The following is a 72,089-nucleotide window of genomic DNA, read 5'->3' as shown; positions in this document are numbered from 1 at the left end:
AATCCAAATTTTCTAAAGTATAAAGGCACAAATGCGAAAAGCCTGTTTTTCAATTCCTCATGTACAGATATCTCTGACAATTATTCTAGGGACAGATGTTGCAATGGGGGTGCCATCCCCATAAGTTGTACACTGTACCTTCTTCAACTACCATGTGTTCCATTTACAGAGAGATCAGTTCTTAATATTAATGGGTCTCATCTATGAGATTGCATCAGTACTGTTAAGCATCACATGAACCTTGGCCATTGGATTTAATGTGGGTTGGACATGTCTAAATGGACCTATAAGATTATGGTTGGCCTGTTCCTCTATGAATTAGACAGATGGCAACAATCTAGGGGAAAGGGGAGCAACTCTTAGCCCTTGTGATAGAAACACCCATACTATAATGTTTCTCATTTCAGGACACAAATTTGATCCCAAACTATCACAAGAAAGATGAGAAAAAAATAGTGATACCATGAGAGAGAACCTTAACTGTAAAAATATAAACAAAGGAACAAATAATAACCCATTTTAGGTTATTTCTTCTAGCATTGCCATGGTGAGTGAGTGGCTTTGAAAGGATCACCGTTTAGAGAATAGAGAATGTTACAGTGAGTCTTAGGCCCTGCATTAACTTCAACCCTGTACAAAACGATAGTCTATAATCCAACTTCTAGCAGTTAAGGTTGAATTGATTCATTCATCTTCTGTTTTTCTTCTTTTTTTTTCTTTTTTTTTTGATGAAATGAGGTAAAATAGTCATGTGCACAAGAATTCATTTATAATACTCATAAGAAGAGAAGATCTATTCCAAGTAAAAGGGATTAAAAGAGCCAGGGGCAAACCAAAAAGGAGATGAGTTGAGCTAGTAAGAAATGATTTCAGGGCTCATAATTCATTCATGTGACCAACTCCATATAGTTGGGATGACTTAGATGATGATGATGAAGAATTTACTTGATTTCAAACATAACTTTTCTCATTTTCCTATAGGAGAAAACTGAAGAGCACCCCTTCATGTGAAAGTTAGCATCATTCAACCAGACTAAGAGGGTTTAGTCATATGCATAGAGGACCATCTATAACACATGAGAAATGATCTATTACAAATGAAGGGGGTTAGAAGAGCCAGGAGCAAACCGAAAAGAATATGGGTTGATGTAGTAAGGAATGATATAAGAGTACCATAATTTAACAATATGGATTCACATTAGGGGTGTTCATGGATCGGGTTGGGTCGGTTTATTGGGGTTTTCTCAACCGACCCGACCTGGTCGGGTTACTTGAGGTGGAAATCGAAACCGACCCACTGATAGGCCAAATCGACCTGGTTGGTTTGAGTCGGGTTGGGTCGGTTTCGGTTTTGCTCCTGTACAAAAGGGCACTTAATTGAATTCTAATTATAATTGCCTATTTGGTGTAAAAGATTATAGAAAGTTAGAAACTATGATAGATTGCCTATTCTAATTGTAATTGCCTAATGGGCCTTCTAGTTCTAGTAAAAGACTAGTTATAATTAAATAGGAAACTACTCAAACTAGGAACTACCGAACTAGTAGAAGACTAATTCGATTCGGGTCAGGTTGGTTTCGGTTTTGATTTTCACACAAGAAAACCGAAATCGACCCGATATATCGGTTTATATATTTTCCCAACCCGAAACCGACCGGTACTGATGAAAACCCAGCCGACTCAGATTGGGTTGGTCCAAATTGGTCGGTTTGATTGAGTTAGGCATTCTTATGAACAACCCTAATTCACACAGAATGGAATGGTGAAACAGGGTTTATGTAATCAACTACCAACCCAATAAGTTTGGTACAAGGCTTAGATAATGATGATGATGATGAATTTGCTTGATTTCAAACATAATATTGCTCATTTATTCCTGTTCTTACAGCAGAAAAGCATCTATTCATGTGAAATTTAGCAGCATCGTTCAACTGTGGTGGTATGAATATGACATTATATTGATTTCAAGGAGTACACGCAACCTATAGAAATGGTCCACGAAATTCTATAAGTCAATTTCACGTTTAGAGGACGACTTTGTTTTTGTTTAACCAAAAGCAGAATTTCCATGGATAAACACTATATCATACCTAATTCTTATCTATTATGAAAGAAACTTAGGACTCTGTTTGGATAAGCTTTTGCTTAATTTTGAAACTGGGCTTTGAGAAATAAAAATGAGCCAGAAAGTGTTTGTAACTGTTTGGTGGAATTGCTTTTAAAAACATAATGATCTGAAAATAGAACACTTTTTTTAAGCGTGAAAACAAAAAATCCTGAAGCATATCCAAACCCAACCCTACATTCCTCTGCCTCCATTATCAGAAATTGGATTTTGAAGTAAGAAAAGTGAGCCATCCAACATCTTCAATAAGAATGCTTAACTATAGCGGGTGATGGAACCTGAATATGAATGCTCAGCCTTCAAAAGTGGAAGGAAGAGATTCTCTGAAACCCATGGCTACAGATGGAGCCAAGAAGAAAAGCAATGACCAAATGTGAGCTTCCTCCTGCAGAACACCTCAGGAGCCATTTGACTAGAATCCACCAAAATCCCATATCCAACCAGCATGAATCACATCTGGTTCAAATGTTTTCTCCCCTCCAAGAAGATACACAAATTTACAAGAAAACAAAACACAGACAAAATTATTTATTCTTTATTCCTGTCCCCTCCATTGCTTTCTATATATTTTATCAAACGAGGTAGCCCACATTGATGGCCAAAGAGAAAGAGAAAGAGAACCCACAGACCGCAGTGACACACACCCAGAGCTCGATTGCTGAAAAAAGAGTGAAAGTTGAGACAATTACCACCCAGTGACTGAAACTTTCCTTTCTCTTGAAAAGGAATAATGCTTTCAGTGAAATCCTTCAAGATCCCCAAAACCCCATCTTGGCAGCTTTGCTTTTTTTTTTTCAACTTTATTTCTTATGGTTGTTAGCTTAATTTACATTACTACCAGAGCTGTAAAACAGTAAGCAGTACAGAACGAACTTTCTCGTTTGAGAAGTTACCATGATGTGCTCACTTGGTTCTACAAATGGGAAGACACAAATTCATTGCAGTTTAGTGAGAGAGAGAGAGAGAGAGAGATGAATAAGGTTAAGTGATGATCAAAGCCAACCAATTCAAGTTCTATTAACACACATTTCTGCAACTCAAAACCAGGAAGTTCTGATCAAGAATTCTCTGTTCTTTTGTTTTTCTTATAATAATAAAAAAAAAAGAATAACTAAATGTTACTCTCACTCTCAGCAGATTACAGATAGAGCAAAAGGGATTTTTTTAAGAGAAGGAGAAAACATTTAATTTCTTTATGGGCTCTTACAGGCATAGATCAACAGAGAAAATTCAACTCTGTCTTGGTCCTTCTGCGCTGCCTTCTCCTCCAGCCACAACCGGCTGTCCAACCCACTTCGTGTCCTAAACATAAAAACAGCATATCCAGAATCGGGATTGAAGAACCAGTCATAAACATCCCACATCAAATCAACCAGCAACCCATCAACAAAAATGGTCTGGTTTCCCCTGAAATTCCATTGCAACCTCTTCACTCGAATGACCTTCTTCTTATCGATACAAACCGATAGCACCGGATGCTTCAACCCCTCTTCTCCGCTACATCTGATCAAAATGTCGTGAGACGTCCCGCTGTCGCAGAATTGTGCTTTGGTCGAATACAATGGGTTACCTGAGAAATGTTCTGTTCGTGATACTAGAGAGAACTGGGCAGCTGGCGGGATACCGGACTTGAGCTTCTTGCTGATCACTTCTTCCGCCATATCTCCAAGAACTAGGCCAAGCTCTGTGTCAACCACGACCACAACATAGAACCCATCAACTGGTTCAGGTCCCGATTCATACTTAGCTGTGGAGAGGTCCCAGAAGACTTCAATCTTAGAATTGTCGAATTCCAACGTCCGGTTGCCTTTCTTCTTCCTGAATAACCGTGAATTGGTGTTGACTTTGAGGGCAGAAGATGGGTCGTCGCCGCAGTTGATGATGAGACCTTGGTCCATGAGGTTTTTACACCAGGTGACTGTGATCAGGAGCAGCTTCTGGGTGGAGAGCTTTATTCTGTAGCAACAAGTGACTGCATTTTGGATCGAAGGGATCAGTGATGCTGGAGGACGACAACCCTGCGTTGAAGTACCACCACAAGAAGAATCGTTCACTTTTATGGCGTATTCGCCGAAACAAGAAGCTATGTCTCTCATTATAGACAAGCACCCAAATGAAGAAAATGAGAATTTGAAGATGGGTTCTTCTGATACAAAAAGAACAATACCAGAGAGAGAGAGGGAGAGAGAGAAGAGAGAGAGAGAGAGAGAGAGAGGAAAAGAGAGAGTAAGAGGGAGTGTTGCTTCCTGTGTTAGAAGAGAGTATGGAGAGATTGAAGATTATACATCATGGATTCTCTTTTGTTTTCCTATGAACTGTCTTTCCTTGTTTTTGCAGTTTTCTAGAGGAGAACCAGGAAGATAAAAATGAAAGAAAGGGAAGAAATCAAGGTTCCTAATCAGTGACTGGCCTATCTGTATTAAATATGATTACTCGCCAAAGTAAAATAAAATATAAAATAAAAACATCAGTTAGTGAAACTAGAAAAAAAAAAGAGAAGATAGCAACAAAGTTTCTTTTCTTTGTTTACTTTCATTTGCCAGTTCATCTGAGATATTAAAAGATTTACGAAAATAAAACAAATATTGAAGTCGGACCCGGTCTGAATTTTCCAAAAAAAAAAAAAAAAATTCTTGGTTTCTTATTTCTGGAGAAAGCAAATGATGTACGCAAAAGGTGAGGAAATAGTGAAGATTTGTTCAATTTATTTAATGTTTTTAGTTAATGATTAAATCTAAGTGAAGAAGACTTGAATTTGATCAGTGGACATGAAAAAGCTCTTACAACTGCCAAAATGGGGAGATCTTAACTGAAATGTACAGGGGAGGTGACTTTGATTTCTCAAGTGATGATGTAGGCTTGGGAAGATGACTGCAGATGATTTTGAGTGTTGGGGTCCACAAATTAAAACCAATCTGGAGACCCACCAACTCCAATCCCACAGGCCCATGATTAAAAGCAAGGGAACAATGTGATGAGCTACAAAACTTCATCCATATCCCACTTACACCTCTATTCAACCTAATATTGTTTATTTCTAGTTGTCTACTGTGAGACTGAGTAATCAAAACAAGACTGATTCTCATCTTCTTCAGTTCTTCTTGCAACCTTAAATATGCAACCCATCATAAATTTGGTAAAACTTCATTAGTCTCAGGAGTGAGGGGCCAAGGTGTCTTCTTCCTGTTCCCCTATAAAGAATAAATAAAAAAAATAACATAAGAACTCTAGAAAATAAGCCAAGGGATATAGAAAACTCATACAGAATAAAGGTACATGAATTCTAAAATGAAAGGAAAAAATACACAACTAACCAGAAAAATAAATAAAATATAGGAACTAGCTATACTTCGGTTTCTGAAAAGCTATGAGCAAGGATAAAAAGCAGAAGGTAAAGAAAAAGGCTTGGGATTTGTAAACAAAGAGTCCAGCATATGATGTTATCATTGCATGTTCATGCTAAAGAGATTTAATTTCTTCTTTTGAAATACTGTATTTTGAAAGATTTCCCTAGAAGGGTTGAGTGGGTATGTATGTGTAGTTGAAGCAAATGGGGAATCTGTCATAAAGAGAAAAAAAATTACTCTTCAAGAGGAGGAATTATTACTTTTGGGTGTAAGTGAAGAGAAGGCATCCTCTTGGCTTTACATGGAGCCCAGAAGGTGTTGTCCTAGGGCATGTCTCCCCATTATAGCCAACAGGATTGTCCTGACAATATCGGAGCCCGAATCTGCTCCACCAAGTGGGGCAGAGTTATGTTGGACTAACAGCGACTAAGGGGATTAACTTCTCAGTTGGGTCGACCCTGTGGCTCAACTGGATAGTCCTCTCTGTCCCACAAGAGAGAGAGAGAGAGAGAGAGAGAGAGTGAGAGAGATGTCCCTCCTGTCTATCATTGCTTTACCCAGAAGCTAAACCAACTCAAATTGAACCTGTGGATTAGTCTTAATTAGTTGAGAATAGTCCAGGTGACTGGCTACTAGTGATTGGTGCTGGTTATGGTGTTACGTTTACTGGAATAACATGAGAAAAATTAACAGATACAATCATCCAAGAAAAACCCAGAAACATGATCAGATGAAATTAAAATAATGAAGAAAGTCTGTGATTTACCAAGTCTGTTTAGACTTTAGAGCAGTGATTATGGTGTTAGTTTAAGGTACAAACATAAAAAGTACGTAGAGCCTAAGCATTTAAAGGATTGTCATCGTCAATTACCTATAAAGAAATGGAGAAGACCCTATTGGGAAAACCATTCCTCTGTTTTGGCTTTATACAAACAGGAAGTTCATAACAACCCAATAGAATAGACCCTGAAGCATCTCTTCATGCCAATTGATCTACCAAATGCAATCTAAATCAAGTCTTACGTTTACAAGTTTGTGTTTTTAGGATGCCCAGTTTGTACAGACTTTCAAAAGAAGACAAATTAGGGGAATTTACTCGGACGACTACTTAGCCAGCTAAGGGATATTATTAGCCTTCAAATCACATATTATACTTATGTAAATGAGAATGAATCCAGTCCTTTCATGGAGACAGCTATGTGTCATACGCCTGGCGACATGTAACAATATATTAAAACCACAGGAATAAAAGAATGGAAGGAGGGAAGGGCATTATGTATAGTATATTTGTTAGAATGGACATTTAGTATCTCCTGCTCTGGCCAGGTATCCTCTCTCTCTCTCTCATAGAAAAAAGAAAAAAAGTCTGATGGACCTTTCATATTCCCCCTAATAGGAAATTGAAAGAGAAGGGCTCTTCTTTTGCCAATCAGAAAGGGACATTTCTGTTGGTATATCATCGTTCTAACTTTAAAACCAATTTAAAAAATAAATAAATTATTTATCCCATTAATTAGCTTCTTTATTAATTATAATTTACTTGGAAAAAGGACCAAGTGCCTAAAGACTATGCTTCTTTCTTAATAATGGTTCTCCAAATCAGATACTATGCCCCTTCATCCAACACATGGAAAACATTTATCTATCCAAAATGATTTCGATACCAAAAGTACTCTGTCCAATGTCATATTCGTAGTTGAAAATTATGGACACTTGAATCATTTCTTGTCACTTCCACCCAAGTCCTTTTTTATCTGCCCCTGGCTGTTCTAACCCCTTCAACTTATAAAAATCTCTTTTCTTAACTGACTTCGATCCTCAAATTAATTTTGTCTTGAAAATATGCGTAATATAGGTTTAGTTTGGAGTGTAAGTTTAAGCTTGTACCAGAACCAATGATGGGCAAGCAGTATCAGCATCTATATATTTTCATGTATCATTTCTTCCTCTTCTTCTTCTTCTGTTTCACTGCTTCGTTTTTATTTTATTTTCTAGCTTGTTCTGAGGATCCTTGGTGCTTGTGTTGGATTCCTAAGATTGGCTTTCGTTAAACATCAGCCAAAACCATTATTAGAAAATTTTAACATGATTAGACATCTCATCTATCAACTCCATGTGCACTCTAACTCAGCTTTTCCAACTGGGGTTTACTACTTAATTAAATAAATATCAGAGGCTAATCAAGATCCAATCATAATGTAAAAGGGATGAAAAAAAATAATCCAGTACTCTACATTCACCATCATAAGTGGACTGTGCAAACTGCAAAGCAAAGTCAAGATATATAATTTAAACCAATTTGGTAGAGCTCTCTCTCTCTCTCTCTCTCAATTTAGAATTGCTAGAAGCTAGTAATATTTTTTTGGTACAAAGCCAAATCAGATGATCAAAGAAAATGACCCTTCAAACTCTCCAAACTTAGCTTCTATAAATTTTTCCTGTCTACTTGTCAGCTTGTTTGACCTCCTCCACACTGCCCACGGATCATCAAATTCCAATATTTCCGTCTCTCACCCTCACTCACTCTGTAGCTCTGTACATTCGCACGCGAGGGACCAACTTAACTTAATTTTTTTATAAATACCAAAATGACGACATGAAAACGCCACTTCACTGAACCAAGCCTTCTTTGATATATTTTGCATTTTGATGGAAGGTGGGAGCCCCTTCAATTCTTTACTTCATATCAAGAGGGCAAACAATCCCTAGTCGTCACAGTGGAATCTTGTCACGTGTCTATCCTTTGTCATAGTGAGGTTTGATTGCACTCATAATGTTTTAAACCTACAGGCAAACTGGCAAGTGGCAAAGGGCTTGGCCCCCCGCTCCATTCTCCAACTCGTTGGTCCTGTCCTGTGTTTTTTTGACCGCAAAACAGTGTTGCCGGCGGTAGAATCGATGTTGTGCACGGCCGATGTGTGAATATTCCTATTGTACGGCCCCACTTTTTTTTTTTTTTTGGGTAAACCTTACGGCCCACTTCGGTACCAACCATGTGGGAGTCTTTATGGTAACAATTAAGCTGACACGGAGTTGTTTTGGTTATGGCTGTGTGATGTCTTGACAGTTGACACATGTTTAATGTACAGATCATTGGGACCCACCCAACCAACAAAGGATGATGGATGAACCAAATTGCTTATCTATGTCCCACACAACAACAATCGAACCCCAAATCAGGAAGATGATTTGCATGAATATGTTATATATGCATCTCAAAGGCCTCGAACCCAAACCAAGAAGTCTGGAATATTGTTTATACAATTAATGTTCCAGATGTGTGGTCTATGATGCATAATATTTTAAAAACCCAATCCACGCCACCGGTTTTTAGATCAACGGTTCGATTGTTGTTTTTTTGAGAATTGGACAATTAATTCCAATTTGTACGTTTTTAGAGTCTTCTCTACAACTGTTGCTCTTTTTTATTTTTTTTTTTGAAGAAAAAAATTATATGCTTTGACGTCCACTTATTTATCCTCAAATGTTTCTCTGATACACAGAAATTAGGAAAGGAAATACCTTATTTTTTCAGCTATTATTTTCATCCCTTTTACAGAGAAAACTTTGTTTTCCGTCCCTTTTAGTTTGTTTTCACCATAGAGTTTGGAAATTAGATGGCTTAAACTGAAATTTTTTTCACCCATTTTTTATTAAATTCCTTTCTAGACATATATTCATCATAGGTTATATTTCAATAGAATTGTTAATGGGTTGAATCTGATTCAAGATAGAGTAGACCAGTCCTGAACCAATTATTAATCAGTTTTACAAAATAGACCCAAAGTGAAACTAATTGATCTGATTACACTTGACATCTATAATTATTTATGATAACAAAAACTTGGATAATATAACCTTAATAATAATGAAAGTAAATAATAAACTGCTTATATATACAATATACTGTCTATAAAATTTATCATAAAATAAAACAAAAATATAAGAAAATTAACAGGAGACATTTATATTATTAATTGTATAAGTGATAAGTGTCTTAATTGACACAGCAAAAAAAAAAGGTCCTAACCCAATTATTAATTAAGACATAAACCACAGAACCCGAACCAACATAATCGGTTCATCAATTGAACTCTATCGGGTAGACCCGACCCATTGGCAGCTTTTATATTTCAACTTTCAAGTAGGAATTTCAAAGTTGAAACAGAAAGGGGGGGAGTGGGGAGGATTCAGATTGGAATTTTCAGTTTATTTTTTTCTTTTTATTTTCCATGGAGACAGGCTACTCATCAAAATAATAATATAAGATATTAAGATGTTACAGTTAGCAAATGGAAATTTCTAACACTCCTATCGCTTTCTGCTGCAAACACCCTTACCCTTGTATATGAAAATGTTTCTGACAGTCCTAACTGTGGAATTCGTAAACTTTACCATTTGAAGTTTGGTCGTTGACGTTTCGTGTTAGCTAACCCATGGAGCCTTAGTGGTGACTGGTGTGGTGATGGTTGATGGCGCTTTCGTATTAACGTAACAACAGATAACAATTAACAAGAGTCCTTGATAGACCCAAAAAAATGGCGGTGGGTGGTTGGAACCAGCCACCATGGATCCCGAGTCAAAAGCTTAACTTGGTAAAATGCTTTGTAGTCATTCCCCTAGACTGAAAATAACACCTTGAACGAGTCAGAAACTCGTGAGGCCCGCTAATGTAGCTTTCAGATTCGTTAAGAAGATATTCATATGATTCATATAATGGCTTAATTTATTAATATTGTTCGTTTTTTTTTTTTTGGGTACTACTGATTCATGGATGTTGAAGGGCCCAGCTCTTTGATTAGCTATTGATACGTTAGGGTGGGCTGATCCGAATATAAGCTTTGGTTCAGCTGCTTGTTTGGGTTGGGCTGCATAAACAACGTAAACCATATATGTTTGTTGATAATGAGTTCAATTGCTAAAACTATGAATCAGAGTATCAGACACAGCCTTTGATGTATTGTTGTGGCACTACCATGATGTAGCTTTATCTAATTCGAGGTGGAGCCACAGAAATGCATCGAACACTTTGATTGCATGGTTTTAGTCATTTAGTGTAACACTAAAACTACACCATGACAAAACTGGTTTAGGTGTTTAGCTTTAGCTGCTTAAGAAGTCGGATAATTTTGACAAGGCGCTTCAAAGAAGGTGAAGCGGACATCCCTTCAACTGGCTGATCCACAGCCACAGACGATTTGGCAACTACGCTTCAACCCTCCCAAACCCAAACAGGTACACTAAGAAAGTGGTCAGCCTGTTCTTTCCTAGTTTTCCTCCCAATTGGAAAAAGAGTAGGCCACAATTGATCGACTCAAAGTCTCAAACTCAATAGGGTGGCGTCCATTTGATCCCACAGTCAACAGGTGTCTAGATCCATCGTATATTATGTAATATAAATTTCAGTAGCGATCTATCCTGGCATCCAGGGCGCTCTCTCTCTCTCTCTCTTCCCAGAAGAGATGGCGACGTGCCGCTGGTAAACCTATGGAAATCCCGTGAGTGCCAAAATCAAACTGTCAAGTGTCACTCAACTGCTTTCATGAGTCTAAGCTGACCAGTCGAGGCTCTGGCCCTTGGACGGACGACCCGCAGAGAAGAGCAGCCGGCAACTATGGACATGGCCCTCATGGACCTCTACTGACTGCCATTTAGGGGTTCCATCCATGATTGGCCGTGCCGCCTACAGGCTACAGCTCTTAAAACTGTTCAATACTAGAGCCAGCACCCATCTTGGCTTTCCAAGAAACAAAAAGCAGAAAACTCCCAATTGTTTGTGTGAATGTTTCATTCTTCCCTGGGATTGGAAGGCCCACCAATTGAACAATTGGGACTTGGGGCCCACTTATCCTATGAGAGTTGAGATGAGGGTATTTTAGCAATTCCGGAAAAAGAACGGAAGAAAAGAAAACCTCAGTTGCCCAGCTGAAAAAAGTCCTGGACTAGCCTCCATGTTCCTCAGTTCCTCTCATCTTTATAACTGAAGTGCTGTTATTTTCGGCCCTGGCAGTTCCCTGTCCAGTTGATTGACTGTGTTGTCATTGTCAAGTGTCAACCAAAATATAGTCTGCAGAGGAGTATCAGATTTAGAACCCTCAATCCATGCAATGTTAGGATCAGAACACTCTTCAATGTCCGCATCACTGAGTCCGGATCTGCTAATCCACATCTAACTGTTGCTCGACAGTCATTGGTTTTTATGGTGGTTCGTTTACCATAATTATTTCAAGCTTACCCGTCTCCCCAACCCTCATCTTCAAATTCAAAACTCTACTTATTCTTCTTTAATACCAGAAAGAAAATCAAGTTACGGCTGGGGTTTGAGATAAACATATAATCGAATCAATCATGTCCCATTGAATGATCTGGTTACGAGATCCATAAGAAATGGTTCAATCAGTTCTTGTTTTAACCAGCCTTGTCAAACAGTTCTAAATGTTCAACCACCCAGTCTTGTATTTTTTTCAAAAATATTAGCAGACCTATATGGCCAACATAATCTACAATTCTAGTAGTTTTGAAATTCTGCAGAAAACTTTGAAGTTATCTTTCACATAATTCATCTTATTTTCCAATGACTAGGATGAGTAGGTTCCAGTTTAAGCATCAGCCAAATGATCTACTCTTGCTACTAATCAAGCCTTCATGAATGTAGAAAGACTAGGACTTGCATTTTCTTCACATAATATTACTTTCTTACCAAGACAGTGGTGGATGGACTCTCCTACATCGATAAATGTCCATGTAGAACACCCACATAGAATTCTGGTTCTATATGGACTTGAGTGACACTTCTAAATGATATTTCCTTTCTATCTTTAAGGGATTTTGCAAAGGTAGTCTTAGTCCATTTCCTAAAACTTAGGGATAGTTTAAAGATTTCCCCATGTGTTGGAATTCAAAAAAAAAATAAAAAATAGAAGCACTAGTTTGGTAGTTTATACTTTTCCATAATCATGTCCATGAATCCTTGTTTTTTATATTCGCTGAATCATATTCCCAGACGCATTTTGGATTTGAATTCCTGTATTCATGTCTATGGCATTACTGCTTACTGATAATAATGCAAATATATAGCTGTGCTGGCCAAAACAAAAACATTGTAACTAATGTATCAGATTGGAACTGAGCTAACATGGGAACAGAAGATTAGAGACAAATTAGATGATTCAATTCTTCCAACATCAAGAAATTAATAGACTTTTGGGTATCAGAAATTAATATCCAAATCCTGTGATACAAACTTTTGATGGTTAAGATAAGGAAATGGACCTCCTGGCTGACTTCTTCAAAAGTTAACTCCTTTGGTAAGGAAGCACAACATTGACACCATCCGTTACTAGATGGGACTGAGGTAATTAGCAAATCTACCTGTCATCCATTAATAGAGTGTCAGCTTTCAATCAGATACAAGTTTCTCTCCTTAGCAACAGGTATGGGGTTTATGGTGTTCTAGAAGACAGAAGAAACATGAATTTGTTGCTTCTAAGGAAAAAAAAAAAACAACCAAATATTTGCTAATCCTCTAGGGTAAAAAAAAAATCATGCAGTGAAATACTGCATAGCCCTATAAATAAACCTTGTAATTCTGGTCTTGCTGGGTGGAATATGAAAAGTGGTTGAGCCAAGATACCCCAAGGTCTAACTTGAGCAAGGAAAGATAAAACATGATTTTTAATGCAAGAACTTGGGAGTAATTGTATCATATGGTTGTAACAACCAAATTGGAGAAAACAATTATACCTAGAAAACTTAAATTTCCAAATCCAAAACTGAAATTCTTTAAACTGCCCAGCACATAAATCATCAATGTGACCTGATCTTTAATGCAAGAACTTGGGAGTAATCACACAAGTTGCTGATGGTACATATTTTGAGCCTTCTCATGATCAATATCAAATTATCCAAGTGACCCAATGATTGGCACATTACATTTGTGGAAATGATTTGGCAACATTTTACAGAGCTTCACGATAATGCATGGATAAAAGAATTTAAACCAGCAATTAATATAACTAAAACCATTCAGGTTACTTTTGCACAATAACAACATATACCACCAAGTCATCCATAAAATAACATAGCACACTAAATTTGCACAATAACAGCAGTCGAAAATACCAGGGCATGGTAATATTTACACCTGAAACATCCCTCCACATGCATATCAGATTACTAGTCCATCCTGCATCCAGAGGGAGAAAATGGTCCCTTTGTGATACAAAGAGAACTTGATGGTGTACAAGTATCTTTACCATATGACCCTTGATCTTTACTAGTTTGTATTCTCTAACTACTTAACATAGTATTATCTATCTATGTATATCCATATTGTCAACCAGCCAAGGCAAAGCTAAACAACAGGGAGAGCCTGTCACTTAGGTGACCAAACACCCACATGGCTGACTATCTTTGAAAAAAAAATAAAGAAAGAAAAAGTTACCTTGTTTCCCTGATTAAACTAGCAAGTATTAAATATGAAATGTGGCCTAGTATTAAAGAATCAAATATTAAAAGTAGACCGAAAGAAACATTAAGTCTGTTTAGTTAATGCAATAGGATGATAGAATACAAGAGAATCTGTGTATATGTCCATACAGATCGAAAAATGAGCAAAAAACAAAAAGACAGATAGAGATATGGGGAGAATATGTTTGTGTAACATCGGCTTGAAACCTGAGGCAAGGTTGCAACGCTTGCATCAACTTCAAGGCAGTTTTTGCAATGAGTAGTAAAAGAAGTCAAGATTACTTTACTAGTAGTTAGCACAAAAAGGAAATAAATGATAACTAACAGAATCTCATTATTAGATTCCAATACCCTGGAGTCTCAGTAACCAGAGAAGGGGAGAGGTGGAGTTTCACCTTCAGGAAGAAAAATCTTTCTTCTCCAAGCAAACTAGTTGTAGAAATCAAATCTCAAGTCTTTCATTAAAATAACAAAAGAGAGGTGCATCACTATTTGCAGGCAAGACTAGGAAAGGATACCCAAGCATACATAACAAGCTCCTTACAAAAAGACAAAATTACAAATATCTTTTAAAGTATTCTTCTGGACTGCCTCTTCTAAGTTGTTCTTTATGGGCTCTTGGACCCTAAACAAGAATTGGGCCATGGATTTTGAGCCTTGAGAACTGAGCCACGAAATGCTAAGATTAACTTCTTTCTTGAGTTGATACATAGAGCCTTCACATGTGTGTGGGTCTAAGGTCACATGGGTTAGGCCCACCTGTGTTGCATCTATGCGTTAGTGTGACTCTTGTGTGCACGTGTGTGCTCAGAGATAGGATGCAAAAAATGAAAGGTGGAGCCCTTGTTTTGATCATAGATAGAAAGACAAAAATGAGTTATTACAAAGAAAACAATAAAAAATGAAGAGGCAAAGCACCATTCTGCCATAAAGAGATGAAACTCTATTCTATTCACAGAAATTGATAGAGAAGTGAAAAAAGAGAAAAAGAAGGCTTCTTGCGAAAAATAACATGAGGTATGCCTTATGCTACCATTCAAAGTCTTATTGTAGTTACTAAAACCCATTTTATGATTCTTTGAATTATAAAATCACTCTTCTATAATGCCCCATTTATGTCCTTATCTCTTATTTTTTGAAAATGATATGGTGTAGCATAAGTCATACCTAAAATTGGTATACAAAAATATAAGAGGACCAAGGAAGGAACAATGCACCTCAAAAATGCACTACCACCTAAGAAGATACCTAGGCAACACCCTCTTTTTGATGAATAATGCCTAGGCAACACCTTGACAATTATGCATTTGTTGTTATATGGGCCTGAGTTGGTAATAAGAATTTATGATACATGTGGTTGACATAAAATATGAAAGGAAGGGTGGAGGATTTGTTCTTTTAGGTCAACTAGTCAATGCTGATTCATCAACACATTGCATAGTGATTAAAATGACTAGTGACTCTTTCACCACATTGGCAACACTGATTTTATCTTTACACATTTAGAAAGTAAACTTCTCTAAAACAAAATGTGAGAAATATACCAAAAGAGGCTGAAGGAATAAGGTTCATAGCCAACACAAATAGGATGTGTTTGAATAACACTCAAGAGAAAACATCAACATCTAAGTCTTATCCTAACTATATGGGGTCAGCTACATAAATCCTGTTTCGCCATTCATTTTTGTTTAATGCCATATCCATTGTTAAACTACAAGTTCTTAAATAATTTCTTACTACTTTGGCCCATGTCCTTTTGGTCTGCCCCTAGCCCTTCTAGCCCCTTCATATTGTAACAGATCACTACTTCTTAGGAGTGCTGTAACTGGTCTTCTACGCAAGATTAAAACATCAAAATATTTATTATCTTTGTTTTAAGTCAAAGTAGAATATCAAATTTCCTCTCTAATTCTGTAGAATTGCTTTAAGTACTGTCAACTTCATCTTTACTAACTTTTGATCACAATTATAATTAAGTAAAAATAGGTCAGTTCTTACTGTATCCAGTTTAGGCTCAACTAATGTTTCAGCACTTTGAAATTTTTATTGGCATTCAAAAGGTGAATCTTAGAACCTGTCACTCAGTATGTTAGTCTACATTCTACAAATATCTAGAAGCCTAAAATTCTAATGAATACAAGTTATTTTCATAAATAAGTCTCTTCCAGGTGTCCACTATAGAGCTTATGCCTGATACTATTTAATACTTTGGTTAAAACAGGTCTGACACTATTACCCATTCATTTAGAGGTTAGGCCTCTCAACCTTCTTCATTATTCAATTTGATCTCTAGACTCATAAATTTGAAGACCTAACTCTGGTTGTAGGCTTTTCTGGCCTTTTTTTATAACTAAAGGATAATTTTATTCAAAAAAAGAAGGTAGAAAGCCACAATACAAACAACTCAAGAAAAAACAACTTTTCTTATATTGTTTGTGCTCAAGTTTGAGTTTTCTTTCTAGTTATTTTCTATTACTTAATCCATCCATTGTATGCATAATATCAACCCTAGTCACAAAAAGCCTTCTTGAAGCCACTATAGTAGTAGCATGCTAGCAAAGTTTTTTTTGTTGATATTAAAGAAATTTATAAATATCGTATAGCCATACCTTCTATTTGAAAATCCAAGAGGAAGAGGGTTAAACCATGTTTTTTTCTTTTCAGTAGAATTTTTTTTATTGCAAAAAAAAAACCAGCCTTGTATATTAGTTAGAGAAGTCTTACATGAGGGAGTTAGCTACATCGTAGTGCACTGATATGCGGCCCTTACATGAGATGTAAGCAAAAAGATGAGCCACTTGATTGTTGTTCCTACTTATATGTACAAACTTAATAACATCAAAAGATGAGATTAGTCTTTGCAAAGATGTTAAACCATGTATATAACCCTTTCCTAATGATATGTTGATTCTACATGGTTTGTCATTGGTACAGTAACCCGATGTCTATAACCAATTTCTTTGGCCCTACAAGTTACTGAGCATGAAAGCCCCCTCATTGGACCCCCAAGGTGAAGCCAAAATTTCCTACTATCGTCACCCCCAAGCCTTGCAATCTTGCTCATGCAATGCACAGAATCTGTTAAGACACAAATAAGGGGAACAGAGGGACAAGTGTACAAGAAAAGGCAACATCAGCCTTTAAGTAATGTAACTGACAGCCAACCACTCGAACAAACTAAATAACAAACTAGACAAGTGGAGAGGCTGATATAACAGAATTATAATGGAAGTATTATAAATAAGGGAAGGAAGCCAGAAGAGGAGGTATTGATTTTGGGAATTCAGTCTCTCTCTCTCTCTCTCTCTCTCTCTCTCTCTCTCTCTCGTTCAGGAGGCAGGCTTCCTCGAAAAGCCCCTGAGTTGGGCAGTTACCTAACAAGTTGGTATCAAAGCTGAGATGCCGAGCACAAGGTCGTTCGCGATGGAGAACAGGGTCGACAACATGGAAGGAGAAATGCAAAGATTATCGGCTGACGTCAAAGAAATAAAAGAGAGCTTCGCGTCCTTGCTTGGGCGACTGGAACAGACACCACCAGTGCCGAATCGGGAAGGGCAAGAAGAACGCAGTGACACCAATCATCGAAGCGGATCAAGAAACACCAGAACGGCAAGAATCGAGTTTCCCGTCTTCGCAGGGGGGGATCCCACGTCTTGGCTTCTACGAACCAAAAGGTACTTCGATTACCATGATACGCTGGGACCTGATCGTGTTCCACTAGCTTCCACACACTTGGAAGGAGAGGCGATCGCCTGGTACCAGTGGTACCGGCAACGGCACCCAAGAGCCACATGGGCGGACTTCACCGATGCCTTCACCGATGTCCAAGATTATCAGATGGCATTCAAAAGGTTAGCTGTGCGCGTGCAAGGGTGGCCAGAAAACACACTGGTCGGCAGTTTTGTTGGTGGACTCAAGGAAGAATTGCGGTTGGAGGTTAAAGCCATGCAACCCATCACCGTTCTTGATGCAAGAGCCTTAGCTCGACTCCATGAAGACAAACTGAATCGGGCAAGAAGGATTAATCGACCCTTGGGAGCTGTGGTCAGACCAGGTATACCGAATCCAGAACCGGGTATCTTGGGTAAACCGGAGTCCAGACCAGGAGTAGGAATCACAAGCAAGGAAGCCAACTCTGGTTCAGGCCCCGGCTCAGCCAAGAGGTTAACCTGAGCTGAGATGCAAGCCCAACGAGAAAAGGGCCTTTGTTATGCATGTGGAAACAAATTTGGACCGGGCCATCGCTGTAAGATCCCGCAAGTATTCTTCCTTCAGCCCGAAACCGAAAACGTTGAGGAATCAACAAACATTGACGAGCCAGTGGACAACCAAGAATGGAGGCAATGGACAAAGGAATATCCGGAAGTATCCCTGCAAACCTTGACCGGTCTTGCCTCCTCTCGAACTATGAGAGTAACCGGATTGGTACAAGGGCGCCATGTATCAGTTCTTATAGACAGTGGTAGCACTCTCAATTTCATTACTCAAACATTGGTCAGACAACTAGCGATTTCGGTCCAACCATGTACAACATTCCGGGTGCACGTAGCTAATGGGAGCAATCTGGTGTGCGACAGTACATGCATAGGATTAAAACTAAAGATACAAGGACACGAATTCGAGGTAGATCTACATCCCCTAGAAATCAGTGGAGCAGATGTAGTTCTCGGAGTCCAATGGTTAAGGCAACTAGGGCCGGTGATATGTGACTGGGCCCGTCTCATAATGGACTTTCAAGTGGGCAACTCATAGGTGCATATTCAAGGATAGATGTCCAAGGATCTAGGACCCATTAGTCTCAGCAACCTAAGAAAACAGGCAGCAGACCCAGCCCACATCATTTTAATGCAAATAGACTCCCACGGGAACGGCCCAATTCTAGCCCAAGGAAGTAACTCCAGCAAATCCGAAGAAGCCAACATACAACTACAACAGTTACTTCAGAAGTTTTCAGTGATCTTCCAAGAGCCTAAGGAACTACCATCGAGACGTGCCCATGATCATTGCATCCCATTGCTGCCCAGAACGGCACCCACAAATGTAAGGCCCTATCGTTACCCCTATTTTCAGAAACTAGAGATTGAGAGACAAGTGCAAGATATGCTTGATAGAAAAATTATACAACCCAGCCATAGCCCATTCTCCTCGCCGGTATTACTCGTAAAAAAGAAGGATGGGACATGGCGGTTTTGTATAGACTATAGGGCCCTGAACAACATTACTGTGAAGGATCGATTCCCCATATCGACAATCGATGAACTACTAGATGAACTCGGCTGGGCCACAATATTCTCTAAACTAGACCTGAGATCGGGATATCGTCAAATTCGGGTCCATGAGGGTGACATCCACAAGATCGCCTTTCATACACACGAGGGGCATTTTGAGTTTTTGGTCATGCCGTTTGGGTTGACCAATGTGCCAGCTACGTTTCAAGCACTTATGAATGACATATTTTGACCCCATTTGCGCAAATTTATACTCGCTTTTTTGATGATATACTTGTATATAGCGCTACATGGGACGAACACCTAGTACATCTATAAATCACCTTGGAACTACTAAGGACTCATAAACTCTTTGCAAAGGAGTCAAAGTGCGCATTTGGACAGACTCAAGTACACTACTTAGGGCATGTAGTCGAAAACGGCATTGTAGCAGCAGACCCAAAAAAGATCTCAAGCATGATAAATTGTCCCCGACCTCAAAATGTTAAGGAGTTACAGGGCTTCTTGGGTCTAACAGGGTACTACCAACGATTCATCAGAGGGTATGGACTGATTGCTGCCCCCTTGATAAGTTTACTTAAGAAGAATGGGTTCTACTGGACTAGGGAGGTCCAACAGGCCTTCGACACGCTCAAAACAACTGTCTTGTCCCCACCGACGCTCGCACTTCCAGATTTCTCAAAGGACTTCATCATTGAATGTGATGCGTCAAGCCAAGGAGTAGGTGCGGTTCTCATCAAGAAGGAAGGCCACTAGCGTTTTTCAGCAAAGCATCGACAGCACAAAAATGGGCCAAGTCAGTATACGAACGAGAACTGATAGCAATTGATCTCGCAGTTCAGAGGTGGCGACCCTACCTTCTAGGGAGGAGGTTCATCATACGAACTGACCACCATAGCCTGAAATTTCTATTGGAGCAATCCGTATTATCCCTAGAACAGCAACGATGGATAGCCAAATTACTCGGCTACGATTATGTCATTAAATACAAGGCAGGGCACACTAACAAGGTGGCAGATGCGCTATCACGCCAACCACAACTATTTCCATTACTTCTCACGGCCCCAATGTGTTCCATCATGAGTCAGTTAAGAGAAGAAGCTGAAAGACACCCACAACTGAACAAGCTGCGTTCACAGGTCCAAGAGGACCCTACTAGCCACCCAGGGTACACAGTGGAGAATAACTTCTTGTTGTATAAATGTCGAATGGTGATACCACAGGATTCAGCCCATATTTAGCAGCTTCTTGAAGTGTTCCACTCATCACCAGCAGGAGGACACTCAGGGATTTTGCGCACTTACAAGAGACTAGCCACTCAATTCCATTGGAAAGGCATGCGGAATTCGGTCCAAAAATTCATAGCCGAATGCGTCATTTGCTAGAAAAATAAGGCCGATACCCAGTGTCCAGCAGGTCTGCTACAACCACTCCCAATTCCTACACAAGTGTGGGTGAATATATCCATGGACTTCATAACGGGGCTTCCCCTTTCCTATGGCAAGTCCGTCATTCTCGTAGTTGTTGATAGATTCACCAAATACTACCATTTTCTCCCTCTTTCCCACCCCTTTGTGGGTTCAATGGTGGCTGAGATTTTTACTAAGGAGGTGGCACGACTGCATGGTACCCCTAACTCTATTGTCTCAGACCGTGACCCAATTTTTATGAGCCGTTTCTGGGCAGAACTTTTTCGACTACAGGGAGTGAAACTCTTCAAATCTACCAGCTACCATCCTCAAACAGATGGGCAAACTGAGGTGGTCAACCGGAGTTTGGAAACCTATCTAAGGTGCTATGCAGGGGATAGACCACGTCAATGGCTCAAACGGCTTCATTGGGCGGAATGGTGGTACAATACCACGTATCACAATGCAGTAGGAATGACTCCCTTCTGGGCTCTATATGGACAGGACCCACCTCCCCTACTCCCATATGAGAAAGGGTCTACAACAGTAGCAGCAGTGGAAGACCAACTCCTCCAGTGGGATAGGGTGTTACAAGATCTCAAATCCCACCTCCGTCGAGCCCAACAATGTATGGCAGACTCTTACAACAAAAAGCATAGGCCTGTCCAGCACCAGATTGAGGAGCAAGTCTTCCTTAAACTACAACCATACAAGCAAGTTTCAGTAGTAGGCCACAGGTGGAACAAACTGAGCCCAAGGTACTTCGGCCCATTTTGGATTGTGGAACGCATTGGGTCTGTGGCATACAGGCTTGACCTTCCAGTAACATCAAAATTGCACCCTGTATTTCATGTATCTCTATTAAAGAAATGGCCAAAAACAGGAGCAATAACAACAACAACCCTCCCATCATTCTCGGAAGATGGCCAAGTTCAAACTGAGCCCACCCAGATAACAGATTTCAGGTGGATACACAAAGGGTAGCACATCGAACTAGAGGCATTGGTGGTATGGTCAGGTCTCCACTTGAAGATGCAACTTGGGAACCTTACTTGGACTTACAGAATAGATTTCCACATCTTGACCTTGAGGGCAAGGTCGCTTTCAAGGGAGGAGGGACTGTTAAGACACAAATAAGGGGAACAGAGGGACAAGTGTACAAGAAAAGGCAACATCAGCCTTTAAGTAATGTAACTGACAGCCAACCACTCGAACAAACTAAATAACAAACTGGAGAAGTGGAGAGGCTGATATAACAGAATTGTAACGGAAGTATTATAAATAAGGGAAGGAAGCCAGAAGAGGAGGTATTGATTTTGGGAATCATAAAACAATTATTTTAGGTGGAAAATTTGTATCATCTTCTGAGATGTCAATTTGTATGCTTCCCCAAATTTACTTAATTTTATTAATCACTGCATGTATCAAATAAAAATATGTAACTTGTTGATAAGTATTCACAGTTGTAACTTCATCCAGAATCTCAGTTTAAATAACTCTCCATCAAGTTTGGATGCTAAAAGAGAGGAAAGAGTTAAAGAAAAAGGAATGAAAGAGTTTGATATAAACAAGCATAAATGTCATCCAGCACTTGCAAATACTTTTAGGGTCCATTTGGTTTGCAGTCAGAATCAGAATCGGAATGGTATATTCCTCCCATCTGTTTGGTTTAGATAGGAATTGGAATTGGATTGGAAACAGCTGGAATGGATTCTCATTCCCAATGGAGGCGGAGGGAATGACCATTCCCTCAAATGGGGGAATGCCATTCCACCAGGAATGGGAATGGGATTCCGATTCCGCCCAACCAAATGGTTTGAACCTGGAATGGTCCATTCCAATTCCAAATCCAGACCCCTATTCCCACAAACCAAATGGACCCTTAATGTGTTTGATAAAAATTCATAGAACTCTGCACAATTCTTTTCACTTGCTTAAATTGAGTGAGGTTCATGTAGCTTATCAACTTATAAAGCACAGGATACAACACTGTTCGGTGTAAGAAATTGGCCCTTGAAGGTTTTAACTACATAACATGAGGGAAGACTAAATAATCTTTCCAAACAAAACTGACACATCTGATCGTCATTACTGAGAATATTTCTATTGGCATAAAATAGTGTGGCAGGACAAGAATGCCGAAATTGGATGAAAGCATCTAAATAAGGTGACAGCATGCTCTTCCAATCTTTTTTCCCTGCTTATATTATACCTCTCAGCTTTGATATATCAATTATGAAACAGAAGAGGTTTCCTAAAATTAATAACATATGTATAAATTTATTCAAAAAAAAAAATAATATATGTATAAATTGATTGAAAATGGAAGGCCCCAAATGAAGGAAACCTTGTCTGAAAATATTAACTGCAGGGACTTGAAATTAAAATCCATAAAAGATAACTACAAGGGACAAATAAATCTCTTGGAATTACTTGATCCCATTGCTTGTTGAAAATTCTTTAAAAAAGAGAAATTCTGAATCTCAATCAAATCGAATTATATTGAATGATATGGCCAAAATGTTATTCAAAGAACATATAAAAATTACTAATATCTCACCTCGAGCTCTATACAACAAATTGCCTAATTTCATACAAACAACAGAAGAGAAAACAAATGCAAAGAAGCTAATATCTATGCAGTTTAATTTTCTCCTGCACTTTATTCACTGGAAAGAGAGAGAGAGAGAGACCTTCTGTGGATGTACTAGCTTCACTCGGAAGCTTCGAAACGAGGCATGCTGATGCAATCGCGCTGTGATCAGGGAGAAGAGAACTCAAGAGCAACGATTCTCGTCGCAACCTTCGAGAAGAAAACGAAATCTACTTTAGGAAGAGAGAAAGATTAAATGCGAAGCATTAAGGGAAACAAGTAAGCATCAATGTATACCTCAAAGGAGAGCGAGCAGAGATTCGAGAATGCTGGCTCATGAAATTCGATCGAATCGAACTAGGTAAAATTGGACTAGCCATTCCTCTTGAGTTCGTTGTTCTCCAAAGTGCTCGCAAAAGGGACGAATTTCGAGCAACAGCGGCAGCCATTTTCAATCTTTCGCTCTTGATTCAATATCAGATTGACTGAATTCTAAAACCTCTGCAAACCCCCTAAACCAGTAAAAAGACGATTGTTTTAAGGGTAATTTTATAAAATCATCCCCTAGATTCTGTGACAATTCTGCAAACCTCCCCTCTGTTTTGACCCAAATAAAAACCTCTCCTAATGCTTTGAATAAAGATGCATGTTCCTCCATTCCGTTAGTTTTCGAGTAAACACAGGCACTGAAATTACTAAAATGCCCTTATTCTCTCTTATCTCTTTGGGTAAATTATAAAGACCCCTGTAACCGTGAGACAAAAACCCCTTTCCGTACTAAAAGGCGTTGCAATATATTTTAATCCCCATACTATCCTTATAATAACTAAACGAAAAAAATATTGTTTATCTTCCCCAACCTTCGGTCCTTTCACATTTCTCTCTCCCCGATCTCTCTTCTTCCCCTTCCTCTTAAAAGCGTCGGGATTAAACCCATTTAATTCAATCCCGATTTCTCTCTTCATTACTGCTTTCTTCAGATCTCGATCTTTCTCTCAATTTGCCTGCTTGCCTAGCTGAAATTGCAGAAACTATTCAGCAGAAAATGAAAAAATAAATAAAACTTGTACAATGTACCTGAAACGTGTGAGCAGGGAGCTGCCATCCATGACGCCTCACCATGACTAAAAACCAAGTAGTGACATGTAAATTAACAGCATTTACAGTTGAAGATGACCGTAAAAGCTTCTTTAGACGGAAACTGAGAACAGAAATCCGATTCAAACTCTTAGAGCTAGTAAATCAGAGCCGATCTGTTCTACTTAACCCTTTTCTTCAATACCAGATCGAACATCAACCAAGCTCCAAATAGGTTTTGGGAGATTTCAATCTCGACTTAGATGTCCAAAAGCAATCTCAAGACGATAGATGAGCTTGATTTTCACTTTTTAGGGTTTTCAAAGCTGGAGTATCGATCGAGGAGCCATGGAAATAGTAGTAGAAGGAAGAAGGTCTGGTGTAGTTTTACCATAGTATCCAATAATGTGTTTTTTTCACCTCAACGATTTTATCCTACGTTTCTGTTATTGGATAGAGAGAGTGAAAATAGGAATTAACTCACCATTCACCAAGCCTGTTTCATTTTATTCTTTTTTTTTTTTTTACTTTATGAGAGTTTTGAACGGAGAGGGAGGTGAAGGCATCTGTGTGGATGTCCTTGGTGGCAACGCCATCGGTAAAGGAAGGATTAGCAGCGGCATTAGGTCGGGGCGTGACGCCGAAAGGATTGTTATCATCAAATGTATTTTGAGTTTGGCTTACCTCTGCAACTGCAAGTACTGTTGCAGGGGAGGCGGCTCTGGTGGCTCCGCAAGTGCTGTAGGAGGGCCCTAGGGGAGATGATGATTCATGTTCGAGGATAGTTGGGAGAGAAAAAGAACGAGAGAGATGGTGAGGGAGGAAAAAGAAGAGAAGAAACGCATTCTTTCATCTGACTAAACGGTTAAGGGGGTTTTTGTCTCACGGTCATATTAGGGGGGAGGGGTAATTTACCCTATTTTTCTTCCACACTTTATAGTGAGAGAACAAGATTTGGCTGAACGTCATGACCGTTCGGCTAGCTATACGTGGCCCGCACCTATCACAATGGTGCCCTCAATGTGATAGCTGCGGGCCTCATATATTTTATTACTGGCGTGGAACTTCATCATTCGTTCCACAGCCAGTGTAACAGCCATTACGTTCAACTAATTCGAATTCAGAGTGAGGAGGGGTGATCAAACCATTGATTATCTTTGTTCTTCTTGGTTTTGCAACCGAACCAGTGAAATATCACCATGAGTTGCACCTTCTTACTCTTGGTTTTCTTACAATCTCTTATTTTCCTTCTTCCTTTCTTTTCTTTTCATATTTTTCTTCTTTTATTCACCTTCTTTCTTCCTTTTTGTTTTTGGATTCAACTATGATGCCAAGAAAACATGATAACAGAAAAACTTTTTAAAAAAAATCAATAAATATCGTAAAAATAGTGGCCAATCGGGTGGTATGCATCAAAATTCAATTAAGGATTTATTGATTAAAATTCTTCGAATATCATGTCTTTCCGGCAGCATAAATTTTTCCTTCCCTTTTGCTGCAACCAAAGCAATTGCAGCCAATTTGTTACTTCTATAGCTCTTGTTCCAACCAATTCCTCCATCTATCTAAAGATCCAACTGTTTCCTTCGCCTTGAATTCCATAATGAGAGCCCACTCAAAAGGATCAACCGTTCAACTCCTCAACGACCTTACTTGTTTAACCGGATTCTCCACTCCGATAGAGACACCCCCGATAACTGCAGCTTCATGTTCGTAGTCCGCTCTTGCACAACACCTGATGCTGCCCTAACCATTCACGCTGCTGTTAAAAAACTGATTATGGGCAAAATCGATACATTGGCCACTTGGCGCCACACCACCTCGGAGATCTCGGGACTTGCATGAGTGACCTTGGAAAGCATCTGTCATTAGGATGGATTTGTGTATCCTCAAGTGACCTCAGTACATCGTCCACAACGGTCAATCAAAGCCACCCAAGACATGGATTCCACCTCGGGCTCTTCGGGATATCCGGCGACTCAGACACATATTAACATTTCGGTAGAATGACCCCAACCTGCCACATCAGCATGGGAAACGCACTTCCAAGCAATTAACATCTCCAAGATCCTCATGAACATATCGAGCAACCGACGGAAATGGCAAATGGCTCGTCCAGATAACGCTCCCATGAGCCCCTAAGAATCCGTACACCAAGATCCATGACTTTCAAGAATCTTAGGAGCGCCTTGATCATTCCCCAACTCTATAAAAGGAGGTGTCATCACTTTCACAAGGGAGGCTCTCTAATAAGATATTATAGATCTCTTTGCTCTCTCTGCTCAGAATTATTTTTTTTGTCTGCCCAACTCAGCACTAACTTGAATGTTGGAGCCTCCTCACCTAAGCTCACAACCCAGGCTCTCTGTCATCATCTCTTTCATAGGGTTCAGGCTGCTCACCGCTCTCACTCGAAGCTCTTCGAGCAGTTCGAATACCATCAAAATCCATATCTCCAATTCGAACCAGCATACCAAGTGAGGGATAGTCCAGTTGGTATGCCGGATGAACTGTCCCATTGCTTGGAATTTGCATGAATGAGATGATCAAGGAAGCTTTGGATTTGTCATGTTCAGCCCTTTTTTTACTTTTGGTTCCACATCCACTTGACGCAAATGCATTGTGTGAAAGTTAATGATGCAACCTTAGTCTCCGTCTGTATCAGCCTGCACCCATTTAGGTGCCTACATCAAGGGAGATGGGCACATTAGGGTATTTTAGTAAATTTTTAGTAGAGATAACCAAGGGTATATTTGAAATTTGAAGAAAAAAAATGAACATTACGTTAGTTTTCGTTCAATAGAAGGAAAGTATTTACACCATTTTTCAAAATATTAGGGAATATTATTGTGATGATCAGGATGTTAGTAGAATTGCCAATAGAATCCGGTGAAGTTATTATAATTTTCCCTTGCTTCAAAGCCTAACTGAATGTAATTGCAAACCATTTTCTTGGCTTATAAGGCAATTATCGGCTCAATCGTTAGCTTATGATCTCAGTTGGGTTTTTTTTTTCATTTTTGGGGGATAAGTAGACTGTACTTCATCTCAGAAATCTGAAATTACAATCTCCTTCTAATCTAGTAGTAGTTCCCCTATAAACTGCATCTTACCCCTGGATTTGGCATCAATCCACCGTCAGGATTCATTCCACCTGTAGTGTGGGATTAAGATTTGTTGAGGTAGACTAAACAATAAAAATTAAAAAAAAAAAGAAAACGGTTATGATCTCAATAGTTCCGATCATATATATTTATCTTTCTTTCATTATGTTTTTTTTTAACAAAAGAAAGCAGCTTTATTTACTTAACGCCGTAAGATGTACATGAGAGTTCCTGGAAGAATTGTAGCAGATCCATAGTTTTGATTTACAAGCAAAATAAGCCAAAACATGTTAGAATAAGCAATCTAGAATCTTTCATTTTTTTAGACTTTGTTTTGTTCTTTTAACCCAATTATCTTCTACTACGCCAGATGTAAAGATTATTTAATCATTAAATCAGTTGTCAATCTCTTTAATTTATTATTTCAGTCACAAAAATATCGGATCCTACATCACATTTTGCTGTGTAATGATTCTCAAATCTTGCTGAAAGCCAAAGCACGAGTGAAGAGAATTTCGAATCATGGACAAAGTTCTTTCTTAAATTTTGTTTTTTTTTTGTAATTTTCTGTTATGTTTCTAAGATTTCTATTATTTTTTAATTTGCCACATTTTTTATATTTTTTGTTATATCTTCTCGTAATTTTTAATATTTTTTTCATTTGTTTATATTTTAATAATTTAAAAAATTAATGGGTTGGACGGATTGAGTTGGGTCAAGGTGGATTTGGGTTCAACCCAATCCATTTATTTCTCTTAATGAATCATTAGTGGGTTTGCGGGTTGAATGGATTGGGTTAAAGTTCAACCCAAATCCATTCAATTGCCACCCCTATACCCGATGAAGATTGACCCATTCCGTACCCCATTGAATCACATAACCCGATCCACTGACATCCCTACAGTGTCGAGAAAGGGAATGCATTATATTAAGCATCAGTTGCTACTTTCTAGCCACTTGAAGGACCCTTTTCAAGAAAAATCTTTAGCCTTTCTAGAACAAATTAAGTAAGCACTTATCCACTTTCTTTTCTTTATATATGCTCTTTCAACTTAGGCCACATTTAGTGTATCTTTTTTGCGTGGATTGTTGCCTTTTAAAAGATGTGAGAAGCCCGAAGGTTCAAGTTGAGTTTTTTGCCTTTTTTTCAACTTGTTTTCGCATGAAAAAACATAGAAAAATACACCTTAATCAAATGGTCTTCAAGTTGCTAAGATCTTAATGCAAAAGTTCACATTGTAATTTGACTGTCAAATCTGCTAAAAAAAACTTTCCAAACGGCACATCATTCAAGAGTGAACGTGTCACTTCTGTAGGCCATTGTATACTCTTGATTGGTCATGCAACGCAAACTGTGTGTAGTAGGGGTTACACCACCCACCCAATTATGAGAAAACACGCAAGTTGACAGCAAGGTTTAAAATTTCGATTTGATACACTCAATATGGGCGTATTGTATCGTATCTTTGAAAAACAAATACGGGATACGCGTGGAAATCGGATGTCTCAACTTTTTTCATAAGTATTGGACCTGTATCGGGGCGTATTGGGGCGTATCAACGAAAAGGATACGGCCAAAAACTAGAAAAAAAATTAAAGGGGAAAAGCAAGCTTCTTTTCCCTAAAATAAGCCTTCTTTCATCCCCAAATAACTCTAAAACTCTAAACCTCATTCCTAGAGTGTTAAATTTGCAAAAATTTACAAGAAACAAGTGTGAATCATTATTTTTTTGAAAATTTTACAAATTTTAAAAAAAATATGGCAAAAATAGGTAAATTTTTTCAATTTTTTATAATATCTTGTGATTTCTTTTTTCTTGAATGTTTAAATTTATGTTGATCTACATTTCTTACATTCAAAATCATAATTTTTTTGTGTTATTAATAAATTGATGGAAATTTCATGAAGATATTTGAGGAAAATATAAATTAATAAAAATTTTGAAAATGTAATTTTTCTCTGCCTATAAAGACTAAATATGTTTTAGATCTATGGATTTATCTATCATATCCATAGAGCACTTGCAAATTCTTCTTTAGTATTTCTTTTGACTTTTTATATTTTTAGAATTAAAAAATAAATAATAATTATTTATATTTTATCACTTGATCACAACAATTGAATACATTATAATTCTATAGATGATCTATCATATCCACAAACCAATTGAAATTTCTTCTTTAATAACTATTTTTTAATATATTATATAATATTTATTTATTTTTTATAATTTTTGGAAATAAATAATAAATAATTATTGATTATATTTTCACTTAGAAGTTGTGTCAATGCATATTTTATGGTTGGATAGGAGAGTTGGGTTTTTCCAATCCTGTAAAACATTAAAACTTAAGAATTATAATTTATAAATTATAGTTAAGCATAAGATTTTTAATGAAATCATAATTAACTATAATATATTTCTTCATAAAACCATTAAAATATATTAATTTAATATATATACACCTCATTGAGGTCTTATATTTAGTGTTATTGATGTATTTTTATGATTTATTAAAGTATTTATAGTGTTTCTAAGCGTATCTATGTGTATCTTACTTTTTCTCTAATACGCATGCGTATCCAAGACATATCCTGATATGCTTCTTACACTTTTGATTTCCCATAGTTTAAAGTTGGTTGACAATGCTAGATAATATCATAAATGACTGACGTGTTTGCTCGTGATTAGGTTACATAGCCCACTGTAAACGCTTTATTTGTAGCAGATCCGGAGTCCTGTCAAGTTAGGATTCTTCCATTCCATTCCATTTCAATCCGTGACGGTTGTTGCATGTAAACATTAATTAATTGGTTAGGAACCCAAACAAATTATACAACTCGAACTCCATGTCTGAGTCTAATAAGAATTAATACAAGATCATGGATAGTAATTCAACACAAACTCTGAAAGCTTACCCTAGTATTTATTCTAAGGATTATAATCATCACAACAAGAATTAAGCTAGGTAAGGCATAGTGTAAAAATTTACCATCGATCATGGCTAGGAGTGGATTCGAGCCGAGCCGAGCCGAATAGTATTAATTTGAGTTCGGCTCGAGACTATTCTATAAAGCTCGAGCTCGAGCTCGAGCTCGGTTTGAGCCAAAACCTTGAGCTCGAACTCAACTCGAGTCAAAAGTTTATAAGTTTGAATTTGGTTTGGCTTGGCTCGTTTTATATTTTATAAAAATATTTAGAAAAAATGTTTTATAAAAATAAAAATCATATATAAAAAAGTTTTTTATTTTATATTTAAAAAAATAAGAATTATAATAATTAATAATTATAATATTTTTATTATATATATTAATTTTCTATAATTATATATATATTCGAGCCGGCTCGCTCTAATAGACTCGAGCTCGGCTCGTTTAATAATCGAATCACTAAATTGAGTTCGAGCTCGGCTGAAACCGAGTCGAGCCGATCTCGGCTGAAACCGAACCGAGCCGAGATCGATCAACTCGAGTTTTCCTTTTTTCTTCATCTTCTTATTCTTCTCTGCATCCTTTCTCTTTCTAGTTGTTTCTCTCAATGCCGCGGCACCGAGTAAAATATCCGTTGTTTTTGCTTTCGGCGACTCAACACTGGACCCCGACAACAACAACCATCTCGGAACACTCTTCCGAGGCTATCATCCTCCGTATGGACGTGACTTCCCCGGCCACATCGCAACCGGGAGGTTCACCGATGGAATCTTCACTTGCTCACCGGAAATAGCTTTGCATCAGCCGGCACATAGACGACTTGACAGCGACCATTTCCAATGTGGCTCACATGTCGACGCAGTTGCGCTACTTCGAGCAAAGCTTGGCTCGGATGCAGGGTACCGTTGGGAGGGAGGCTCCCAGTCGCATAGTGGAAGACGCTTTGTTTGCCATCGGTGTCGGAACTGATGACATGATATTTAACTTCTACGATCTACCAACGAGGAGGGGTCAGTTCTCACTTCCGGCATACCATGATTTTCTGCTCCAAAATTTGGAGTCCTTCGTTATGGTGAGTGACAAGATACATTCAATCTCTATTTCTCTGTCTCAACCTTTTCATAATATTGATCCTCCTCTGACGTATGATATGAAGTGGTTAACTTGTGTTAATGCAGAGACTTTACAGCATGGGAGCACGAAGGTTCTCAATATCGGGGCTGCCGCAGTCGGGTGTCTGCCGGTGCAACAGACGGTGGAAAGCATACTGTCAATGCCGGGGGGCCATCTGCTGCAGAGGGCTTGTAATGCTGAAGAAAATCAAGACTCCCAGGCATATAACGCCAAGCTCCAGGCTCTTGTGTTGAGGTTGCAAGCTACGCTCCCTGGTTCCCGGTTCGCGTACATCGACATCTACAATCCATTGCTGGACATGATCTCCAACCCTAGGAAATATGGTGAGTGCTGCTGAGAACTACTGTCTTGACTGAAAGTGAATGAGGGATCAATAGATTTAAGTTATTAGTTCTAACAACAATGAATCAAATTTTGTACTAGGGTTTGTGGAAACAAGGAGAGGATGCTGCGGAATGGGACTGGTGGAGATGGGTGGTATGTGCAACAGTGCAACGCCGGTGTGCCCTGACGCTTCAAAATTCGTCTTCTGGGACGCTGTTCATCCAACTCAAGCCACTTACCAGATTCTTGCCAACATCTTTACAGCCACTGTTCTTCCCCGTCTTGTCAGTTAAGTTATCCATAGGCCATAATTCATAGAGATCGATATTTACAGAGAGAAAATTAGCATTCTAGCTATTGCTTTTCTACTTTGTTAGATTTGTTTTGTTACAGTCGAAGTTTCTTTTGATCAACAAACAATGTAGTTGATAGTTATAATCCAAAGCTTATATTATACAAGAAAGGGTCTGATGAGATTTCATGTAAAATAGCTTATTGCAATACCTCTTTGGTATATCATGCCAATTTAGAGTAGAGAATTCCCACCATGTGAGTCAAGACAATGGATAAATTAGGAGTTCTGATGATTCAAAAGGAAAAAAAAAATTGAGCTAAAAAAGAACAATAAATATAAGAATGCCCAATATATTGTCTAAATTCGAAGATCAACTAGAAAAAATAAAGGTTTTCGCCCATGCTATTATTCTTAAATTTTTGTTCTCAAGATTATTTTCCATTATTCAGGCCTGTTTGTTTTTTGGGGACGTTACTTATCTAGGAAAGTGCATTTATCTATGTTCTTTTATTTCCCCGGTAAATAAAACAATGACTATTTTAGCCATAAAAAGCCATTATTAAAAGGGATAATTTTGTTCCATCTAAGTGTTAGCAACTTCCTCCTATACCTGTTCATGGGCCGGGTTCAAGCTTGGCTTTTGCCGAAATTTGAATGGAACCAGTCCAAAGCCCAAGCCCGATGCAATGTAAAGTTAGGCCCGAAGCCTGACCCATGAACAGGTCTACTTCCCCCCAGGTGGCAAAGTTATTTACCCAAAGGGGTAAGTGATATCTAAGGAAAATAAACTTTTTGTGGATCCCATGTAAGTCAAAAAGAGCATGGGTTTCTTGGTCAATCAAAAATCCCATTGACCAACATTTCTATTTTAATGTAAAATAGCTTTAAAAGATGATTTATATTTTTTCATATATTTTATTTAAAATAAATTGAGTGAACCGAAAAATCCAGAAATTTAAGGTGGTGTTTGGTGTCTTTCGGTCTGTGGGAAGCTCAAAAGACCAAAAAATGGCCTTTTTTCCTTTTGATATGTTGTAAACCGAAAGATGCAAAGACAAGCCATGCGGAAAGACCAAAAAAACAAAAAAAATTAGGAATCTTCAAATGAAGCTTTTGGTTTTTCCATGCTGAAAATAGCCTTCCCAACTGTTTTTAACAGCCTGGCCAGTAGACCATAACACAAACCAAACAATCTTGATCTTTAAAGACAAGACCTCAAAAACTTAGTCCATCTTATTGTCTACTGGACTGTTGAAAGATCTACTTACAAAAGGCTTGCCAAACAGCCCCTTAGCTATTCATAGTGATCTATTCCTTTCTAAACTCATCCAAACAAAATGCTACGTATTTCGTACATCAACCGCAACTAGCATCAAGAGTTCCTTCAGTTCTTGAATAAGAATGATTTTGATCCCTGCATGCCTTTAAAAATGACATCATTTCTAGCCTTCGACGTTTTAAGAGGATTGCAAAGAAAGCAGAGAATGCTTCAAATCTTGAATCAACAATAGCCTCAAGGCAGAAATGAGATATCTGATATTTTTTATGTAGATGATCACCTATGTGGGACCAGTTCTATGGTACGTAAGTAAATCCCATTGCAAAAATAAAAGATTGGAAGCAAATGTGTAAAGAACCTTATTTAAGGTCATTTAATTTTAGCATTAGGGGAATTTTCTTACAATTCTTTACAATATTTCAGTCCACATATTTTGACTTTTGAGAGTATGGAGATGTTGCATTCTTCTCCAACTTCTTTAAAAACTTTGATGGAAGTACTCTTGGAAGCCCTGGTTTAGCTGGGATCGGGGGCATATTTAAGGGAAGGGATGGGAAATTACTATGGGCTTATAGCGGACCAATTGGGATGGCAGATTCTACAAAGGCTGATGTGCTAGCAGTACTAACTGGTCTCCGGATAGCAAGAATCCTTGGACTGTCTTCCCTTGTCATCAAAGGAGACTCGAGAAACACCATTGGATGGATAGGGGAGAAGAACGGTGGACCATGGAGGCTCACTCAGTAGCAAACTGGTTGGCCAAATCGGGTGTCAATAGGGGCTTTTTACAGATGCCTTTGTAATCTGTTATCTGTGTGTGCTTCCTGTTGTACATCGTCTCATGTACCGCTTTCTAGTTTAATAAAATCTGTTATCCTTCATCTCTCTCTCCCGATGCACTAATACTGTTTTCAAGTTTGAAACTAAGGGTCCGTCTGGTTTGCAGTCGAAATTGAAAATAAAATCCTTCAGAATTGGAATCAGAATGGTCTATTCCCATAGTTTGTTTAGTTCAGACAGAAATAGAAATGTAAATTGGAATCAGCAAGAATGAGATTTCATTCCCAAGGGAGGGGTAGGAAATGGCCATTCCCTCAAATGGGGGAATGCCATTCCACCAGGAATGGGAATGGGATTCCGATTCTGCCCAACCAAAACAGCTGAAATCAGAATAGCCCATTCCGATTCTGATTCCAGACCCTATTCCCGCAAACCAAACAGGGCCTAAATTATCAAGAATTTCCATGTTGCCTTCCAAAAAAAAATCACATGTCAAATCTTACAATGAGTATTGTCTATAATGCATCTATTGGTTGAATCCCATTTTCAAATTTCACTATGTGAATCAGAAGAATCTCCTTGAGCTGATCAAGTTATGTTCTGAACATGTACATATTTACAGCTAAAACTCTTCATCATCCACTGTTGGCCTTGTTACAGGTATTGACCACCTACCCAAATGAGCAGTGTAATTTATGCATCGGATGACGCCCCTTCCAGTGGGTCCATCAGGGAAGTCAATGACACTAATGCTAGCAGCATCAAGATGAAATGAACCCATCCATTCTTTTGTCAGGTTTAGACAGTGCCCTATCAATGCAATCTGAACTGCAGGATGTCCAACAACTACCACATTTTGTTGTTGCTCTGCTTCTTCGGACAATTCATCTAAAAGTGAATTCCAGGCTTTTTCTGACTGACCCCATAATTCTGACATGATTCTATCTTCTAATCCATTTAACCAACCAGGATGAAGATGTGCAAACTCAGATGCATTCTATGATAAATAACAGAAAAAGAAAGACAAGTTAGATCCCAAAAATTAACTTAGAATACCTGAAGAAAGAGCAATGCACTAATTAGGTAGCTTAGAGTTAATCAAAATAATTGGAATGAAGATACATCATCCTTTGGTTTGAACATAATAGTAGCACACATGGATTCAAAAAGGTCCAAGAATCAACTTAGAAACCTAAAGAAAGAGCACTACCTAAACTATGTAGCTTCCAGTTAATCAACGTAGATGGGAATAAAGTCCCATCATCCCTCAGTTTGAACATAACATCACAATACATGGATTTAAAAGGCATGCACCAGCACACTAGGTAGCTGCCAAAATCCTTTAATGAGATAGAAGAGATTTGTTGGTAAAAGAAATTTAATTTATGAAAATGAAAGAGCCCTACTAAGTTCCATCAAAAAGAGCTTTGGAGCATAAATATTAAAAGGTATTTTGTTGTACAGTTGTAGGGGAAGATGACCCCTGCCATGACTATGGCAACCACAATATTATGAACCTTACACATACAGAGACAGAAGTATATGATATCCATAATGACAAAGATTATTGTTGCACAATGGCAAATTCCTTCACCATCACCATGACTGTTCAAGAGGTATGAATGTTCAATTATAAGTTTCTGCCACACTAGGGACAGTTACAGAGATGAGAAGAAGAAGAAGACAAAGTTGGAGTTCATCCTGATCTAGTTATAACTAGAGATGTGACACATGGTGAAGAAAAGGGGAGGTGAAAATTAAAGTTTGCCAATTTTAAAAACTGAGTATGGTTAGACTTGGATGAAAATTTTGTCATATATTGGGTCTTGGAATTATTTTCCCTATCAAAATGCATAAAAACCTTGAATAATCAGTCTACAACATTCAGATTATTAATATCGAAACACCAGTTTATATAGTCAACCATGTTTTGGCTTGAGCCTCACTCATGTCCACTTTAAGTCCATTTCTAAGGTTAACGTTTAGGCTATATTTGGTTTGAAGGAAAATGTAGGGAAAGGAAGGGAAAGGTAGGGAAACCTTTACAAAAAGGTTTCATCTTTCCCTTCCTTTCCCTACCTTTTCCTTCAAACCAAACATAGCCTTAGTTCTTTGTCAGATATAACTAAATAGAAAGAGAAATATTAGTGTTTTTCTAATGAAATTTTCGAATAACAAATTCCGATTCCTTACCTTCTTTAATTTATGAAGGATGTGTTCAACCTCCAAGTCTCGCACATGCTTCATCTCTACATATCGAGGCACACAATCAGCACCCAAGCAATCTGCAGCTTCTTGTACCTACAACCAAGTCTGCCAGTTGGAATAAATAGAGAACTCTGGGAGAAAAATTAAATACATCTTCATTGAGGAAATTGGAGATATATGACACAAGATCAATAGCATTGAAAAGCTTTACCTTGGAGATGGCAATTGCTGTTTCAATAGAGGCAATCTGAGGACTGCATATTATTGAGTTCACTTTCAAATCTAGAAGTAGTTCTGCAACTTTTTGGGACTGTAATACGTGCATCAGAGAAAATCAGACCATGAGAACCCATGTGTCCTAAGTGACATATATAAAATTAATAAGATGCTCTTAAATGCAATTGGCAAATATGGCCTACCTGTATGACTCCAAGCATGTTCATTGGCCTGTCTCCAGAAAGTGGAAAAGTAGCCTGTAGAAAAAACTATGAATGGTTGAGAGCATTTTATACAGCACTGTTAAAGTCTTGATTTCAAATCAAGAGGGAGGATCAATAATAGTGCTACTTCACAAAGAACTTAAATAAGAACTTTTTTGAAGAAGAAGAAGAAAATTGTTGAAAGATGAGTTATCCATATTCACCTGTTTTTATTTCCAGTTTTATATTCTTATTTGGGATGTTTTACACCCAGGGGCATTCTGGTCATTTTTTATATCAATATAGATCTCCCTTATAAGTGAAATAAAGGCTGCCGCCTCATAATTTTTTGCCCTCTCAACATTCTTTTCTTCTTTGTTCTCTTCTGTCATCTCTTCCTCTTCTCTTCTATTTCTCTTTTAAGTCTAAACTGAATATGTCAAATTTTTTCACGAGTAAAACATATCAGTTGCAGTGCTTATCATCAATATAGGAAGCATGTGATTTTTATAACAAACAACTCTACATGAGAATTATGCATTGCATTCATTTGACTATACTTATAGATCAGTATGATAAGAATGACTTTCTGTAGTCACACAGCATGCTTCTTTATCAGCAATAGCAATTAAGGGAATTTTAATAATATAAGTAGGAATAACTTCCCCATCAGTCTTCACTGTATAGATGAAGACTGACAAAGCAAACAGCTCAAATCTGATTCAATAAAGAAAACTCAAGTGGTTGAAAATACAAATATTACAAATTAGCCCCTGGCCCTGGAACTCCCATTCTAGTTCCCCTCTAGTAACTCCTGCCCTGGCAAGTGAGTCAGCAAGGCTGTTAGCAGAATCTTGTATCCACCTGAACTAGGGGTGAAAATATAACCAATTTGAAGAAGTTCCACCACATCATCCTAGGCCCTTTATAAATTTAACAAATTCTCAACCAAGGCCTGCCCAAGTTGCAAACCTCACCTCAACAAGATATTTAGAATGGATGCTAATGATTCTACTTCTCTCAGAAAATAGCTAATAGCCCAAGGACTATCTGCTCTTGATGCTAGCCAGCCTACAATCACCCAAAATTCACCTAAACCTTGTAAAAGAGCAATTCCAAAAATAGTGCATGTGCTCATGACCTACTTAGCCCTACAAGGTAGAAGGATGGCCCAGAAAAGCCCCATAAACAACTAACCTACTTAACCATTTGTATTTATTTGAACAGTCAGAGTAGTATAATCAGGGAAAGGTCCAATGATTGGGAATAATACACAATTTAATTTTGGTCCCATTATATCCTAGGTTGAATCCTTGAATAAGTACCCTGCAGCTCTTACATCTTGGAAATGTATCATGGAGGTCTTATAGATTGGTAGTACAAAGATAGATTTTGAAATAGTACACCAATCCACACTTCCAAGTCCAATTGCCATATTGCTAAAACCTAATATGCTTGAGCCTGGTTCATAACTCAGAATAACTGCCACTTCTGTCCTCGTAAGAAGCACAACAATTGTCAAGATAGGATAGGCAGATGCTACCCATTCAGCCCAATGTACATGGAAATATCTACCAAACCAAGAAAGGAAAATTGAAGGAATACAGAGAATATTTGTAATAAACCAGTGATTTATAACGTAATTGTATACTCTTAAAATGAAGTCACCTGTTCCTTATGACACTGACTAGTGGAGGACTCAAAAACAATTTGGGCTGGTTGATGAAAAACAGTTCCTAGGATTTTACATACTTCATGAGGGAAATTAGGCAACTGGCTATGGAGCTGAGAACAAGATTCAATCGGATCCCTAGGTCAGCCAACAGTTAGGCTGATGGACAAGGAAAAGGAGTTAATTGAAGTCAACTGTATTGTGAAATTCCTCAAGAACTTACCCTCAACTTTCTGTTTCTCTCTTATTTTCTATCAAACCAAAAATAACCTTAAATGGAAATTGTAAAAAAAAAGATGGGTGGCTAGTGGTGGTAAGCCAACTAATGCAGTGTTTGCACATCATTTGTGTATACCATTCTTTTTCCATTATCTAACAGATTTTTTATTGTTACCAATAAAAGAACATCACCTGTTTCTTACCTCCACATTGCTCTCTGTAGAACCATGACAGACTAGTATGATCCGTTTGCTGGTTTTTCTACCTCCAAAACTCCCTGCTGCTATGGGTGAATTTGGTGTCTGCAATAACACCATTTTAAAATTCATCATTTCCATGCAGAAAAACTTCATGGTACTGATGAGAAATTGTAAAATCCAAACCAACCAACTTCTTTAATATAAGAAATGACTTCTGTAAAATATAAGGACAAACACTGAAGTCTAAACACGTTTGGCCTATATTCAGTCCCCACTGCTGACATAGATGGTCATAGGTGATACCCATATAGCACCTCCAACTGACCCACAAAATTCTCTCTACATTTTTACACTTGAAAATGAGCTTCAATGTCCACTTCACACAGATCAACTGAACCAAGGAACTGAAGTAGGAACTGATAATCTTGTTCAAATCATTGCAGATGATATCATGCAAACTACATGGGCATTGGTTTAACATAGTTTACTCAGACTAGGCACTGCTTATTCAGTGTTATTGGCTTATTGCATAATGCAAGTTCCTTGCTTAATCACACCAGATTTAAGTCATATATATCGTTGTTAAACTTTGGTCACCAGTTAATTTACTTTAATGTACCAGACTTAAAAACTATGGAATTGTAAGAAATAATCAGAATTGGTAACAACCAAAATTACTTTAGTTTACCAGCATGTTATACTTCAATGAAATTCTAAACCAGCTACATATCTATAGAGGAATCAAATTAATAAAGGACAACAAGAAAAAGTGTCATTGCATTCCCTATTCATAGTGATGTAACCATCTCTTTTTTTATAAGCAACCCATCCTAATCAAAACTCTAAGATACTTCAAAATGCATACAATCTAGGCCAAAATCATGTTATTTGTAAAGTCGTAGTGTCTTCTGACAAGGTTCTAGGACTAGAAAGAATCATCAATTCCTAAATCTTTGCAACATCTTTGTTTTTCATATTAAAGCTATTCATAAACCACGAACTGCTGCTGTTGAAAAGTCCTTATATGCACTACTGCAGTTTAAAAGGAACTTAATAAAGCAAATGGAATTTTAGTCTCTTCTCCGTACAACCAAAATAGTATGTCATTCAGTACTTCCATTGCTTAGCATACCCAACAAAGAGGGTTCATGTGATGACTGGACTGGATTAATGTTCTTGGTGCCAGAATTTTTCATTGGGAAAAGACTCACAATTAATGGTTATGACAAAAAGGAAAGAAAAACAAAAAGAAAATCTATGATCCAAGTATTTGTGTTTGCACTGGCATTGATTATGGAATCAATCTGAACCATCAACGAATCAGGAAAAACTAAAATCATTAGGAATGTAAATGTAAATCAATGTAGAGGATTGAAGCAGTTAACATGGACATATTATTAGTAAAAATCACAAAGGCATGAAACCTAAAGCAGCTTAAATAAGTCGAACCAGAAATTAATGGACACCCCTTGTTTCCTCTACTAAGATCAGTTTAGTGTGTCTATGAACATAGGCAAAACCTTATTGCCCTCTTCTTGGTGAGTTAAATACAGCAAGCGATGTGCTAACAAGGTTACACAATCTATGGTTTGAAATCCTAATACATAAATTGGGATTCTACCTGATTTAAGCGATTGAGACAGATATATGGAGATCCACCTTCAGACCGTGGGGTGAAGTCAAGCACAGTCACACCACAATTGCTCTGGAGTAAAATCCTGAAATATTCAGTGGCTAATCCTGATAAAAATATAAAGTAAAAAACTTCATGTCAGACTGATCTTTCATAAGCTTCAACAGTTAAATAACAATAAAAGGGGAGTAAAGTACCGATTGCTGTGGCAACAAGAGCTTGATTAACTGCATTGTGAGCAACCACGAGCACAGACTTTCCTTCATGAGTTAGGATTTTGTCCCAGCAGTTTCTAGCACGAGCCCACAACTCTCTCACTGGATAATGACCATCTATGTTAAAGTTTGCAGCATCTATCTGCCATTGACGGTAAGCATTACCAAACTTTGATTTTCCTTCTTGCTTCAGTAGACCCTGAAGTCCATCAACAATCAGTGACCTAAGGTCGTTATTGACATATCAGGACTAATGAAAGCTTAGATATCACCAATAGTTGTATTTGTTTCAAAATATAAACTCAGAAATCAAACTAACTTGGAATGAATAAAGATCAATTTCTCTGAGGCCATATTCTGGAATCATCTCCTCCTTGCGTGCACCCCATATAATTTCAGCCGTTCTCTTTGATCTAATCAGGGGGCTGGCACAGATAAAATCCTTAATTGTGTCATTATAAGAAAGGAAAAAACATATTTTAACTAACATACAAGAATGTGCAAATGTCCAAACCAAAACCGAAATGAAAGCAGTTCTCTTGGAACTTTTAAGCTGGCAAGTAGAAAGAATGTCCGGCCATAATGAAGAATTCTTCCTTAAACTTCAATCTGTAAAGAATTTTTAAAGTTACAAAGAACACATAAATAAGGAACTGAAAGAATTAAAAAAAAATAGTGTTTCAAAAACAACCAGGAGAGTCAGAAATAAAAGATATAATTGTAAACAGTAAGAGCATTCAAGGAAAAGCAGAAACTCATCGTCTCATCAAAGAGATTCTTTATATATTAAAAATTCAAAGCCAGCATTTTAGTAATTGAGAAATCCTGAACTGCGTGCGCGGACAATGATAAACTCGAAATTAAGGACGAGTAGAAAACAAAATTATTTCTAACCTGGTGAAACAGACATCGAAGCTATCATCGATAAGCATCTGCCGAGACGTTTCTGCTTGAGACTCGCCTTTGTGGGTGAGAACGGAGAAGTCGGAGCTGCCCTGGATCCGACCTTCCTCGTTCCAAGTACTCTGCCCATGCCTCACCAAAACGACCCTCTTTGATGCAGTGATCGAAGGAAATGAAAGTGAGGTATATAGATGAGAATCTAAATCTCCCACTTTCGAACTAGGTGATTTCTGCAAGCCCGAGGACGATCGGATTCGGAAAAAATTAGTTTTTCGTCGGCTGTAAAAATGGAATCTTGGAGTTCTGTGATGAACAAAGAAGGGGTCATGGCCAATAAGAGGCGATGTGAGGGAGAGCATTTGAATAGATTTTGATTTCCTTGGAATTAATTTGCAGTGTGGAACAGCTCGAACTCGAAGCAAGCGAGTCAGTAAGCTGTAAGCCTGTAAACTCTAACGGGTATTGATTTCTTTTCTTTTCAACGAGAGCTGCGATTGGTTGTTTGTTTTGATATTTTGTTCTTCGTATGGTTACCGTTGGTTCCATCATCGTGAGGAAAAAACAATGCCAAGTGGACATAAGAGAGCACATGCTGTTATCTATCGAGACTCGTGGCCAGTGGACCAGGCTCATGGAGGTAGGTTTATGCAAACCACATTTGCTAAGACACTGTCCAAAGGTGCAAAAGTGCAAAATCAGATTTTAAAAAATTTAAATGACTTCACATATGCTTTTTCATTGATAGAGGGTATGTTTAAATCAAATGGGTCAACGTATAATTAAGTCTATTTGAAAAAAAAAAAAAAACTATGAAACTTAGGATATGATTAAATCTTTTATCCTTATTTTTTTAATTAACAAAATTGCCTAATCTTACTCAACTATAAATTCTTTCCTTAATTCACTTATTTAAGCCTTCTCATTTATTTACTTAAGTTTCAAAACCCTCCCATACACATGATTAATCAAAATCCCTACTCTCTTTCTGCTTCGATTATATTTATCTTTACTCTTCCGATCTTTTTCTACAAAATTGTCTTTTTTCCATGGATTATGAATAGAGCTGTAAATCGAGTGGTATTGCAAAGTGTTAGCACAACACAATCATATGGACCATATTGGGCTTAGGGTTTCATGTTCATGGGTCGTTACAATATGGCACGACTAAGCAGGAAGCGCCGCCCATAGCCCATGTGCTGGCACGGCTTGGGCCGACCCAGCCTAACCCGTGGTACAGCCTAGCATGGCCATATATATATAGGATTTGGCCCTCCATTGACATGGTGGCAAATGGCACCTCGGAACAACTAGGTGACACCCGAAACCACTTAGGCAACAACTTGCCTTAGCCAAGTTGGTGGTGTCCGACCTGGCGGCCCAGGCGCGACCTGGCGGCCTGGAACAGGCGCAACCTGGTGCGGCCTGGAACAGGCACGACCTGGTGCGGCCTGGAACAAGCGCGACCTGACGGCCTGGCAAGGGTGCGACCTAGCAGCCTGGCACAGGCGCCGACCTGGCGGCCTGACACAGGCACCAACCTAGCGGCCTGGAACAGGCGCCGACCTGGTGGCCTGGCACAGGCACCAACCTGGCGACCTGCGAGTCGTGCGAGACGTGCTCCCCAACAAATTCGGCATGCATATTCTAACACTCCCACGATCCTTGGAAGTTGGCCCACGTGCTGAACGATCCTAAGGGTGGTCAACGTGCATGGTGGTTGCCTCAGGGAATCTCAGACCACTTAGACGACTTCTCAGAAATCTCAGATGCGGTGCGTGAAACCCACGCCAAACAATGCCTATATAAGGCACCAACCCCAATGACATAAGGGGGACAAGTAAGCATATTCAAGCTCTCATACTTTGTGATTTTTAGCTCGCATTCTATTATGAGAGTACTGACTTAAGCATCAGAGCGACCTCGCCGAGTTAGCCACCCCGGGTCAGCCACCTTGGGTCCTCTGACATTGATTCCTTGCAAGTCTCTAAAGAACGACGAAGCTCAACAATCAATCCAGCTCGGCCCTCTAGTCAGCTCGTCACCTAATAGGCAACTCGGCCCTCTGGTCAGCTCAGCAACTAATAGGCAGCTCGGCACTCTGGTCAGCTCATCACCTAACCTGCCTAGCTTGGCCCAATCAATTCGGCACCTAACCTGCTCAACTCAGCCCAGTTAACTCGGCACCTAATCTGCCCCCAGCTCAGACCAAATGACGAGGTACTTAGCCAAAAAATCGATACATCACCAAAATTTGATTCATCAATTGGCATCGTCTGTGGGAAACACTACAAAAAGCTAAGTTCTCATCCTCCGAAAGGCCAAGTCCTCTTCTCCCAGAAAGCTAAGTTCTCACCTTTTAGAAACTAAAAGCTCTCACTTTCTAATTTCCATTTTTTATGAACTCAAAGACTATGCAGGAAGTTGATGCCCAATAGACTAAGCAGCTCTACTAACTTTATTTCACCTCGGATAAAGCCTCGTCAGTCCTCTTCGCGAGGTACCCTCTACAAAGATGAGCTCTTCGTGGCTTCCACGGGAGTAAGCGGCCAACAGACTGCATGGACACCCCTATCGGTCGAGCCTTCCAAGGCTCCCGTGCGAGCTAGTGACCTAAAGTCAATAGTGCTACCCCCGTAGGTCGAGCTCCTAGTAGCTTCTTGTAGGAGTGGGTAACCGACGTCACTAACGAGGCTGATGCAACGCAGCCGTGGCCCAGGCGTGACTTGGCGGCCTATCCCAAGCACGAACTGGCGGCCTGGCCCAGGCGCAACCTGGCGCGGCCTGGCCCAGGTGCGACCTGGTGGTCTGGCCTAGGTGCGACCTGGCGGCTTGGCCTAGGCGCAACCTGGCGACCTGGCCTAGGCGCGAACTGGCAAAGACTTTGGCACCACATAAGACCCAATCGCCTCTTTGGCATGGGCAAAATCAAAGATCAAGGAGAGTGGACTACGAGTCGCTCCCAGAGCCTAAGGGCTAAAGTGCCGAACTGCCAAAGACTTCGGCACCACATAAGACCCAGTCGCCTCTTGGGCATGGGCAAAATTAAAGATCAAGGAGAGTGGACTGTGAGTCGCTCCCAGAGCCTAAGGGCTAAAGTGCTGAATTGGCAAAGACTTCGGCACCACATAAGACCCAGTCGCCTCTTCGGCATGGACAAAATCAAGGGTAAGGAGAGTGGACTGCAAGTTGCTCCCAGAGCCTAAGGAATTAAATCGACGCTTATGAGCTCATCGAATTAGTCATTTCAGGCCAAAAGGAGCAATTTGCTCCCTTCGCCGAGTTACTTTCGGATCGGGAGTGGGGAGCAAATGATGATGGCGGATTTGGCCCTCCACTGACATGGTGACACATGGCACCTCGGAACAACTAGGTGACACCCGAAACCACTTAGGCAACAACTTGCCTTAGCCAAGTTGGTGGTGCCCGACCTAGCGTGACCTGGCGGCCTGGCATAGGCGCGACCTAGTGGCCTATCATTCCAAAGCTCCCCATAGTCAGACATGTGATTCATTTACATTCAGACACCTGTCATTACAAAGATTTAAACAAAATAGAAACGTGTCAAATTCTAATTAGTGGTAGTTCAAGAACAGAGCCCACTAGATATGTCAAATTCTAATTAATAGTAGTTCAAGAAAAGAGCCCACTAACATGGACAGTGGAGCCTACCACCATGTAGAGTTGTGAGAAGTGGAAAACTCTCACTTTCAATCCTTTCCTAAAAAAAAGGAAATTGTGTTATTAATTAATGTTAACTACTAAACTAATCTATTAATTCCAGCTATTAACTACTTCTAATTAATTAATTACAACTATTAATTACTAATGATAATTATTGTTAATTACCGATTGGTTATTGTTAACTACCTCCAATTAATTAATTCCAAGTATTATTTACTAATAATAATTACTCATTGATAATAATTAATTACTAAAAATCATTTCTTATAGTAATTACTGATAATTTATTACTCACAATATTGCTCATTATTAAGTCAAAATGATGATTAATTAATAAATATTTTCATAATGGTAATTAATAATTCGGAAATAATCATTTTATATTTATATTAACTCATATTAATTATTTTCAAAAAATCTAATGCTAATTATTTATATTATAATTATTATCAGAAATTATAATTCATACATTTATATGAAATAATTAATTATATTATTATAAGTAATTATAATTAATTCTATTATTATTCTCTAATAAATACTTCATTTAGTGAAAGTTAAATTATAAAACTTTCTATTATTCAATATTTTTAAACTTAAAGAATTACAAAAGCAAATATTATTTTATGAATTAACTAAAAATTGTATTTATAACAAATTAATTACTTAATAAAAATAATAATAATAAAATAATAATAATAATACTTTAATATTACTGATTTTAAAATCAATGCACACATAATAAGAATATATTATTAGTTAATAATAATAATATTCTTATTATTATTACTGATTTCATAATTATTAATATATTAATAATACTAATTATTATTAAAAAATGTTAACAGCAAAATTTAATTACTTAAAATTATTTGCTGAAATTACCCATTTTAATCTAGATAGATAATTAATTAATAATTTTAATTTCTTATAATTATTATTTACTGAATAATTTTAATTACTCTTTGATTAACGACCTTATTTTTGAATAATTGGTTTTTTTATGTTCAATATATTTTTTTTGCAAAAAATCCAAATAATTTTTCATTTGCAATGCTAACCATTTTATTTTTCTCTTATTCAGTTTTTCAAAAGATAAAAAAATAAATTAATGATATTTACCTATTTTTATCAAATTATGTATTTATCAAGTTGTTGTCATTGATGATGACGATGATGATGAGTCAACTTTTTGAAAGAGAAGAGTACTAATAATAATTAATGACTTCTAATTAATTAATTTCAGCTATTAATTACTAATAACAATAACTCACTGATAATAATTAATTACTAATAATAATTTCTTATAATAATTATTGCTAATACTTAATTACTGATATTAAATAATTACTAATAATATTTCTCATTATTAATTCAGAATGATAATTAATAACAATTTTAATAAAGGTAATTAATAATTAGAAAATAATCATTTTATATTTATATTAACTCATATTAGATATTTTGGAAATAAATATTTAATGTTAATTATTTATGTTAGAATTATTATCAAAAATTATAATTCGTACATTTATATGAAATAATTAATTATATGATTATTGTTAGTAATTATAATTAATACTTATGTTAAGTATTACTAATTATTACTAATAATTATAATTAATTATTATCAATAATTATAATTAATTATTACTAATAATAATGATCTTCTGATAAAATTTAATTACTGATTATAATTACTTACTGATAATTAATTCCTTAATTATAATAATGATAATTATTACTTCAGAATGTTAATTAATTAATGATAATTAATAAGTATTTTAATAATGCAAATTATTAATCAGGATAAAATCATTTTATATTTATATTAATTCATATTAACTATTTTATAAATATATAATTAGTGTTACTTATTTACATTATTATTATTATAAGTAATTATAATAAATACTATTAGTATTCTCAGATAAATATTTCATTTGGTTAAAGTTAAATTATAAACTTTCAATTATCCATTATTGTTAAACTAAAAGAAATATAAAAGCAATTATTATTTCAGGAATTAACTAAAAATCATAATTATAAAAAATTAATTATTTCATAATAATAATAATAATAATAATTTAATATTACTGATTTCAAAATCAATACACACATAATAAGAATATATTATTAGTAAATAATAGTAATTATAATATACTTATTATTATTATTGATTTCATAATTATTAATCTATATTACTCAATAAAGACATGGAATAAAAAAAAATATTCAAATTGCTACTAAATAAATGAACTAAAAATTTATGATTATTCTAATTGACTTGAATTTGACACATCAACATATCCAAAATTATAATTTCAACCTACATTTTCTATTTCTATCTCCTAATTCCCATAATTCAAACAAAGCATTATGTTACGTACATGTTTCCCTACCTTTTTCCTAAAGATAAATTCTAGCTAGTCTACGTGCACTATGAGGAGGTTAGACTTAAAATCCGTAACCATGATCGACCAAAAGAAGCGTTGCCACCTAACTTGGAGGTGACTTCCATACTTAAGATGGTATCATTATTCTCCTTTCTTTCATGTTTCCTTTGTTGGATGGGCTTTGGAGTCCTGGTTAAATTATCAGTTGATTATAGTCATATATTTTTCATCTCTTAGTTCAGAGGATGGATGCATTTGCAAATATTGTTTAGCATGGATTGTTTTTCTTAGCAACTCTCTGAATGATTTTCTTCCTTCTTTGTCTCTTTGAATGGATATCATTTAAATGCTTTTTATCCATTCATATGTCCCTAAATATTAAGCAGTATTGATGATATTGTTGTAAATATCCATCTAATTTTACTATTTTATAAATAGATTAATGATTTCAAAGTTATTGATACTTTTTTGGGGGTGGGTTGCTCAATAGGACATTGATTTTTTATTGTTAAATAGTAAATTTCAAATTAAATGATACTGTAGTTGCCCCTTACTTAGTATAGATAAAACATGGTAAGTCTCTTAAATCAAATAAGTAGACTACCCTAAATGTCTATTATAAATAATTAAAAAATTAAAGAATTCAAATTAAATCAAATAATTACTTGCTGAAAATTACTGAATTAAGTAAATAATAATAACAATAAATTATTTATAGAAATAATAATAATAATAATAATCATCAAGTACTTAATTAAGTAAATAGTAAAAAATGAAATAACAATCATCAATTATTATTAATGTTTATTCAAAGCATGCCCCATAACAATTATTGAATACAGTAATTAAACCTTAAATAAGAATCAATATTTATTAACAGTCATTAAAATTGTTAAGCCAAATCATTAATGTTTATTCTTAAATTCAAAATATGAATTAACAAATCTATTATATAATAATTATAGTCGGTTGGAAAAAATATTTTAAGTAAATATTTAAATATTACAAATTTATTTAATATTATTGCTATATAACAAAAATTTTAAATTAAATACTAAAATAAAATAATAATAATGGTTAAATTAAAGTAATAAATGGTTCAAGTTGAATTTAGTGACCCGTATAATTTTACAGGTTTGACATATAAGAGTCAATTTATGTGGATCGATAGACTATATGAGTGTCTTAAAAAATGGTATTTTATAAACAATAATAAAAAATGGTAATAAAAATCATTAATGTATATATATATATATAATAACTTCCCTGTACTCAGTACGGGGTCATTCACTAGTAAGACTACAACTTGAGTGGGGTTGAAGATCAAGTTAGGGTTAGGGATGAGGCACTGACCAACCCAACCTAAACCTGACTTAACTTCATATTTGCATGCATAAGTATTATATAAACATGACTTTATGTATATAAATACTTATGTATATATGTGTATTGGTGTATGCATATGCAACTATGCATTCATAAATGTACATATGGATGCCTATTATTTTCACTACAAGTATTTATGTGTTTATATATGTATTATGCACCTATCTACTATCTATTTATCTACATGTATATTCATATTGTATGTCAAAAAATTTAAAGGTAAAATTTTTTCTAAAACACATGATATGTAATAATGCTAAAATTGACTTAACTTGATAATTATGTTCTAAAACATGACAACTGTGTTCTTTTACATGTAATAATATTCTAAAATTGAATTAACTTGAACCTTTGAATTTAGGAAATAATGCTCTGTTTGGAAAGAGTACAAATACAAATATTATGTAGAGTGTAAAATCTTACATTTTGTATTATTTTGTATGTATTTATACTCTTTCCAAACTGAGCCTAAAGAACATTTGGCAAAAAGTAATATTGAAGTTAGGCCAACAGAACCTAACCCAGACCGACCTGCATCCCTATATATATATATATACACAAAATTTACATAAAAATAATTTTGATTGTGTTATTGTATTATATATTCGTCATAATAGATAAAAATAAGTAGGGAATATTTTTTCTCCTCGTCAGTTCCAAACGACGAGCCTTTCCCATTCCTTCTTCTTGCCTTTCCCTTTTCCAAACTTATAGGTCAAGGAGGTTATCAATACATAGGTTGAAGAAGTTGATGATGAAGAGTTTCAGAAGTTTGCAAAAATCTTCTGCAAGCCGACGATCTCGGCTCCGTGAGATTGATCGCGAAGAAAGAGGATGTAAAGACAGATGGAGATTGGCAAAGCTACCACTTCATCCTTCCTGGTTCGATTCCCAGAAAGAAATTAATATGATGTTGGACCGTGGAGTTACAATGGAAACGCATTAATCCCTGTGGAGAAATGTGATGATCAGGTATCAGGTTGATACTTGATAGATAGGGCTTCCAACTCTTATAAATTGGATGAATTTGAAGTGGAAATGTGCATATATATATATGGTTTCAACTTCATAACTTGCCCCTCAATAAGTACTATTTGATAACGGATCGATGTTGCCATGAATCTTGCTAGCTAGTGTGGTGGGAGAGCCCATTGAAACACAACCCCAAGAAGTGGATTAGATGTTGCTTGTGTGGTAGAATTGGACCTCATCATCAGTTGAATATGGAAGGAGGATTACATTCGTTACAGGATATTGACAAATGGCAAATTTGGAGAAAAACAATCTATTGTCGCGTGACGTCCATGAATATTGATTGGACTTGGAGTGACAGAGGGAGAGGGAGAGGGAGAGGGAGAGGGAGAGGGAGAGGGGCATGTGGAAACGGCTACGGCCTACGGATGGATGGTGTCATGGTGAGTTGGTGGCCAAGTGGATTTGGATTACTGCTATCATATTCATTTATTGACAAGAATCCCGATCGCGTGATGATGCTGAAATCCTTAAACTTTCAAGTTTCAACTGAACAGGAGGACAAATTAGTATTGACAGGTTGGCCTTCTAGGCCCATAAAGAGCGAGTTTGAATCCTTTTGAACACCACCACAGGCTCAATGAGGTTTTTGGTTTGGAACAACTGTCAAGGAGGGGACCTACAGTTGGTCACTTCCAAGGGCTCCTAACTCGATACACACCTGAATTTTTCTTTTCGTCAGAGACCCAACAAGAGTTGAAAGAAAAAAAAAACAGAGAAGATCCTTCGTTTTGGTTGAACAACATCCAATTGGACATCTTACATTCATGTCAAAACTCAATACTCCATAGCGGCAAGAGTGACGGGATGGCCAAATTTTTCAGTGTGGGTTTTCCTGTGCTATTATACTCACCCCAGTAGTCAGTAGAGTTGGTAGACAGTCTTTCTTTGAGGATGTTAAAAATTTTGCTTCCAATGCTCACAACCCGTGGTGTTTAGTTGGAGATTTGAACTTGATTTGTAATAGAAATGACAAGTTCGGTGGAAATTTCTCTTCTCCAGCAGTTGATGAATCACTTGGGGATCCAAACTCTATTAAACATATAAATCAGACTAAGGCCATGTTTGATTGTTGGGGAGTGCTTATTCAAAATAAGTGCTTATTTAGGCCATTAAGCACTTATTGGTATTTAGGAAATAAATCCGAAATAAGTACTTATTTTAAAAATAAGCACTTATTTTTTAAGTCCAAATTTTTAGTTTTTTTTAAGTGTTTTTAAAATAAGTATTTATTTATTTTTTCTTCCAAAATTATCCCCAATTGAATTTTATAAAAGTACTTTTATGAAAGTACTTTTACAAAAGTGCTTTCGTAAGGGTACTCTCTTAAAAGTGCTTCCATAAAAGTACTTTTACAAAAGTGATTTCCTAAAAATACTTTCATAAAAGTATTTTTATAAAAGTAATTTAAGAAAGGTGCTTTCAAAGTGTATATTTTGAAAATTTGAAAAAAAAAATAATAAAGGACAAAATAGTTACAAATGCTTATTTAAGTGCTTATTAGAGAAAAGATTACCAAACACCCAATATAAAATAAGTGTTTGTTCTAAAAAATCAACACTTGAAAAAGTTGGATGCCAAATACAAATAAGTGTTTATTCCAATAAGCATTTGTTTTTAAACACTTATTTTTAAATTAAGCACTCCCAAACGTGGCCTAAGTCAAATTCCGTGGAGGAAGCCAAAGACTTCAGGCCTATTGGACTTTGGAGCGTGTTGTATTAGATCATTACTAAAGTAATCACTCAAAGACTGAAGAATGTTCTCCCATTTCTTATATCTTCGTTCCAGTCAGCTTTCACACTAGGAAGGAAAATTTCAGACAATACCATCATCTGCAATGAAGTGATCCACATTATAAGAAAACAAAAAGGAAAGACATGTTATTTCATGCTAAAATTATACCTTAGTAAGGCCTATGATCTACTGTTGGTGACCATTTCTCCCCTTCTCATGGTCTCCGGCAAGGGTGCCCCCTATCACCATACTTGTTCTTACTTTGTACTGAAGTGCTTTCTCAGTTGATGCAGCAAAAGTTAGAATCTCGAGAATTGCATGGCATCAGATTTGGCAGAGCATGTTTGAAACTTAATCATCACCTTTTTGTAGACGATCTATTAGTTTTGGGTAAATGTACCCTAGAGAAGTTAATGGCATTAAAGAAACACTCCATCAATTCTGTAAATGGTTTGGGCAAGAACTCAACATCCAAAAATCCTCTATTTACTTCAGCAATAACACCCATAGAAGAGTAAAATTGAGGATTGCATCTTCTTTTGGTGTGGAAGTAATGGGGGAAGCAGATACATAACTTGGTGGACCTATGTTTGTGGATCGTTTTAGAGGGGTGGGATGGAATTTCTTGATTGGCAAAATAAAAAATAAGCTTCAATGCCGGAAAGCTTGAACCCTTTTACAAGCAGAGAGAACTGTTTTGATTAAACCCACTCTTCAATCCATTCCTATTTACTACATTCAAACATTTCTCTTGCCAAAGATGGTGTGTAATTAAATAAATTCACTTTGTAGAGATTTTTGGTGGAATGGTAACAAGGAGAGTAAAAAAAATCATTTAAAGGCATGGAGATCTTTGTTGAAGCCTAAAGAAGAAGGGGTCTTGGACTCATGGATGTAGAATGCAGAAATAAGGACTTATGGGTAAAATGATGTTGGCATTTTTGCAATGAAGACAATGCACTTTGGATGAAAGTTCTAAGGGCGAAGTATGTATCAAATCACTCGTTTTGGTCCTTTTGGAACATTAAATTGAAGAATAATTTTTCATTGTGTTTGGTTCAACCTCCTTAATAGTAGAGAGTTAATCCTAAAAGGGTGTAAAATTGTAAACGGCTAGTAGAAGATGGGCGAAAAATTGATATATTACATGATCCTTGGCTATACAACAACTCTCTTATATCGCTAAGGGTGGCAAATATCATAAATATGCAGACATGTCCTAGAGGGAGGACCTCATTCATATGCTTTTCACCCCAAGACAATTGAGGTGATCCTAAAGATTCAGCTATTGATGATGCGTGTTTTGGTAGTTCCTGGCTGGCAGGTGACTCGGATGCCTAATTGAACAGTTTCTAGCTGGAAGATGGCTCGGACGCCAAACTAAATAATGACGAGTTGTATAGTTTATTGGGGCAACTTGCAAGGAAGCAATGTGAAAGTGCTCAGGTTGCTTTAGCCGGAATGGGCACTTTGATGCTTAAGTCACCGAGCTGGAGATTTTTGAGAGAGTTAAAAGTAAGACAGTTAAAGAGCTATAAGACCTGAATTGTGCATACTTTTTGAGGTTGGAGGTAAGGCCCTTATATAGGCATTGTTTGGTGTGGGCTTTACGCACTGCGTCCAAGATCTCTAGAAAAAACGTGTCTAACTAGTCTAAAGTCTTCAGAGGTAGTCATGCACGTAGACCAATCTTTGCACCTTATTCGGTTTCCTCCAGAACATTTGGTGTGGGAGCCAACTTGCGAGAGACCCGGGAGTGATAGGATGTATGCAGAATTGGTCGACGAAAATATCTCGCAGGTTGCCTCCTGGACCTCAATCAGGTCGGAAAGCCCTCAAGGGAGGTTGCTCCTCACGTCGAGGTCACTTCGGCCAATACTGTTGAGGTATCATAGGTCAGCCCTTGACAAGATGCTGCTAGCTGCCCTGAGTTGTGGATAAGGTTGCCAGTTAGGTTTCCTCCAAGTTGGTGGAGGTAGGCCTCTAGAGGTAAGTCGCCAACTGGGACTCCATCATTTTGGCTAAGGCAAATCATCGCCTAAGTGGTGTCGAGGTGTCATCTAACTGTTCTGAGATGCCATGTATCCTACTGTCAGTGGAAGGTCAAATCTTCCCTCATCAACTTGCCTACATCTCAAAAAATGAATTGTTTGGTGTGGACTCCTACTCCTCATGGTAATTTCTCCACTTGGTCTTGTTTAAAACTCCTCTTATTAGAGGAAAACGAATGCTGAGGCAAGGAAAATATTTTGGGTAGATTAACTTGGAAACAACTTTGGTACTACAAGAATCTTCCCCCAAGAATTATACTCTTCATTTGGCATTGTATATATAGAACTGTGCCAACTAAAGAATGTTTATATCAGCACTTCAAAATTAGTGACACCACATGCGATCTATGTGGAGAAATAGTTGATTCCTTGGAACACATTCTCCTCTACTGTCCAACGGCGGTTTGGCTCCAATATGAACCTAAGAATGGAAGGGTTTCAGAATCAGAGTGTGGTTGATTGGCTCTCAGTATGGTGGGACCTTGAACATGACACAGGTTTTCCTTACTTCTTGTGTGGCTCCTCTTTGTTGTGGCTAATATGGACATACAGAAATGAGCATGTTTTTGAGCAAAGGGTTTTCGACCCTGTAGTCATACTTAATCATGCAAGAGGTATTAGTGACTTCTTCACGTTTACATCAACTACAAGAAGTGATCCTTTTATGAATGAAATCATCAACTTACCACAAACTTTATGGTCAAAACCTTTGATTGGTTGGGGCAGTGGGAATTTCTATACTGGTGTTGGTATCATTGTTAGAGACCATCATGGAAATCACGTAAGCTCTATAGCGATTCCACTCCCTACCGGGTCTCCAATTCATTCAAGTGATCTTTTGATTAAAAAAAAAAGTATTTTCTTTATTGGAATTCATATTTGCGTCTATTACAACTAAAAGTCTGTTTGGTAAGAAGGTAAATTTGTTAGTGTAAAACTAACCCAATTTTACAATTTGTTGAACCGTTTAACACTCTACATATTTGCATTCACACTTATTTGCATTATTTCCAAACACAGCCATAAGGTTTTACATTCTAGAAATTTGTATTTATACTCCTTCCAAACTAAGCCTTAACAAAACCCGTATATGGAAATGGTCCCCAACGCAATTGTCCAACTTAACATACCCTCTCTGTTATTCTACTTATATCTCTCCCTCCCTCCCACATTCCTACAATCTATTCCCTACGTTTCTACTCTTTTTTTCTCTTATCCTCACTTTTCTCCTGTAATATATCCATTAAATAAATATCCATCAACTAATTTAGCCTTAAATGAAAATAAAAAAAAAGAGGGTTTTTTTAATGAATAAAAGGAAAAGGAGGAATTTGGGGTGGCTGCTACCCCTATCATGATTTGAAAATTGATGAAGGAGATTACATGTCAATAATATATAATTCAACGAACTACATAAACCTACTAATTATAATTAATCTTCCTATTTTGCCTACCCATTTCTCGTTAAATGGGTGAAGAAGATAATCAATTAGGGTACTAGCTACTTGACATATTTACAGTGGTACACGAAGGCCAATCCCATTATAATAACTGGCCAAATTAGGTCCTTATTTCTTAGTTACCATGTTACATGAAGGCCTAACCAACTAATTATATTAACCTACATCGAATTACGTAATTAAATTAACTTAATAAGTTAATTAATTATTTATTTTTATAATTAATAACGAAATGAAATAAGTTGTTAACTAAGTTAATAACTTAATAAAAACTTAACAAAAATAGTAAAGATTACTAAAAGTACAAAAATTATTAATTTTTAAATTAACTATATTAACTTAAAATCTATTTAAATTTCATTCAAAATTTACACAAATGAATAAAAACCCAATTAAAAATAATATAAATATTAATTAATGTAAACAAAGAGGTGAAATTACCATTAATATCTGATTAGATGCATTATTAAATAATGTTTAAGCCTAATAAGTTGGGTTCTCTTTGGAAAAAATTAGTATTCTCTATTTGAACATGAAATGCATAGGGACATAAAATGGATCCTCTTGTTTCAATCTCGTTTAACAAAGCCCATGCATCACATTAGGCCCAAGTAATCATTCCATTTTTAAGATATGTATTAACTAGGAGCCTCTGCGAATAGAATTATAACATTGCTATTTGCTACATTAAAAAAGATAATGGTTTCTCAATAAGAAACTTGTAATTATATTCTAGTCTTGAAACTCATATAAAGACTTAAAAGAGATCATCATGTGCTCGTTTTTTAAATACTGTTTCAGCAAAGCGTTTCATATAAAAGAACACGATCATACAGTGATAGTTCTGATTTCTACTTCATAGTTGTCATGTGTTTCACATTGAGAACTCCTAGTTGACCTGGATAGTAAGGACCATTTGGCCCAGGAACCGTCCAGGCAACCAGTTCCATTTTACCCCAAACCCGGTCCCTAGCCAAAAATTGTTAAATCAGTCAATGACTCGTTGACCCGGGCAGTCGAATCGTCGACCCGCCGACCCATTCAATGGTTTTTGGCCATTTTTTAATTTTTTAATTTTTGTTGCCCGAACGGGCCATTCATTCGAACCTAGAAACCAATGGCCAGAACAGTTTTGTTTCTGTGTTGTTTTTTCTTGATGTCAATAATTAGATGAAATAACTTTGTAGTCATAGTCATGGGAAGGGTAGACATTGCAAGGGATTCCAAAACCTTAAAAGATAAATTTAAAGTGACCTTAAACATAAAAAAAAATGGTGAGAAATCTACCAAACTAGAAAAACCAAGGAAAAAATCAGAAAATCGAGTCTAAAATTCCGCTTTAAGACGGAGCTAAACATACATGCAATCAAAGAAAGAGACAAAACAGATCGTCTTGTAAGAAAAAAAAAAGAAGAAACATTGCACAAGAAAACCCAAATAAAAAACAAAAGGGAAGAAATAAAATGGTGGTAAACCCTACACTGTTTTGGAGGGTCTTGAAGAAGAAAACCAAACACAAAAACAAAACAAAACAAAATAAAACAAAAAAAAGCAGAAAATGAAAAAAAGGAACATACCGCACACGCTCGAATAAAGCCCACAGTAGAAAAAACTTTTGAATAGTGAAATCCAAAAGCATAAAAAAACATGGTTTTCGAACCGCCGTTGACCCGGATGGATGGACATCGGCCCAGGAACTGTCCAGGCAACCAGTTCCATTTTACCCCAATCCCGGTCCCTGGCCAAAAACTATTGAATCGTTCAATGACCCATTGACCCGAGTGGTCGAACCGTTGACCCGTTCAATGATTTTTGGCTGTTTTTTATTTTTTTAATTGGGAACCGTCCAGGAAATCGGTTCCATTTTACCCCAATCCCGGTCCCTGACCAAAAACTGTTGAATCGGTCAACGACCCATTGACCCGGGTGGTCAACCCGTTGACCCGTCCAATGGTTTTTCGCCGTTTTTTATTTTTAAAATTTTTGTTGTCAAAACGGGTCATCTATTCGAATCGGATAGTCGAACCATCAACCCGTTGACCCATTAAATGGTTTTTGGCCATTTTTTATGTTTTTAATTTTTGTTGTTAGAACGGGCTATTCGTTCGAATTGTACAGTCGAACCGCCAACTCGAGAACTGGTGGCCAGAACGGTTCCGTTTTTGGGTCGTATGAGCCACATGCTCGAATGACATAATACATATGATACTGCTTAATAGACCTCACACATTCAATTTTTTGCTTGTAATTTTTGTTGTCAAAGCAGGTCATCCATTCGAATCGGACGATTGATCCGTTGACCCAAAAACCGGTGGCCAGAACAATTTCGTAATTTTTTACTTATAATTTATATTGTTAGAATGAGCCATCTATTCGAACCGAATGATCGAACCATCAACCTAAAAATCGGGTGGAAGATAAGATATATAAGATTTGCTTCTTGTAATTTGAGAATTTTCAATGAAGTATATATATATAATAAGACCAGATTCAAGTTAACAATATATTTACAATTAGAATTTATAGAATTTATAGATATAATACAATGGTTATATAAAATGAATCTATAGGTCACGTCAAACAATCTAATTTCTAAATCCGATAAAACTTACATATTATCAAGATATCTACAAATTATTATAAAATATACCATTTTCTGTGAATGCATAAAAAATCAACGTTTTTGAACAACTGTTGAACCATTGGGTTGATTGTTCTGTCATTAGATCTGCATCTTTTGAAATTTAATATTCGGTAGATTTCAATCTGACGAAACAAAAGAGCTCTTCACGTGGGTGTGGGTCCCCATTGAATAAGAATCCATTGACATAAACGGATAAGATATGAGCTCTCAGCTATAAGCCTACCAGGAATTTGTCTTTACCTTCGTGGCCAAACGACGAAATTAGCGATTGGGTGATTCTTATTTGTTTACACTCATATCAGCCGGTGGACAGTGGACTGGTGAGACGGTTGTTTTCTTATCTTGTCTTTGTAACCTTCGTCAGTGCGTGCGTCACTCCAAAGACTGCACATCTCGATCCCGGTCACTCTTGACAGTAATCAGACGACGAGAACGGGAGGGTCCCGGCCACTTAGTCACTACTCAGTACTCTCGTCACTATTTGCACATCTCGATCGATCGAAAGCTCGCTGAACCCAAATCTCTGTAAGGACCGGGCGATATCCCCTCCTCCCCGAGTCTCCCTTTGACTCTCCTCCTTCTCAGGATCTTGTAACCTCCAAACCCAGCAATCCCCACGAAGATCAAGCTTGCTCCAACCAGCAGAACGATCCCAATGGCGTAACCCACATCTCTCGGCTTCCCTTCCACTGTTCTCACCTTAAAATATCCTCTTCTGTTCTCATCCCCAACAGCCTCCAACGTGTTTATTGGATAATCCAGCCTGTAACAATACCCAGTGTCGTTGTTAAAAACAGCTCCCCAGCAGCTGCAGTTTCTCTCGCAGGAACTCTCGCATTCTTTCATAGTTGTCATCTTTTCATAACCCATCACCTCCTTGTAAGGCAGCTCAACGCCGTTTCTCCTCAAAACCCAATACGCAGGTCTCTTTTCTGTTTTTGCGTTGCAGAAATCGCCGGATCCCGGCGGAAGACATCCACCGGAGGAGTATGCTGTCTGGTTATCCAGACATTCACAACCTTTCCCCGGAATACAGAGACCATAGGATCCGCATGATCTCGGAAGCTCACACTCTTTGGTTATCTCCTGGTAATCCAAAACCCAGATAGATCCGTTCCAGTAGTGAGCCCTGAGATTTCCATCGGTTTCCATCCTGAGCCGCCGGATGCCGGAAACTTGAATCTGAAAACTGTCGAATTTTTGCACGTCTGCCGGAGCCTTTTCTGTCTGGTACATACCCAGGAAGCCATCCGAGCTGACTCGAGCATATATCGTTCCATTTCCAGGGACGATTTCTGCTTTCGCTTCCAAAGCTTTGCGCTCCCAGTAAATCTGATTTGAACCTCCATCGAAGTTCATATACAAGCCAATATGGTCGTCCCCTAGTTTCATGGAGTAAAGCCCATTCGAGGAAGTCAGCTTCATGCTGGCCGTGAAATTCTGGTTCTCCACAAGTGTGTCGGATGGGAAATCAAAACTCTGCCAGAGAACAGCGCCTGAACCGTCTCGTACTTGAAGGTTGGAGTTGCTGAGCAGAACTACTCGGTCACCGTTGGCTCTGGTTGACCAAAGTACACCCGTACGGGGATCTGACAAGACTAAACTACCATTGAAGAGAAGCTGAGTGGGCTTCGACCACCGTGCAGAGCGGAACGGGTTGGCGAGCCAAACGGGTTCCGAGGAGGGAACGTGGAGAACAGCAAGAGCGAGCTGGGAGTGCTCAACTCGAAAGAAACCGAGAGAAAAGCTACCTGTGGAATCATCGAGGAGGGATTGGAAGGAGGAGACAGATGAGTCCGGAGTGGCCGAGAAGCCTTTGACAAGATCTTTGGTGGCAGCCTCGACCTCGACTAGGAGCCATGTGTTATACAAGCAGCAGAGAAGAAGTAGGAGCTGGATTAGACAGACAATGGCGATTTTCATTGTGAACTGAAGAGAAAGACAGTGCAGGAAATGTGTGACGCAGGAAGTGAATATGATAAGCCAAGCATGAGTGGAGGATGCGTAGGCAGTTGGCAGCCAACATTGAGACTTTAACTTACATACATATACAATTATAAAGAAGAGGAAGAAGTCGAAGATTAAGACGTTAGAAACTTAATTAGAATATTATATATAAATTATTTTCCCATTGAAGATTGAAGGTGTCGATCGATCTGTGGCCAGTGGTCAAGCCACCAAGCCTCAGAGGTCCTATTCATAAGAATTGATACAGTGGATGTTTTAAAGCTATCACAGATCGACTCGGCACTCAACAAGCTACGTACAAATATGTGTGGCGTTTGGGGTTTCCCCCACTAATTGAAAGTTGTTAAAACTGAATTGATGGGGCTATAATTAAAATCTTTCATCTTTGTGTAGAAAATCTTCATTTCTTTCATTTTTTTTTTTGTGATGGGTAGATGGGGAGTGGGATCCAATACATCGTTCAGAGTTGACAATTTATATTGTGGGTAGATGAGAGATCTATGAACTGTGTGAGAACTAGGATAAAATTAAAAAAAAAAAAAAAATTCCTTTCTATATGAAACACATTGTCCAAGACCCTGCTGATGGATTTATTAATTAAACATGTAGAAACCTTCAGAAAATAATAATAAATAGAAGAGGAAGATGGGATAGTTCAACATGCACGAGGAAGACTGAATTAATATATACAATACAATTAAGAAGATGATGAATCTTCAATTCAATTCACCTCAACTCAAGCCTTAATTAATGACTGCTACTCAACCCGTCTCGTTGAGTTCTAGCCTTCTAGACTTGAAATGGTAAACAGTTCACATGTATGCATTGTTCGCTGATTTTCCTCCAAATCTTCCTTTTTTTTTCTCATATTTTTTATTTGTAGTAGTAAAAGCATATGGTTGGATGGTGGAAGCGCACTGATGGGCGGTTGGACAATCGCGAAATATTCTCCCTTCCACTACTACCACTGCAAAAAGCAATGAAACTGACCGGATTTGTGTAATCTGTTGGTGGGGGGGTAGGGTCCAGTGATGAAGGTTGAAATTTAATTAATTTAACTCCTCCAATTTGTGTTACAGCAAAAAGTCAAACAGTTGGGGGTCAACTTTTTGGACAACCCTTTTTATGGGTGGCGTAGGGTTAAGGTTGAGTCACCATTGGTTCACACGAGAGATGTAACCCTGCCAAAAAAAAAAAAAAACCTTTTTGACACGTGTCTCGTCAATTCATTTTTGAAAATGGATGCTGATTCCAGATCCCAGAAATGAAGAAAGCTAGAGCTTCCTTCTTTAGTTCCTGTGCTTTGTGCTTATCCTGTCTACAAGTTTGATATCTATTCAGATGTGTCCCCTAAATGCTGTCTTATTCAGACAGAGGATCCAGATTTGGCTGAACTTTGGATATAGAATCTTCCCCTGGTTGACAGAAAATGGACATTATTGAGACATGATATAAAGCTGTCTTACTCAAACCAAATTTTATTGAGATTTTTCTAATTGTTCATCAGTTTAGATATATAAGACGCTAGCTTGAGGTCTTTCTGTAATGCCTGCAGACAGGCCCTCTACCTTTCCCCTTACCCAGTTGGACTACTGTGTTGTGTTGGGCCTCAAGCTATATAGGACATTCATTCCCTTGCATATATGGGTCCCATTTAAGGGAGAGCTTTTTTCCAACAATTGCAATGAAGTAGTCATTGACCTCAAACTCAAACCATCTAGCTGGTTATATGGCTTAATTCATTCAACCAGCTGCAATGGTTGAGTTGATCATGACTGGATAGACAGGGCAGCTTTCCAAATCCCTAATTTTTTTTCTTCGACTGTTTCGCCGACAGGAACTATCCGGCCGGTTGGATGCATAAACCTCTAACTTACAACTGCAGCTTTATTACGGGTGGAGGGGGGTTATCTCTAGCTATATACTTTGTAGAGAGTTGTTGTAAACAACTTTTCCACCCTCAAAGTCAATGTATTGCAGCCAATTAAAGGCTTAAAGCACAAATTTGGGGATAATGACTCAAGCTGATTGTTGCCCATGTTGCCCAATTTAATTATATTCTTCTTCAATTGAGTGCAATTCGATCACAATCATGTCAATGTCGGTGGGAAGAATTAATGATATGTCGTGGAACACCAAGCCGTATCATTGACCCCGCCCTAATAAATAATACTAGTTATAGAGAAGAGACGCCAAGGGATGGATCTGCCTCCCATCATCCACTGTCTACTTTTAGGTACATATGTATCTTTTTATACCACGCACAAAATAAACTTTGATTAATGGCTGTTTTCAAAATGGCTAAAATGCCACCGACCTAAATTGGCAAAAATGGATGAACATGCATCAAGGTAGTAGATCAATGTTCGGTCTTGGTTTATTAAGTGGAAGGTCCTTGATGAAAGAAGATTTGGCCCGATCTCTTGACCATTCAATACGTGGCAGAAGCAATAGTTCGGTACGGCAGTATGTTCAAGGCGTGAGCTCCGAAAGAATGAACCAGCGGTCCGAGCTCCCCAAGAGGAGCCCGAACTCTCCCTTTGACCCCGAGCCTTACGAGGAGCGTAAAGGGCAACAACCCGAACTGGCCCGCCCCGGGGCAGTTCGGGCCACACCTCTATCCAAACTCAAGACTTCACCTCCCACACCATTCCAGCACTTCGTCTCTAGGATGCCGAACTGAACAACCATACCTGACCTAACACCAAAGGAGTCTGTATCCTGAGGCGACGCACCTGACTGACTTAGGATCTAACGCTTAACAGCCACACTTCAACGGCCACCTGCCACCGCCACCTCCAGTCACAGAGACGGCTCTGACAAAGAGAGCAGTGGTGGTTGTCTGCCCCAGCAGAGGTGATGACACTCGAACTGGCAGAAGTGCAGAGGTAATGATACCCGACCTAGTTATAAAAGACTCTCTTCCCCCCCAAGAATGAGGTATGTGATAACTTTGCGCCATCTAGTTTTTATCTTGCCTTTGAGGAAATACTAACTTGAACTTCGAAGCACTCTCACCGGGTTCCTCCTCGGAGATTACTCGCTTTCTTCTCTGTTTCAGGCACCTTTTGCTCCAGCTAGAGGCAAAATCGTTGACAGCTAGGACCGGCCGGATTGCGCTCCATCAGTCCTCATCAATGTTTATATCTTTGAAATTGCACGGTCAACCTAGTTCAATTTTCAAATCTTTGGCATACCAATAAAAATCTAAATTAATGTGCTTCCTTATTGTATAAGCCTTAGAATTTATCAACTTTGAATAAATTGATGAACTAAAAAATAAGTCAAGCAATACCAGTTTCATGACCCTACAAATAAAGGGTCTAAGATCCAAGTTGCAGAAACCTTTTTTGTCATTCAGCATGCGTTAGGTATTATTGACATGTTAAAATTAAATGAGACTATGTCATAGGGGGTTAAGGTCCTTATTGTCATTTAGAAATTATCTGTGGATCTTTTTGGTATAATGTCATAAGGGTCAAGGAATCATTCAATCTAAAAGTTTAAGCACTTAGGTAAGATCTCTGAATAGGTTTTTGTTTTACAAACCCTTTTATGCAAAAACCCATTGAGTTTTGAAGCGTTGGCAAGACAATGTCTAGTGTTCAACTTAAAAGTTTAAGCTAGAAGGAGAGGTCCTCGATAGGTTTTTATATTCTCTAACAAGACAATGTCTAGTGTGCTACTTTTGTCATGAATATGAGGACTTGATAGAAGAGAGGCATGTGAACTTTGAAACAAGTACTCAAATAACATTAATAGGGAGGCCATGTTATTTTAAATAACTTATTAATACCATGAAAGTTATTTTGAAGAACTTAATAGAAGAGAGGCCATGTTTGGTCTCTAGCTAATTTTTATAGATTTTTTTTTAAAGGTTCTTCCTAGCTTTGCAATGGCTGAATCGGGATGGTAAATGGTCTAGATTAAATTGGATGGTCAAATATAATTACGATGTTTAGAAGCTTTAAAGTCTGTAATAAATTGTATACTCTCAAATAGATCAATCAGAAGAAGCCCAAACCCGAATTTGGCAAACTAGTTAAAATGGTAAATTAGATAGATTTTCTAAAGCTACAAAATATAAGTCTTTTCTTTGGGAATTGGGAATTGATCTAAAATTAAATCATCATCGGCAACCTTGTAAGAATTGTAAACTTAACTATCTGATCTAAAGAGGCTTGTACTTGTTTATGGAAACTTATTACAAAAATAACTAGTTAAACACTGTGACAAGCATGAAATAACTTGTTCTTCATTGATTTCTTACATTATTTGGATGCATCAAAGTTTAATATGCTCAAACATGAAAGCTCATCAATTTTACAATGTCATTCCTACCATACCAGAGCTGCATGCTATGCTTTGGCTGTTTTGGTTCTTATTTAATAATCATGTACATATACATCATTTCAGCATAGTTTATAGCAGCTAAATCCATGCATAACCCCACACCTTCCCTAGTCCCACATATACCATTCTATTAGTATTATTTGAGGGATTTTTGTTCCCTTATTGACTTTTCTTCTTATATTTAAGAAGATTTGGCTCATTCCTAAAGAGGCATAATGTTTTTTTTTTAGGAGTTAATTGACACTTGAAAGAAAAGCTGAATAGGGATCAAGTAGACGCTTGAAAAAATGGCGGAAGGTGAGATTGCATTTTCTTTTAGATAAATGTTTGATTCATTGACTTCAAGTTGCATTTGACTTTGTTCTATTAAATGCTTTCTCTCTCTCTTCTCCTCATCTTACCTATAGTGTGAGATAGATAATAAACAAAGGCAGAAGCTGGGGGTTTTCAAAAAGTATGATCCTTCAGTGTAAGACCATTTGGGGGCTCAGAACTTACAACATGCCCCACAATCAGAGGATTAACATCCACCATTAATATATAAGCGTGTCTGATCATAGAGATTAATCGGGCCACAAATCAACTTAATATATGATCCATATATTTGGATGTTGGTAAGGTTATATTAAAGGGGTGTTCTATAGTATAGATGAGAAATAAGGTGGTGCATTTTCATCTACACTACCCTCTAACAAGGTAGTTATTCTATACTGTAGATAAAGATGTATGGATTGAACTACACCACACTTTCATAGGCATTCTATAAGGTTTATTGCATTTCAGTCCATACCTTGTGTTATGATTCCATGCATCTCAGTTACAACATGGGTTAACATACGATATGATAGTAATGGGAAATTAGGAACGCTTCTCCCAAAATCCAGCTAATTTTATAGTAGCAAGTGCATAAATTCTTACCAGTGGTGATGATAATTGTTGCAGTGGAAAATAACGAGGATAGGGGTGCAAATGGATCGGATCATGATCTGATCTAATATGATATCGAATCATATTTGGTCAAATTCGGATCACTCTTATTTGGATCTTCGGGTTGGATAATAGGACCCAATCAGAAATCGGATCTGATTCAAATCACCCCTATCCGATTCGATATATATGTTATATATTTTTTATATAATTATATATGATACATATATATGTTGTTTATTTATTTATATTATATTTTTATAAATTTGTTATATTATTTGTTATAGAAAACATGTATATATATGATGAAAATAGTTAAAAAAAATACTTGTAGTTTTTATTTTTTTCTTTATTTAAATTGGTGTATTTTGTTTTTCTTTTAATAATTTATTTTTTTTAAAGAAAACAAATCGAATTGGATTAGATCCAAATATCCAATTTCCCAATTGGGTTCAAATTCAAATCCTTGCCTATTAGATCCAATCATATCGAATTTGCAATGAACAGTATCGGATCAAATTCGGATATACCCTGATTCGAATCCAATATGATCCGTTTGCATCCCTGACGGGGGGAAATGGTGAACAATGGTGAGCTTCTACCTAACAACGAATTAGTAGCGGCAAGCCTTGCAATGACCAATGAAACCAAATGGTAAGAGGGAAATATTGCACAAAAACTAAAAAAAAAAAAACAAAATGATAGTGGAAAATGGAGATGAATCACTTACATCTGATAGTCCAATGATGCAATGTTGTTCGGAGTAGCAACACTGCCCGACGTGAAATAGAGAGTTTGCAGACATGGGCTCCATAGTGGCGAGCCCTAATTGCAATGGTAATATGTTGAGAGTAGTTCGAATCATAGTAAAACACACTATAGAGTAGTGTGGAACATGGAAACATATTGGAGATAAATGCCCATCGTAGCAATTAACTATCCACGAGAAATAACCGTGGACGATATTTTGCCCAATGGTGTAGACCGATCCACGATATAGTGCGGTTTGGTCTACACCACGATGAAACCAAACCACTGGTTTTTGGGTGACGTGTTTGGAAACTCAATATCTCGTTGTGCATCCACACCACTGAACACCACCTAATTCTTAGAATGCTCTAGAATAATGCAAAATGTATGACACATGAACTATACGGTCATGGCCACTTGCTGGCGTGCATTGGGAATATCTCTCCACGAATAAAAACATACAAGTATGGAGATATTCTCAATACACGGTTGCAAATGGTTGTGAGGATGGCATGAGCACAGTTTTGTGAGGATTGAATCTGAGTTCGTGATAAAGTGATGCATACATTACTTGACATCTTTAACATTGTTAAAGTTTTGATGAGAAGTATATATTGTGAAATGTGAACCAATGAAATATAATTAAATAGATAATAAACCATAAATAATGTCTTTAATGTGATTGGCATCTTATGAAATATAAGATGCATAGATCTCATGGCTGAAAGTAAATATACTCATGCTAATTTTTTATGTAGGTCATCCCTCAAGTAGGGCCCACCCAACAGTGAGTTACTAGAAAAAACAAACAAACAACTACTAAGATCACGTTTTCTTTTCAGAAAGCCATTCACCTAGGTAAGTGTACCTATGTTTTTTTTTTAAGAAGTGTTTAATTTTCAAGTAAGTTAAGCAATAACCTTTTTTTACCCATAAAATGTCATTATTAAAGGGGGCAATTTTGTCCCATTATGTTTTATTAACTTTTCCAGTGATACCCAAGAAAAATAAACTTACATTGGATCTAACCAAACCCTCACTGAGTAAATGATACCCAAAAAAACAAACTTACTATGAGATTCATAAGAAACCGAAAAATGAACATAAAATTATTGATCAAAGAGAACCACAATTTCATTAACCAATTCCCCGTCCCCTCCAATGAATAGGCCTGAAGGTTAATTAGCTCCTGTCCAGTCCACCTCTCCCAAGACCAGCATTGGGTAATGGCGCCAATCCGTTTGCTGAAACAAAAGCCCACGATGGTTCATGAACGAAGCTCTATCCACAAAAACATGACCAAACATGATGAACATTTCGTGTAAAATATTAAGCCTTGATGTCTCAAGGAAAAAAAAAAAAACCCTACACTTGAAATTGGTTACAGTTAAAAACATTTTATTAACAACATTTTAATTTTTTGTCATTAAGATAATTAAAGTTATATAGTCAATTTGCGGAAGAAACGTCTAAATACTCACTATTTTCGTCATGTTTGTGTATGACTGTCATAAGAAGTTTCATGGACTTCCAGATGCCCACTTTTGTGGAAGAGAGTAAGGTTTAGCTGAACGCTTTACCTGTTCAGCAAGCTGTGGAATGAAGTTCCACGCCAATATTAAATATATAGGGCCCCATCTTTTATAATGGGGCCTATGAATTTAATATTGGTTTGAAACCTAATCATTGGTTTCACAGCCCGCTGAGCAGAGAAAAAGTGCAGCTGATCGATGACTGTAACTATAGATGTAGGAATTCCAATGGGGCGGGGTAGGAGTTTTTATCCTCAAAACGCTTGGTTTTTTGAGCAATAGTATGAGCTCCTAAAGTGAAGGTCCGACGTCCGAGACTCGTATACAAATTTGACAAAATTAAGAGATAAACTCAGAGAAGGGCTGTAAAGTGTGTAAACACATGATGATGGAGGTGGATAGATATGTAGAGGTGATCATGGGTTAAACTGAGCCTAGGGCTTGGAATCTATGATAAAATGACATAACCTGGGCCCAGGCCCAGTTGTACGGATTTACATATATGGATTGCATATGATCACCCCCAATAGATACTAAAATATTCCTTAAGTTTGCTAATATCAATCAACTCAAAAGACTCTTCTAACACATTGTCATTCATGGAAATATGTTCCTTAATGTATCATTGCAAGTGATGTGAGGTTGGTTTGAAGAGCGCTTTGTGTGGAGTAAATATAATCGAGAGTCCCTTCTGTTATATTGATATTAAAATTATAATAAAAAGTGTTGATGTCATTCTTTAAACTTTTTTAAATGTTGAGATTGCCCTTAATTGAAACCATTTTCTTCTAACAAACATTTCTTTGCTTCGCCTTCTGATAAATATTTAACAAACAAGAAACCAAACCAATCCACCATTCTTCATCCCCCCTTTTGTTTCTTCTCCATTGTCACCATTGAACTGACAAACCAGCAATCACTCTCTCTAGTTCGGCTGCTAAATGTCAGGGAGGTTATTTTGCCCTTTTTTATTAGTAGGTTCTAACCTTACTGTTTACATATTGTCTTAAATTATCCTTACTATTTCTGAAAATTGACATCACTTTCCTACCAATATTTTTCAAATTTTCAAAATAAAACCCAACTGATCCCTTACTGTTCTCACAATTGTTTAAATCTATCATCTAGTTTCTTTTCTAGAATATGGTGATACGATACAAATAGAAGTGCCTGATCCATCATTTATTAAGGGTCTTCAATTGAAGAAATATAATACTCATCTGATTTTTGAATATGATGATGATGATAACAATAACAATAATGATGCAGAACCAAATATTGTTGATATGGTATTGCCTCACCTCCCAGCTTGAACCTCATGCAAAACGTACTGCAGGTTGATGGCTCTTTTAAACCTCTAACAGGAACTGCAGGAAGAAGTTTCATTTTCAAGCGAGCTTCAGGTGAAACCATTGCTGAAGGGAGACCATGCTGGGCAGTCTCAAGCTATGATTCAGAGATAAAAGCTTTGATAGCAGGACTCGAAGCAGCTTTTACCTTAACTGACAAAGAAATCTACATATATAGCGACTCTGAGAAGTTAGTACATTTTATTTTCTGGATAGCAAAGGATCACCAACAGAAAGAATAGAGCAGCTGCACTGGCCAAAGCTCAAAAAGCTTACCTCTTTTTGCAAATACATTTTTTGTTCATATAAAAAGAAGTTTTAACAGAGCTGCTCACACACTTGCTTATTCTGCCTATAAAGGTCAAGTGATCATAAACTACAATCCTAGTCAGACTGATACTGTACAGGTATTACCTATGAAGTAATATATATGAAGCTCTTCCGCTTTTTTATTTTTTTGACAAAATAAAAATGATGCGGAACCAAGCCATGAAAGTCAAGAATCTGTCTCATAGAAACTATCCAAATTTTTCAGATATTTTGAAATCATGAAAGTCAGGAATATGTCTCAGAGAAACCATTCAATTTTTTTATATCTTTTGAATGACTTGATCACTGATTTGAGTTTGCTTCATGTGGAATTGAAGGCAGATGCAATAACGTCGATTCATTGAAGCAGTAAGTTATTTAAGCTTTACTGTTTCCATTTTGACACTTGGAGCCTCAAAGCAGCCTTGGTGTCGGTCTCTTTGTCCTCTTGTGCTCCCCTCTCCTTCATTTACAAGAATATCTGGGTTTAAAATCGTGCTATCTGTTAAATAAAAATAAAACTACTTTACCAAGTTTTAAAATCGTGTTATATGTCAAATAAAAAATAAATAAATAACTTAATGGCCACCTGGGGTCAAGATCCATGGCTTTTGACGTCAGTAGCCACCCGGCCACCCAACCAACCATTCTGCATAAAAAGGTATAGCTTCCAATTATTTGCACTCATCCTATACTTCTAAGTTCTTAGTACTTAAAACACTAAAGCTGATTCCACATTTCTGAAGCGTTGTTTTAAAGAATACACTGAGAAAACAATGGTGCGGTTCTCTGGAACGATACGGTGCAGATGATGACAACGCTGAAGTGAGGACCCGGTTTCTTAAGATCTTCTCTCCGTTGATGACGGATCGATCAAGTTTCACAGCGGCTTTCCATGAAACCAAAGTCTGCAACTGAGAAGAAACCCTTCTCCACATCGTTGTAGTGAGATTAGATTATCTCAAGTCGTCCCTCCCGATTCGCACTTCCCTCCTTTCTTCTTCTTATTATTCTCTATTATCTTAGGTCGTCACTCCCGAGTCACTCTGCCTTTGATATACATGGAAGGAGAAGGGGTTCTTGTCACTGCCTCTCTATTTTTTGTCCAATGTTTAACACAAAGGAAGTTTTAGACAATTATCAGAAATAAGGATACTTTAAAATAATACATAAACAGTAAGAATGAATTAGTTAATTAACAAAACCCTAAAGGTAGTTTAATAAATTTGCCCTAGATTCAATAATGTCAAAAACGTGAAGGGAGTTGACTGATATTAACGAAAAAAAGACTCAGAACCTATCAGAAACTTCAGTGGAGGTTTCAGCAATTCACATGAATAAATATATCTAGGTAATAAGAAGTCTATTAAGCATTAACTTTGAAAGAAAAGTTCAAGGAGGACAAAAGTCAATAGTATCCTTCAATAACAGATTACTAACTCAATAAAGAAAAGCCATCAGAAAGGCTTTAAAGACATTAAATTGATATGGGTGATATTCTTCTAGATAAAGTGTGTTCTTCCACTACAAATCAAACCAAGTTACTTTCTTAAACCGAATAAAAAACTTATGTGCCATTTTATTGCACTGAAGTCTGATATCTAAAAAACAAAAATGTTTTGAAAAAAAAAGTATTTTTTAAATTTTGTGATTTTCTGTTATGTGTGACATCAAAGTGTAGATGATGCTGTTCTGAAATGTGAATATTGAGTTTCGATAATGGATATGCTACCATAATGACCCTAACCCTACAGTTAAATCTGAATGTTGAGTTCTTGAATGCTTTAAGATTATCAAATAGATAACAGATCCCAAGCAATATATGTAGGAATAGTTGTCCTATTTTTTCTAAATATGTGTACATTTTGTGATTTTGATAACAAATGAAACCTTTTCTTTTTGATACCTCAAATGAAACCTAATTAGTCTTCTAAAATAAATTAAAAATAAAAAACCATATCTACCACATGAATAGCAAATCCCAAACAAATGCCCCATATTCACTGAATATGGTATCATTGACTGGTAGAATTAAAATCGTCGTCATATGAAACAAAACTAGGGGAGCATCTCCCATGAGCTGGATTTAGGCCCAGAACAACCTAAGCCCAATTAAGAGATTTCTGCTTTTGAGGTCAAACTTGAGGTAGTGCCTGATTCATGAATAACCCACCCTATTTTTTTTGGAGAATGACGGTTCAGTCCAGTGTCAGAATTTTTAGGCCCAAAGTATAGTTGGGGTGGGTGCCAGCATGGAATTGACGCTAATTCACGGGTGGGCACTGGTGCGCAGAGAGAGGGTTTTTGACATTTTGAATGTTTATAACTCTGTAGTGGAAATCAAAAATCTGCATTGGGCCTGTCCATACTTCTCCGTATTTTTTATCCCTAAAGTTTATTTCCAGTGGTGGGGGGCAAATTAATTTTATTAATAATCACAACAGAAAAATATCAAAACCTATGACATAGAAACCTTATCCCCGAATATAACCCAACTCTATCATTCTATTTTTAATTTGTTGGCTTTACCTGTATTACAGTGATTAACCTAGAAAATATAGTATTTTGAGATGCAATGGTCCAAAATGTAAGGGGCTTGGTCTGTTAATAGCTATCATTTTAACACCTTTTTTTTATATCTTCTGAAGGGCTACACAACCAGAGGGGAGTTTAGCCCATCCCCCAACCCTTAACCTCCGAAACCTTACCAACCAGTTTTTTTTTTTTTTTTGGTAATTACCATTCAGCTGGTTGGCACCTATACTCTTACTAGTTTTATCATCTATTACCCTGTTTATGTTTACCTCTAATGTTCTGGTGGAGATGTCAACCGAACTGGCTTTTCTGAACCGTGTTCTTATAATGTTGCTAGCTATTAGAGAATAAAAATTTATTTAAAGATCACACCTAACAAAAGCTTTTAGGTTAAATGGTTCTTTGAGATAGTAT

The 72,089-nt window shown here is 37.2% G+C and overlaps 4 protein-coding genes and 1 pseudogene across 4 annotated transcripts; 1 reads left to right on the top strand and 4 right to left on the bottom strand.

Moving 5' to 3' along the window:
• Positions 1-3,111: 3,111 nt before the first annotated feature.
• LOC104587757 (DUF868 family protein (DUF868)) lies at positions 3,112-4,808 on the bottom strand. The gene has a single exon (XM_010245481.2). It carries the CDS (start codon positions 4,219-4,221, stop codon positions 3,319-3,321), a length of 903 nt encoding a protein of 300 aa, XP_010243783.1. The 5' UTR covers positions 4,222-4,808; the 3' UTR covers positions 3,112-3,318.
• A 7,715-nt stretch (positions 4,809-12,523) lies between these two features.
• LOC104587748 (PPR containing protein) lies at positions 12,524-25,060 on the bottom strand. Its single transcript, XM_010245472.3, has 4 exons — positions 24,249-25,060; positions 23,469-23,683; positions 23,272-23,381; positions 12,524-12,843 (listed from the first exon to the last, which is right to left on the bottom strand). The coding sequence occupies exons 2-4, from the start codon at positions 23,618-23,620 to the stop codon at positions 12,812-12,814; spliced, it is 294 nt and encodes a 97-aa protein (XP_010243774.1). The 5' UTR covers positions 23,621-23,683; positions 24,249-25,060; the 3' UTR covers positions 12,524-12,811.
• LOC104591306 (GDSL esterase/lipase At2g40250-like) lies at positions 24,780-32,035 on the top strand (annotated as a pseudogene).
• A 2,510-nt stretch (positions 32,036-34,545) lies between these two features.
• On the bottom strand, positions 34,546-42,038 carry LOC104587739 (phosphoglycerate/bisphosphoglycerate mutase family protein). The gene is made up of 9 exons (XM_010245460.3): positions 41,557-42,038; positions 40,982-41,087; positions 40,645-40,861; positions 40,436-40,554; positions 38,818-38,916; positions 36,724-36,777; positions 36,516-36,614; positions 36,290-36,397; positions 34,546-35,093 (listed from the first exon to the last, which is right to left on the bottom strand). The coding sequence occupies exons 1-9, from the start codon at positions 41,922-41,924 to the stop codon at positions 34,719-34,721; spliced, it is 1,545 nt and encodes a 514-aa protein (XP_010243762.1). The 5' UTR covers positions 41,925-42,038; the 3' UTR covers positions 34,546-34,718.
• A 15,822-nt stretch (positions 42,039-57,860) lies between these two features.
• Positions 57,861-60,461, bottom strand: LOC104587732 (D-mannose binding lectin protein with Apple-like carbohydrate-binding domain-containing protein). Its single transcript, XM_010245450.3, has one exon. The coding sequence runs from the start codon at positions 59,873-59,875 to the stop codon at positions 58,430-58,432; it is 1,446 nt and encodes a 481-aa protein (XP_010243752.2). The 5' UTR covers positions 59,876-60,461; the 3' UTR covers positions 57,861-58,429.
• Positions 60,462-72,089: the final 11,628 nt, after the last annotated feature.

The sequence above is a fragment of the Nelumbo nucifera genome, chromosome 6, assembly GCF_055504915.1.
Source record: "Nelumbo nucifera cultivar China Antique chromosome 6, China Antique-T2T, whole genome shotgun sequence".
NCBI lineage: Eukaryota > Viridiplantae > Streptophyta > Magnoliopsida > Proteales > Nelumbonaceae > Nelumbo > Nelumbo nucifera.
Note: the sequence above shows the minus strand (reverse complement) of the source record. Positions and strands in the feature narration are given on the sequence as shown.

Excerpts from the sequence above, each read along its gene's own strand:
- LOC104587757 (XM_010245481.2), bottom strand. The coding sequence starts at position 4,221 with ATGAGAGACATAGCTTCTTGTTTCGGCGAATACGCCATAAAAGTGAAC.
- LOC104587748 (XM_010245472.3), bottom strand. The coding sequence starts at position 23,620 with ATGGCTGCCGCTGTTGCTCGAAATTCGTCCCTTTTGCGAGCACTTTGG. Across the intron at positions 23,382-23,468 it reads TCTGCTCGCTCTCCTTTGAG|GTTGCGACGAGAATCGTTGC; the intron begins GTATACATTGAT and ends TTCTTCTCGAAG. Across the intron at positions 12,844-23,271 it reads AGCTAGTACATCCACAGAAG|GTAGATTTGCTAATTACCTC; the intron begins GTCTCTCTCTCT and ends AATGGATGACAG.
- LOC104587739 (XM_010245460.3), bottom strand. The coding sequence starts at position 41,924 with ATGCTCTCCCTCACATCGCCTCTTATTGGCCATGACCCCTTCTTTGTT. Across the intron at positions 38,917-40,435 it reads GTCTCAATCGCTTAAATCAG|ACACCAAATTCACCCATAGC; the intron begins GTAGAATCCCAA and ends GTGTTATTGCAG. Across the intron at positions 36,615-36,723 it reads ACATGCTTGGAGTCATACAG|TCCCAAAAAGTTGCAGAACT; the intron begins GTAGGCCATATT and ends CACGTATTACAG.
- LOC104587732 (XM_010245450.3), bottom strand. The coding sequence starts at position 59,875 with ATGAAAATCGCCATTGTCTGTCTAATCCAGCTCCTACTTCTTCTCTGC.